The sequence below is a fragment of the Brassica rapa genome, chromosome A06 (genome assembly GCF_000309985.2).
Source record: "Brassica rapa cultivar Chiifu-401-42 chromosome A06, CAAS_Brap_v3.01, whole genome shotgun sequence".
Lineage (NCBI taxonomy): Eukaryota > Viridiplantae > Streptophyta > Magnoliopsida > Brassicales > Brassicaceae > Brassica > Brassica rapa.
In genome coordinates, this window is record NC_024800.2 from 16,015,193 (window position 1) to 16,087,281 (window position 72,089).

Sequence of the window (72,089 nt, forward strand, 5' to 3'; positions counted from 1 at the left end):
GATCGAAAATTGTGGTCTCCTGGAATTTCCTTCAAAAGGAAATACTTTATCATGGAGTGGCAAGAGACAAGGACAAACGGTTCGGTGTAGATTAGATCGGGCTTTAGGAAATGTCGAATGGCATAATTTGTTCCTGTCATCTTTTGTGGAATACTTAGGAATGATTGGTTCTGATCACAGGCCCATTGTTGCAAGTTTAGATGAGAAATTAATCAAAACAAGGAAGCAATTCCGCTTTGATAAGCAATGGATTGGGATGGACGGGCTTATGGATTCCATTGCACAGGGGTGGTCCATGGAAAATCCACGGTATAATTCGGGTAGTTAATTGTCTACACGAAATATCAGTTTGGAGGAAAAATAATCCTCCATAAGGTAAGGAAAAAGTAAATTCGTTGCAGAAGGCTTTGGAGGAAATTCAGGGTGACAATACTAAAACGTATGAGGAGGTACTAGAGGTATACAGGAAATTAAAAGAAGCTTATAGGGATGAAGAACTTTATTGGGAACAGAAAAGAAGAACGACTTGGCATGCCAAAGGGGATCGTAATACTAAATTTTACCATGCGCTTACTAAACAGAGGCAAATACAGAATAAAATTGTGGGATTACATAATAGTGGGGGTGACTGGGTTACATCGGAAGAGGAAATAGAAGGAGTTGCGGTTGATTATTTTAACGATTTGTTCTCAACGACATCACCAGTGGGTTATGAAGAATTTTTAAATGCGGTACCTACTCTGATCACAGAGAATCAGAATATAATTTTAACTTCCTGGGCATCAGAGGAGGAAGTGAGATCAGCTTTATTCATGATGCACCCAGAGAATGCCCCTGGACCGGATGGTATGACAGCATTGTTCTTTCAACAGGCATGGTCGATTATCAAAAAAGATATTATTGATATGGTTAATGAGTTTTTCAGGACTGGATTTCTGGATGAAAGAATAAATATGACCAATATTTATCTTATTCCAAAGACTTTGCGGCCAAGTAGAATGACGGAACTACGACCCATCAGTTTATGTAATGTAGGGTATAAAATTATTTCGAAGGTGTTGTGTCAAAGGTTGAAGGGTTTATTACCTCACCTGATCTCGGAAACACAATCTGCTTTTGTTTCTGGGAGATTGATCTCTGATAATATTTTAATTGCACAAGAGATGTTTCATGGGTTGAAAACAAATAATTCATGTAAAGAGAAATTTCTGGCTATAAAAACGGATATGAGTAAGGCATATGATAGAGTTGAATGGCCTTTCATTGAGGCTGTTTTACTAAAGCTGGGTTTTGCACAACGATGGGTTTCTCGGATAATGTCTTGCATTTCTTCGGTACAGTACAAAGTTTTGATCAATGGTCAACCAAAAGGACATATTATACCAAATAGAGGTTTGAGACAAGGGGATCCTTTGTCGCCTTATTTATTTATTTTGTGTACTGAAGCATTGATTGCAAATATTAGAAAGAAAGAAGAGGAAAAATTACTCACTGGGTTAAAAATTGCACGTGGAAGTCCGACAATCTCTCATTTATTATTTGCGGATGACAGTCTATTTTTCTGTAAAGCAGATAGGCAAAAGTGTGAGGTCATTCTACAGATTTTGAAAGACTATGAATGTGCATCATGACAACAGATTAATTTTTCGAAATCATCCATACAGTTTGGACATAAGGTCCCTGAAGTAGCACGGCTGGAGGTACAACATATATTGGGTATAACTACACAAGGTGGTATGGGAACATATTTGGGATTCCAGAGAGTCTTGGTGGCTCTAAAATACAGATTTTTGGTTTTCTTAATGAAAGGGTTAATAATAAGGTTAACCATTGGACTCTTCGATTCATCACTAAGGGTTGCAAGGAGGTTTTAATTAAATCAGTGGCATCTCCTATGCCAACCCATGTGATGTCTTGTTTTCGTTTACCGAAAACGGTGACGAAGAAAATTACGAGTACAGTTGCTCATTTTTGGTGGGGTGGCAGCGGCAATTCCAAAGGTATGCATTTGTTTTCGTGGGAAAAGTTGTGTAAGGATAAAGCTGAAGGGGACATCGGTTTTAGAGATATTCAAAATTTTAATACGGCTTTTTGCAAGAGTTTTCAAAGGACGATATTATCGGAAGTCCGATCCTTTGCATCCAATCAGATCATACTCTCCCTCGTATGGGTGGAGAAGTATTACATCCGCTAGATCTCTGGTTAATAAAGGGCTAATGAAAAGAGTGGGAACAGGTTCAAGCATTTCAGTATGGAATGATCATTGGATCTCCGCTCCTCTCCCGAGGTCAGCAACCTCAAAATTTTCAAATCAATTCCTGAATCCATTACTTAAGGTGGAGGATCTCATTAATCGAGTTGATCTATCTTGGAACCTGGATTTACTCAATGCATATGTCCGCCAGGACGATGTGAGTACTATACTGAGTTTAGCTATCAGTAGGAATCCTAAGCCAGATTCTTATGGTTGGCATTTTACGGACCATGGTAGATATACAGTGTAATCTGGATATCGTACTGCGAAATCATATCCTGACATGGGTGAACCAATTAATGATATGGGACCAAATACCAAACCTTTATTGGCACAGTCTTGAAAACTGCAGTGTTCACCAAAATTGCAACACTTTGTCTGGCAAATAATTTCCGGTTGCTTACCAGTGTATAAGAATCTACACTCACGTAGTATTAATTGTGATACCCAATGTCAGTTGTGTGGAGCTGAAGTAGAATCTATTAATCATGTCTTTTTTGAATGCCCTTTCGCACTTCAAATTTGGGCGTTGTCTAATGTTTTGTCTTGCCCAGGGATTTTCCCGACCTCATCTATTTTTACAAATATGGATTATCTATTTTGGCGGCTACCAAAAGAACCAGATTCGAGCTGCTTTCCCTGGATTTTATGGTTTATTTGGAAAAACCGGAATGGAAAAATTTATAAGAATCAGACAAGGGATCCTTTTGAGCTCCTCCGAACTGCGGAAATAGAAAGTGTTATGTGGGCGGATTCACAGACCAAGGAATCTCCAAATGAGGGGTCGTCATATATGATATAAGTAGGTGTCATATAGATGGAGCATGGAGGGCACAAGACGTGTGCACAGGACAACGATGGGTTTATAAAACAGGTGGATCAACTGATACTATGATGGGTGCCATGTCTATTCGCAAAATTTTATCACATTTACATGCTGAATGTGAAGCGTTGATATGGGCGATGGAGTGCATGAAGACCCTACGAATATCAGAAGTGGTGTTTGCAACCGACTGCTCTCAACTGGTGAAGATGGTGTCTACACCAACAGAATGGCCGGCGTTCACTACACATATGGAGGAGTTTCTGCGATGTAAGGAATTTTTTCATCCCTTTACTATTCAGCATATTCCGAGGGCACAAAACACAATGGCAGACAAGCTAGCACGAGGTGCTAGAAATCAGCCTGCAGCTATGGTTTATGTTGATTCGATTCCCCCGAGGTGGCTCTTGGATCAGGAATCTACTTAGTTTCTCTTTAGCCTTTTGTTGTAAAAAAAAAAACTAAAAAAAATTTGATAGTGATATTCAACATATAAATATATGCAAAAATACCCTTGTAAACATCCGATTAACCTTTTTTTTTTCTTTTCTTCTTTCTCCTTCCTCACAAGTCCATGCTCTGTTATGACGAACAAATAAATCCGTGTTTTTCCTTTTGCTTATATTTTTGCCACTAATATTTCTGTGTTATCATCTTCTCCAATGGTGTTTATCTGATCGTAACAGTTCTATGAAAGCCAAAGAGCAATTACCTTCATATTTTGTGAAGTAGTGTTTCAGCTGTTGGAAAGCTTTTTTGCATTCTTCGGTCCACTCGAATTTCTTATTCCCCTTCAATTTGTCGTAGAAAGGTAAACACTTATCCGTTGACCGCGAGATAAAGCGATTGATCGTCGCGACTCTCCCGGTCAATCTTTGTACCTCTCGCTTCGTTCTCGGGGATGCCATCTTGATCAGCGCGGTGATTTGTTTAGGATTGGTCTCGATTCCTCGTAAAGTATCGAGATACCCTAGGAATTCTCCCGATGTTACTGCAAACCGACATTTTACGGGATTAAGTTTCATATTATGCAGGTTTAGCCTTTCGAAGCATTCTTGGAGGTGAGTGATATGATCCTGCACTTTGACGGATTTCACGAGCATGTCATCAATATACACAGCCATTGTTTTTCCGAGTTATTCGGAGAACATACGGTTGACGAGTCATTGATAAGTCGTGCCAGCACTCTTAAGACCGAACGACATTACCCTGTAGCAGTAAGTGTTGCGGTCAGTAATAAATGCAGTTTTCTCTTGATCATCAGGGTTCATCATGATTTGATTATACCCGAAGAATGCGTCCATGAAGGACATGAGTTTGTTCCCGGCCGTTGCTTCGACCAAGCGATCGAGGTGTGGCAGTGGGAAGCTATCCTTTGGACATGCCTTATTGAGATCGGTGAAGTCGACGCACACTTGCCACTTTCCATTTTTCTTTTTGACAACGACTGGGTTAGCGAGCCAGTCAGGATATCTCACCTTTGTTATGGATCCGACTTTGAGGAATTTTTTTACCTCGTCCCTAACCGCACCTGCGCGTTCGGGTCCCAACTTTCGTTTTTTTGTTTGACAGGTTTGAAAGTCGGGTCGACGTTCAGCTCGTGGCATGTTAGCTTGATGTCAATCCCCAGCATGTCTTATGCGCCCCATGCGAACGTGTGCAAGTTCTTTTCCAGACAAGCTATGAGCTCCGTTTTTACAGATTCGCTCAGGTTTGCGCCGATTTCCATGCAGCGATCTGGGAATGCTTCGTCTAAGCATACTCAGATTACGGGCTCGCATGTCAGCTCGTTTTTTGCTTCCAAAGCTTTTGCTGACCGTGATTGCCAAAAGATTTTGGTTTTATCTTATTCTAGAGCGTTGTCAACGACAGACAATTTCTTTTTCTTTTGAGGCGGAAACTCGGCCGATGAGTTTTTTCGCTTTAATTCTGCAGCGAAGCAGACTTTTGAGATTCTTTGATCTCCCCAGATGGTCTAAATCCCGCGAGGGGTTGGGAATTTGAGGTACATATGGTATGTTGACAGGACTTCTTGCATGGAATTCAGCCATGGAGTTCCTACGATCGCGTTATACGATGTGGGTCGATCAATGACCAAGAACTCCACGATTTTCGTCATGCTGCCGGCTTTAACCGAGAGGTTGATTGTGCCGAGAGTCATGGTAGCTTCCCTCGAGAGTCCTACTATCGGGTTTGGATCTTCCGCGATTTCGGAGGGATTTATTTCCACTCTTTCGAGGGTGTTTTTGAAGATGATATCAACCGAGCTTCCGGTGTCAACCAATATCTTTGCGACATCGATATTCTGTATTGTCAGCTCAGTTACGAGGAGATCGTTGAGAGGTTTAATCGGATCAATCGTTGCTCTTTCCTTGAAGGCGATGACATAGCTACCCGTTTGATTAGGCATATCGTGTCTCAGTTGTTCGGTGATTTTAGAGTTAGAGAATCCGACCCCCCACCCCTCCTTCTAGCGCCAAACTGTGGGAACCAAAATCTACACTGTCAATTTTCTGTAAAATAAGGAAAGTTAGGAAACCCCTAATTTTCCAGAGGTCCCGGATTATCTGCGAAAACACACGAAAAATGAAAGAGACAAGGACAATAGAATATTGAAAGTAAAATGCACAGAGGGGTAGAATTGATTGATAAGAACAAAGTTACAGGATTTTTGAGAGACAAGACGGACAGAGTTTTGCTAGCTAAGTCAGTCCCAGAACAAAGACGAAAAGAGTCTAAGTAAAAATCGAGCCGCCTAAATTCTAAGTTTTCTAAGCTAGCCGCGTTTTTTCTAGGTCTAAGAATCTCTCTCTCTCTCGCGCCCTTCGCCTTGGCTCCTCTTATATATGCCTTCTAAGTCGGTTTTCACTTCCTTTTCTGCCCCTAGGTCGAGTTTATCTCTTCACGAAAATATTCCTTTTCTTTCTGATCTTCATCATTATCCTGGAAACTTCACATTATCTTCCGATTTCGTGAGATTTATCTTCCTCTGCAAGTAAAGATAGGCCGTTATAGTATCGTTGGGCTTGGCTTTGTTTACGAAATCATAAGTGAGCCTTTAGCTGTGTTGTAGGCCTCTTTGGGCCGTTTTCCGACTTTAAGTATTTTTTACGATTTCTTCGAAAGAACGGTTCTTGACGCGACGTCGGTTTTCTGAAGAAGTTCACACTCCTCGTAAGTTAAACGAGTATATTGTTAAGCCAACCGTCGTCTTTTATATGAGAGCCGTAAACTTTATTCGGAAAACGAGTTCTCACGGTTCTTATTATAAAGCTCCAATGGTAACTCCGATCGATACGAAACGAATGATTGATCTAACGAGGCTCGGTAAAGGGCATGAGGTCCAGTCCACGGCAACAAGAATTGATCCAACTCGCCAAATGGGCGAACTGGATGGTGTGATGGATCCAAATCGCCCATTTGACGAGTTGAATGGTGTGATGGATCCAACTCGCCCATTTGGCGAGTTGGACGGTATGGCCGATCCAACTCTCCCATTTGGAGAGTTGGACTGCTCGTCTGATTCCGAGATCCACTTTTTCTTGATTCTTTTGCTTCGAGAACTTCTGTTGAGAGTTTGTCGAGAAAGCTTTCGTACAAGAATCCAGTTTTAGACGTTGATTTCGAGATAACCGTTTTTTACCCCAACAATAAGACTCATGAAATAAATCAATATCAGTAAACCTTCCTCCCCCCCCCCCCACACTTAAACTACATTGTCCCCAGTGTAAATTCAGTCGGAGGGATGGTAATACCTAAAGCAAATGGACTCAATTTAACAAGTAAGAACGATATACTAGACCGGAATATATGTCGATCGATATTCGTGGCAATTGTCTACTCGGATCTGTTTTTTGTTTTCTTTTACCAGAAAAAAAATTCAAAAACTAACATAAGTACTAAACTAATCAAAACCAATAAAAATTACCTAATAGTGAGTTGCCTCCCATTCATCGTTTTGTTATAGTCATTTAGCTTGACTTTGGAGGGGATTTTTCTAGTAATGTGGAAAGCATGTACTTTCTGGTAAGCAAGTCTCTATCTCTTCTATGCTCTTGTGGAACCATGTATCAGTGAAGTCACTCATTACCTTGTCTCCTATGTGCCATTTGTCTTTTATTGTTGTAGTTGTATTCTCTATCTTCTGCAATCTGTCTCCAAGACATTCAAGTTTGAACTGATGTCTTACAAGTGTGGAGTATGTTTCATCTAAGAGCTCGTCTTCATGGTTGATTGTATCAGATATATATGATGTAACTTTTGTTACTAACTTTCCTCGGTCTGTTGGTGTGGCTTCGTCAATTGATGTTCTACTGTGACTGTCGATCGATAGTTTGATGCGTATGTCAATCGATGTCGATGCCTCTGGATGACTCGCGATGCATCTCGGAATCTACACTATCTCCCTCTGCATTGGTTCTGTCTGAGAAGTCAAAGAACTGATGGTGATGTCCCAAGGGAAATAGATGTCATCACATCTCCTGTCAAGGGTGTCTTCTGATTCTCCCAGAGTCCCGTAGATTTTTTCCACCATCTGATCAATCTCTGCTATGGTGTAAAAATCAGGTTTAGACTTCGTCGGATTGATGGTGATTGGTCATCGTCGATCGACGATGAGATGTTTTTGTCGATTGATGCTGGTGTAGTTGCTTCGGCCACATAATGTGTCTGCATTCTAGCTATGTCTTGCCTCAGCTCATGCATGAATGTAGTCAACCAACTAATGTTATCATTCAATGGGTAGTAGACACCATCAAGCTTCATCTGTAAGTCATCTTCGTTCTTTCCCTAAGCTCCACAGATTCCATAAAGCATCCTTGGTGTAGATCTCTGGTAGTAGCTTGTCTGTGTGATTGACCTTGCATTCTCTGGAAGACATATGTATTTGTGCTCATCCATTGAGGCTCTTTCCATAAGATTTCTGATATCATCCTTGGATACATGGATGATGTGTCCATCTACACCTCGTGCACGTCCGTTTTTATCTCTGTAGACTCCATACTCATCCTTCTGTTCCCAGTAGAATCTCCTTATTCTATCACGGTCGTAGGCTATTTTTCCAAACTCCAGACGTTTGTCGATCGCTGGTAACTCTCATGTCGATCGATGATCGAGTATGTTGACGATACTTTGGCTTGAAACGATCATCTACTCCACCAGCTGTGTCATAGAACTCGTTTGTAACTCTCTGCTGGTGCTCTGAAGTGTTGCGTTGTTGCATGAAGAGATTTTATGCTCCGTTAGCCATCTAAAGGATGTCTGCAATGTCCTCTCTGGATATTTGTAGAAGTCGTCCATCCATTGCTCTTGCATGGCCTTCTTGGTCCCCAAACTCATCCGGTGTTCGATAGTCATTATTTTGTTTAGCTTTTTCACTTACTTTGGATGGTGGTTTTGGAAGTTGTCGATCGATGGGCGTTTAGCTCTGGTGAGGGGACGATAGAAACGAGTGCCTTTTCCACAAGCTTCTGCAGAGAGTGAATCTGTATCTGAACGTTCTCAGTGGTTGAACAGTTCCTCGGTAGTGAAGCCTTCATGCAACTCATCTGCTCGTGGCTCATGTATTATTATTTCTACTGCATAGCTCTCGTGATATTGATCATCTGCCCAACTTCCAGTTGAATAGTTTTCTTCTTGTGCATGGTCAACTCCATTGTCGATCGATGTGTAGTTGGCGATGTCGGTTGATGCTCGTGTACGGTTTCTCTGGTGATAATGAGTGTCGATCGATGTGGTTTAACCTCTGTCGATCAACGTTGCATTCCTTATCCTATAGGAATGGTGGAGAAGTCTATATTCTTCTGTAAGAAGAGCATGATACTCTATAGCTCATTCCTCCTCGTAATCCTCATCATACTCCTTTGTCTGCAGATTATCTATGTCTGACGGTGTTGCAGTGTCTACTGCAAAAAAGGGATTGTAATAGTCATTCTCCTAACTGTCAATAGAACCTTCTGGAAATCTTCTATGACATCGTCTGAACTACTATTGATCGATTCTTCGAGGTGATTGTCGATCGATTTATGATGGTTGAAACTGTCGATCGATGTTGTGGTGTGAGTCTCGATCGATTCTCAGTACGATGTTTCATACTCAGCTCCACAATGACATGCTGCTCTGAGTCATGGATCATCTTCGATTCTTCTGGAGGATTTATGTGGCTTTATAATTGGAATTGGATCATAGTAGAAGTGCGGGTCTATGAGCGTCAGGCACAACTGGTTGGTTTGGATGTTGCATACTGCTCCTACTGTTGACAAGAAATCTCTTCCAAGTAATAAAGAAGAGTTCTAGTTCAGCTTGATATCCAAGATATGGAAATCTACTGAAACTATGGCATTACCAATCTGGCACCTCAAAGTCTCTAATAATTCCTCATGAGTTCTTCTGAGAACAATCCACAAAAGTGAATGATTCCTTGGAAGGCTCTACCTTCAGACCTAGCTGGTCTGCCATAACCCTAGGTAGAATGCTGACTGATGCTCATGTGTCATATAATGCATGTGGAAACTCAATACCTTTCACCAGACATGGTATTGCAAACTTCACAGGATCACTCTTCTTCTTCAGTGTAGTCCTATTCTTCATCTTATCTTTGACCTGATGGAACATTCTGTACTCTTCAGCCTCCTTGGTCTCTCTGAAGAACATCCACAGTATGTTGGTAACGTAAGCTTCCTCGAAAGGTTTCTCCAGTAGAATCCTAAGGACTCTCTTAAGAAAACTTTCCATCTCTTTCTCATTAGCTCTCCTCTTTAGATGCTTAGCAACCTTTTCCTTTTGTTTCCTCAAGGTTCTCCCCATAGTAGCCTTATCAACTTGCATAGGTTCTGGTGCATCTTCTGAATGTGTACTGGTGGTCTCTGGTAGGTTAGCTAAAGGTTTTGGTTGTGGCCTGAGTGCATTGATTCGTGCGATGTTGATCTTTGGCAACTGCACTCGGAATGTGAGAGCCGCTCGTGATTGATGGGTGCTGAAGTTTGTCGATCTGTGGTGGTCTCTCGATTGATGGCTGCCTCATTATGCTGATTGATGTTGACATGAAAAGGGCTGGGTGGATGTGGGTGTCTTGCTGCGAACTCCTCGTGGGTCACGATGCAATCGACTTTGTAGGTTTCGTCGATCGATGCTCTGGAAAGCTTGTCGATCGGTTCTGGTTGTGAAGTCCGTCGATCGATGTTCGAAGTCTAATGTCGATCGAAGCGATCCGCCAAAACTCATCGAACTTTCTACTTCAAAATCTCCTTCTTCCAGCCTCTCATGCTTCACCACTTGCCAAAAATCATCATCTATGATGGCATTCACGTGGTGTTTCATTGCATCATCTCATGTCCCCCTTGCTAATGCTTCTTGCCACTTAACAACTTCTCATGTTTGAACAACCTGCATCTCCAGCTTCTTCACATGAGTGCTCAATGTCTCAAACTTTGTGTTCAGATTTTTGTAGAGAGAATCAATCTTCTCATTGAAATCCACCGTCAGGTTCTGCTGTCCTTCAAGGACCCGATCAATCATTGCTAATATATTGCTCTCCTGAGTTTGTGGTGGTGGTTTCTAGTAAGATGAGTTTCCATTACTTATGTTGTTGTTGCTACTGTAGTTTTGGTTGTAGGGTTTCTGGTACTGCGAACTCTGGTTGAATTTACTCATCTATCCATTTCCATAGAAGTTTTTCGTTTCCACTCTGGTTTCCAGACCTCTGGAATCCAGTTCCACTGATGAAGTTCACATCCTCCTCTACTTCTGCTTTATCCTCTGTATCTACAGCATATGCATCCTCTACTAAGCAAACCTTCTTCCTGAGAAGCTTGTGAACACTGTCCAATGTTGCTTTCACCTCGTCCATCTGCTCCTTCTCAAGGATAGCTGCAGATTTCCTTCTCTCAAAATCAGTGTTTTTGATGCTATTGATGGATGCCAAGTTCTCAATAAGTCTCACAACCTCATATGGATTCTTAGTGTTGAAGTTCCCTTCGTTAGACGCATCAAGATCCATCTGATATTGCACTGTGATGCCTCTGAAGAAAGTGCTGAGCAGCTGCACTTCATTGAATCCATGGTGTGGACAATCTCTTTGGTAAGACTTGAATCAGATCCAGGAGCTTCTGAATGACTATGTAGGCTCCTGCGTACAACATGTTCCTCATCAAAGAATTTATGCATGAATGTGTTCTTGATGTCGGCCCATGATGTAAAAGATCCAGGTGGCAACTGCTTAAGCCAATGTGAAGCCTCTCCAGCAAGTGAGTACTTGAAGAGCTTGCAGAACAGGTAGTCCTCAGGGACTCCATTGACCTTGATAGCAGATATAAGATTCTCGTACCTCTCCAGATGGGTCATAAGATGCTCGTAAGATAACCCATAGTAAGGTGTCTGTCCCACGAGTGTGTAGTACTGCGGCTTCAACTCGAAATCGCCTCTCTGGATAGCTGGAGGACGAATAGCTAATTTGTTGGCATAAAACTGATCTGGACGGTTATAATCAGCCAACGTTCTTGGTCGAGCAGCCTCATCTACAAGGATTACAGTCCCATGAGCATCTATCCTCTGGCCTGCTGCATTACGCAGATGGCCTTCATGGTCATGCAGGTCTCCATTCACATCTTGTACAAGAACAAAATTCGCAGCCATTACTCGAGGCTCGGTATCGATCGATGTTCGGGATGAAGTATCGATCAATGTCGGATGGAAGATATCGGTCGACGGAAGATTAGCTTCGGTCGATGGTGGTGAGCGAGTGTGGATCAACAAAATTTGTGTCTGGGTCGACGGTGGTTGGCAAGTGTCGATCGACAAACTATTGTTGTTGTCGATCGATGAGGAGCGTCTTCCTTTACGGATCGAACGTTGCACGCTTGCATGATCTGTTGAGAATAGTAGTGGTGTTTCTTTGTTACTTTTGGTATTGCTGGGCATACACTTGAAAGACAAGAAAAAAAATTTATGTCAGAAAGAGGTTTAAAGAAGTAACCTAGACTAAATCAGACTAGATCCATAGGCGATCAAAGCTCCCCGGCAACAGCGCCAAATTTGATCTCACTCAAATTACCCTAAGGAGTGAACTACTGTCTCAAATAATATGTTCAATTGTAGTACTTAGGGATCGAATCAAGAAGGAGCTAGGGAACCTAATAAATCTAATCAGAGTGATTAAGCTAGGTTGATTATGTTTAAATGTAAATAGCAAGCTGTGAGCAAAGTAGTTGCTCGGTTGGTTTGTTTGGGTTTTTGACACTTAAATGAAATAGCTAGACTTCGGGTTTCTATTCAGGTAATCATGATTATAATCCTACAGATGCTTAATAGTTGTATTCATGATATAATAGAGCTCAATCAGTTGAGAACAAACCGATCAGCGTTCGCTTTCTAGGTTTGTCTATTGACCAGATCTAATGGTCTCAACAGTAGGTCGGACCAATTAGAAAGTGTCGATCGATGATTCTAGAAGAATATCGATTGATATACCTTTTGCACCGTCGATCGATTATTCTATAAGAATATCGATCAACGCACTCTTAGTCAAGCTTTACGCGCGATTTGAATAGTGCTCACTAGGCTTACTAGATCAGCTTTCGCCTTACTCTAACAATCCTACCTCAACTAGGACGGATTCAGGGTGAAATTTGTACCTACAATGCCTACATCAAAGTTCTAGCTAGCTAAACCAAAAACATGCATTAATGACAATCCTATTGATGAATATCACAACTAGCAATCTATAGTTGGGGCTAATCCCTCATAACCTATTTGAACCCAAAAACCTAACAGTAGAACTACTCAGACATAGCTAAGCAATTCATAGAAACAATAAGGTATAAAAACTGCATAGATATAGAATAGATAATAATGGAATTCCAATCACAAATCTCTTTGGATCTTCTCTCCAACTATACTAAATCCTAGAAAACCTTTTGTTGTGAAAACAAGAGAACAAGAAAACACACTTTGCCTAAAAACATATTGGCAAGCTATAAATATTAGGTTAACAACTCGTCAGGAGCAATCTTGTAATTTGGTGAAGTCTTGGACTCTACGTCGGTTGTAACCAAATGGGTTTATGCGCGCTTCGCTATCAATCGATGTCACAAGACATGCATCGATCGATTATTTTCTCTGAATGTCGACCTCTGGTCTTGCTCGATGGTCAGCTTGGATGTTCAAACAATTGGTCACAGAACCAAATTATTAGGGTTTGCGCCATTAATCAAACAATTTTAGACGCTCTCTACCTATGAAAAAACAAAAGTAAAGCGCAGCTAGGTCCTAGATGAATTATATAATTTTTATGTCGTTACTATTCAAATTTGACAACAGCAAATTAAAATACTCTACCCTAATAACATCCATGTAAGTTTCTAAGAAATTGTGTTTAAGAAATTGTGTTGCCAATTTCTTGTGACTTACCTAGAAATCAAACGGCAAAGCTGGTTGGTTTGCGTCAAATCAAACCCATGATATTTTACACGTGATTTTGACTTGTATTTTTTTATTATAAATACATAGAAATTTACAGGAAACTTTCACTTGTTCTTTTAAAAATAATATTCACTAGTTCACAGAAAATACTCTTAATAATATCGACACACACTTGTCAATACTGAAAAAAATATTTCAAGTTCAACAATGGAGGCTTCTTGTCTGAATAGAACTTCAAACAAAAATTTGTCTTCTTTGAACAAAAAAAAAAATTCTCTTCTAAACAGTTAATTTTTACTTCTGTAATTCTACACAATTATTTTCTTGGTTGGTTACAATCGAGTGAACTTTTTTTTTTTTGTCAACTTATTTTCCATTAAAACCCATAAAGGGTACAATTTGGTTTGGTACAAATTGGTTTGGCTAAACCACAAACAACATAACGATATAACAAAATAGAGATGATAAGTTCGAGTTTTATCAGTTGCGTAAAGAGAATTTAGCAACTAATTTTTGTTTCTGGCTTTTTTGAATTAAAAAGAAAACTTATAAAATAAAATCAGTGAGAGATGTCGTAACATTAACGTCCATCACTTTAAGATATCTCGTCTGTAATAACATTGTTCGTTTAATTTATATTCTCCTAATGACCACGTGAAAACAAATTTTAATTGTTCGTTTAATTTCATTGTATATTACAAATTTCACACAAAAAGAAATTCTAATTTAATAAACTTATTGGTGCGTTTACTTTATGTTCGATGAATCATGCATCTTCGGTGGGTGACATGGACCATGGCGTCATATCCATGGGGTAACTTCCCAGCACCCTTAGGAAAGACGTGTACTCCTGAACCTCTGAAAGCGCGTTCTGTGCACGCGTTTCCGCCATGGACGCCTCGAAATCAACGTAGAACATATACTCAAAGTTCTTCGCCGTCCCGAAGCTCCCGTCTCCGACAACCCTGAGAGGGCGGTTGTGGTGCGGCCGCGACTCGATCTTGGTCAAGCTGATGTTTCGGAAAGCGAAGGCGGAGAGGACTTTGAAGAGGACACTGGTTCCTTTGTGTTCTTGAGCCGCAAAGACGATGCTAGTTTTGAAAGGCCTGTCTGTGCGTGGTATAATTGGTTCACGCGCCAACATCAGGAACCGCGTGACGTTTCCCGTGTCGTCTTGTATTCCGTCAGCTAAAATCTGGAGGTTGTAGAGCTCCGCGGCGCGTGTATTGAGTAATATATAAGGGACTTGGGCCAATCCACTAATCGCCAATTAGTTTTAAGTTGGAAGTCCAAGAAACTTATCATGGTATCAGAGCGGGCCCAATACCCTGACCCATTAATCCGGCCCGGACAGTGGCCCGATCATCCCATTAGCTGATGGCCCATAGAAGGCTCAGTTCCGCCGAGATCGCTAGAAAATAAAAGCATGATTTCGGAGGGGGTATGATGGATTCTGCGAGATTAATGGTTATACGCACCATTATCTCGAGGGAGGGTATTGGAGAGAAGATCCCACATCAAATATATGAAAGGGACTTGAGTAATATATAAGTGACTTGGATCAATCCACTAATTGCCAATTGGTTTTAAGTTGGAAGCCCAGGAAACTTATCATGGTATCAGAGCGGGCCCAATACCCTGACCCATTAATCCGGCCCGGACAGTGGCCCGATCATCCCATTAGCTGATGGCCCATAGAAGGCTCAGTTCCGCCGAGATCGCTAGAAAATAAAGCATGATTTCGGAGGGGGTATGATGGATTCAGCGAGATTAATGGTTATACGCACCATTATCTCGAGGGAGGGTATTGGAGAGAAGATCCCACATCGAATATATGAAAGGGACTTGAGTAATATATAAGTGACTTGGGTCAATCCACTAATTGCCAATTGGTTTTGAGTTGGAAGCCCATAATAAACCCAAATTTATCATGGTATCAGAGCAGGCCCAATACCCTGACCCATTAATCCGGCCCGGACAGTGGCCAGATCATCCCATTAGCTGATGGCCCATAGAAGGCTCAGTTCCGCCGAGATCGCTCGAAAATAAAGCATGATTTCGGAGGGGGTATGATGGATTCTGCGAGATTAATGGTTATACGCACCATTATCTCGAGGGAGGGTATTGAGTAATATATAAGGAAACTTTTTAAGACAGTTATACTCGGTCGAGCGAGTCAATTACGACCTATATACCCGGTCGGGTAGGGTTAATATTAATTAGGGGTTTAACTTATTAGGATCTGGGCTCTGATACCATGATAAATTTGGGTTTATTATGGGCTTCCAACTCAAAACCAATTGGCAATTAGTGGATTGACCCAAGTCACTTATATATTACTCAAGTCCCTTTCATATATTCGATGTGGGATCTTCTCTCCAATAGCGTGCGCTCGCCACAGCTGCAGTGTCATGGAGGTTGTTAGCGGCTATATACTCTGCTGCAGCCGCCGTATCGTGGAAGGCCTCACGTGCCGCGCGTGGGGTGAGGTTGTCGAGTGATCGTTCTGTCTGAGCCAGCGCCTGTGGGTGAGATATCACTCGCGAGACGCAGTCTGTTCGGACACCCGGAAGCGCGAGGAGACAATGGTGGACTGGAATCTGAACTTCGCCGACGATGTGGAGACGGTGACGGAGGAGGAGATCGTAATTCCTGTGGATTGAACCACCGAGTGAATTCTCCACGGGAAGAACGGCTCTATCGGCAATCCAAAGCTCCACCGCCTGAAAAGCGACGTCGAATTGGTCGCATGGAATGGCTTCGCAATTTGGATATGCTTTTCCGGCGGCTGCCTCCGAGTAAGCTCCGGGAACTCCTTGATAAGCTACTCGGAGGTTAGACCCATGCAACGGAGCCGGAGATAGATCGGTGATCGTTAACGGTTGAACCTGGGATAGTTTTCCGTTGGTTGTCTCGACGGGAACGAGGCTGAGATCGACGGAGCCGTTCTTGTGACCATTAACGACGGCGATTTTGTCAGCTAAACCACCGGGATCTTCTACAGAAGCAACTTTGCTTGATAAAATGGCGCTTGAGCTTTGCCAATCTGCTCGGCTCACGGAGACGCCGTTGCGGAAGCTGAACGGCATCGACCTGTAACCGCATAGGACATTCACGCGCTTTGACATCCCGTTGGTGGGACGTGCAGTACTAGCCGTCAGATTTGTTGATCGGAACTTGAGATCACACGACGTAGCGGCTTGCATTTTGTTAATGATGGTAAGATGATAATATGAATTTAAGAGTAAACTGACGGCGCATTAACGATATTAAGTTTTGAAGCTTTGAGTTCTTTCGTATGAAAGAGAAGCCCAAGCTGAGAGAGAGTTGAGAAGATGATTGGTGGTCTTATAACATTTAAAACTAATTGAAGAAACTTTTTTGTTTAGAAAAAAAAAGTCTTGAAGCATTGTTGAGGAAATTCCGTAAAATTCTTCACCTACCACAAGGGCTGTTTAATCGAATTGCACACCTTATCGAATTCCGTAAAATTCCTGAGAATTTTAGGCCCTGAAACCTAATTAAGGACAAGCGCGGAGGTGTGGATAAAGTTCTTGTTTCATCTCAATATTTGTTCGGGTTATTGTAGTTATGAATTTTACGTTTTGGGTTGATCATTGTTTTTCAAGTTTTTTTTATTGTTATAGGGTTAGAGTATGATGATGAACGGTGTATGCATTGTTCTTCACTTATGAAGGACTAAACTGTGTTAATAATCATGTGATTGATATAGTTCGTGATGTTGCTTGCTGTGTCACTGAGACTTATTATTTGTTTGTCTTTTTAATTTGTTTATTGTACTATTAAGAGTACATAAATTATATTAAGGTTTTTGAGAGTACCTTTTGTTAAAAAAATACATGTCAACGCATAAATAATCTTTAATTGGCCACTCATAAGCAGTCGAATATATTTCATTGCAGAAGGTCTAGGCTGCATACTTCCATAAACAATGATCACATCTCCGCTTTGTTTTTGATCCATCTGTGGAGACTACAAACACATGTTCTTCTATTTTGGAGCACCAGCAAGCAAATGAGAAGAGACGTTAGCATCTATTCTTTCAAATAGAGACCAAAACATCCCATATTTATCGTGATCCCAATAGCCTGATACTTCCTGAGTAGTGATCATGTGAGATATCTGATCAACATGTTCACGAGTAAAACCAGAATAGTTGTGAACCAATCATCTATGATCAATGCTAAATGCTAAGTTCATCATACCATCTACATATTTGGCCGACGTCGCAGATATTGTTTGCTACTACCTCGGAGAGAATCTGATGAATGATCGAAGGAGGGAGGGAAGCCAAATTCAAGTTCTCCATGTGTCTTCCTAAACTGTAATGAACAGAGAAAATAAAATGATTATTAGTGAGAGATATATAAGTTAATTTATTTGGAGGAGGTGATAAAACCTTTGATTTAGTGATCCTCTAACATACAAAACTTTTCTCCAGAACAGTCGCCTCTTTTGGAGATAATTATGATTACATTTGTCTATATCTTCTGCCTGTAATGTTTAGTCAAGTCACTAAATTTAAACTCCACTCCATTTAATCCTCTCCTTCTCTCCCATTACATATATACAGTTTGCTCTCTCCCACTAACATTTCTTTGCAAAACATAACACATAATTCACCGAAAAGCAAAGAAACGACACATAATCTCTCAGGTTTCTAACAATATGGCACACTACAATATGCTTGCTAATGTTGTGTATAACACTAGCATCACGTCATGGCATTTTAGAGTTAAAATACTCAGGATCCATTCTTTCAGATCCTATGTTTCTGGTTGTGGATCCAATTGGAGTTATATACTAGTGGATGAGGCTGTATCTGTAAAATCATTCTCTTAATTTTCTAATAAAATGCAACAATGCAAACTAAAACTTGATTATGCAGGGAACCAAGATGGAGATGACCGTTTATTCTGGTAGTGCATATAGATTTAGAGACCTAGAGAACCAAGAGGGATACTGGGTTGAAATATTCGGGTAGAAATTGATCATGTCTATCAAGGTTTCAATACAACAAACTCACGATTCAAACTATCGGCTACGCCTGATAATAAATTACACATCATCGATCCTCTGAAAAATCATCATTACATGGAATTCAAATGTATTCATGATATCCCTCATATCAAGAACATAAACTATCCCTTGGGTACTAACGCCAACTACAAAAATATATTTCAGATAATATATATGTAAGTAACATAAGCGAAAACACCTATCTTGTAGATATAATGGGAGTGGTCTTCAACACGGAAGTCCATTTCGATGACTCTGCAGGACCAAAGATGGTATTTTATATAAGGGACAACATGTAAATAGAAAGTAACATATGATCACGACCAAATTTTTACATTAGTATAATTGACATACAATGTTTTATTCATAATAGCGAGAGTGAGATAAAATGTGTGGCAACTGGCGGTCATGCTAATGCCTTCCAGGATGGGTTTGAAAACATGAGGGGTCGTGGAGAGGTGATTTTGGTCCTCAAGATGTGGAGAATCCGGAGGTTTATAAGTAAGTGTATTATATTATGTGTTTAGTTTTAATTGAATAAAAATTTTCCTAAACTTATATATACAAAATATTTTGATGATGATGATAAATGGCTTGAGACCAAAGGTAGATTATCTGACTTCAGGTTCAACCCGTGTTTGCCGGAGGTTGAGGAGTTCAGGCAATCACTACTTAACAGTGACCCTTATGTTCGGAGGCATGGGGGCTATGAGGCCTTTGTAAAACTTGTTGTTCTCTATTTTTTTTTTGTTGTGTTTTATGTGAATATATTTTTTTACACTTAAAATAAAACTATAATGAAATCTAAATCAATATCTTTGTTGGGCAGGATTTTAAATCTTATGAGATTGCATTGATTTATTTTTTGGTTCAAGGTGTATAATCATATGATATGTTATGAATAATAGTCAATGGCTCAAACATGTATTATAACATTGAACTTAGTGAGACAGAATGATACATAGAGATTGAGAGAGAATTACTACATACTTATACACTAAAAATAATACATATATATGCAATATATGAATCATGTTAATGCCCCGCACATGCGTGCATGCGGTCTACCTAGTTATCTATATATTTGGCCCAGTACTCAGAACAATTTCTAGAGTTCATGTAGTTTTTTTTAATTTTTAATTTTACAAAATTTATCCAAAATGATGTTGTTTGATAAATTAATGGATGATTAACACATTTGACGGTCAATATATATAAGAGCATGATTTTGAGAGTTCACCTAGTATTTAAAATTTGTTAATTTTAGATAATTTATCCAAAATAACGTTGTTTGATAAATTAACATATGACTAACACCCTTGACGGTCAATATATATAAGAGCACGAATTTGAGAGTATATGTAGTATTTAAATTTTTTTAACATTACATAATTTATCCAAAATAACACCGTTTGATAAATTAGCAGATGACTAACACCTTTGACGGTCAATATACATAAAAACATGACTTTAAGAGTTCACGTGGTATTTTTAATTTTTTTTAAAATTTTACTATGGAATATGCACTAATATAAAGTTTAGGAATGAAAAGACACAACGCTTAAAGTTCATGTCATATTTTTTTAAACTTTTGATTAGTTCAGTATGGCATACCCAGTACTACAAAGTTCTGGAAGCAAAAGACACGACGCGTATACTTCAAGTTAAAATACAGCTTTTTCCTGTACAAATACACACAAGTATTTGCAAAGCCTAAAAGCATTTCTACAAAAGACTCCAAACATATCTTTTCAATGCTTGTTATTTTTGTTAAATATAAAAGTAGACTTCACAAGTCACAATACCCAACTAGAGTTTATCACACAAACCTAACATGGTTTTCTTCATTCAAAAAACTAAAAAGAAAGCTTAAAGAAGAATTTTTTTTCAAAGTTCACCGTCCGTGCCCATGGAAAATCGAGTGAGTTACAAATGTAGAGTCGTTGCCTGAGGAAGAAGAGTAAGAGGACGTAGAGAAGGTGTTGGTAGTGTGAGAAGGAAGGAGGAGGTTAGATCCAATAATGAACGGAGCAAAGGACCCAATACCAGGAGAGTTTACGGAGATATCAGGCAGCTTTAGGCTTTCATTCAAGTATTGCACAACTTCTTCCATCGAAGGTCTCATTTCCGCCAAAGCATTCGTGCAAAGCAACCCAACTTTCAGTACCATTTCGACTTCCTCAGATGAGATTTCACCTCTCATTCTAAGATCTCTTGCTCCGAGCAAAGACGCCATTTTCCAGCATTGGCAGACCCACTTAACTAAATACCGTCTTTCCTCTGGCAACGCAGGGTCAACTGGTCTCCTCCCACATGTTAACTCAAGTAAAAAGGCACCAAAGCTATAAACGTCGGTTGCAGTGGAAGCTCTCACTGTAGAAAGCTCCGGGGCCATGTAGCCAATGGTTCCCACAGCGGCAGTTGTAGCTGTGTCTGCCCAATCATCATGGAACCTTGCCATACCAAAGTCTCCTAACCTTCCGTTGAATTCAGCGTCTAACATAACGTTAGAAGCCTTGATATCCCGGTGGAGAACAACTTGGGGAGCTCCTGTATGCATGTAACTGAGAGCTGAAGCTATGTCCTTGATTATTGCAAATCTTCGACGCCATGAGAAGGGCGGTTTATCGTCATGGAATAAGTATTGGTCAAGACTACCATTGGGCATGTATTCAGATACCAGAAATAACTCACCTTTTCTTCTACAGTAGCCAAGAAGTGGGACAATATTCTTGTGTTTTAGATTACCCATGCTCACGATTTCAGCCACAAACTGCTTCATTCCTTCATCCGCGCTGTGGGACACTCTCTTCACAGCTATTTGTCCATTGCAAGGCAGAGTTCCTTTGTACACTTCTCCAAAACCTCCTTTTCCAAGAAGTTCATCCTCGTGAAACCCTTTGGTCGCATTGTACAGAGTTTTATAGGAGAAGCGGTGTGGACCATATTCTTCTTCCCATTCCTCTCTTACTTCAGCGTATTTCCTTCTCCTGTAGACAAAAGCTGCTACAAGAACAACCAAAACTATGACCGCCAGTAATATGAAGAGGAATATTAGCAGCTTCGATGGTCTCTCTGTTCTACATTTATGAGGAGGAACTCGAGGGAGTTTAGTAGCATCCAGGCGCTGCAATGACACACTGTTTCCACTAAAGCTCCATCCTAGTATGTATTGGTAGCTTATCAGTGTCCCTGTGGCTCCAGAGAACCCAATAAATATTTTTCTATCCGGGAAAATTTCTGAAAGGTTGATAGAGCTTGATAGAAGAGGCTGACTTGGCTTCTGATTCTTAAGAGGTGCCATCGAAACATTAAGCACGTTTCCTCTGTAGTCTACCCAGACTTGAATAGGATCTCCACTCGAAAGCTCTATGCTCTCGTTTTTACCTTTAATATCGGAAAAGTAAGCAGCGGGGGCAGATTCGATAGAGAAAAGGCTATTGACATTGATACCAACATGATTAGCATTTTTGTCATCAAACTCAGCGCTGAGGGCAGTATCTAGCTCAACAGCAACTAGGTGAGAAGAGGAGTTTCCTTGAGTCGAGATGTTAAAAAGTCCCAAGTACTGCGTAGCATCTGCATGCGAGAGATCTATGGAGGCAGATAAAACAAAGGCGATGCCATGACCACCAGATCCTGGCTTAGGAACCAGAGCACAGACAAATTGTGTTGAGAAAGAGAGTGATTCAGCTGTGAACTCAAAAGGTTTCTTGAAGAAAGCATGACCCATGCTCTGTCCGGATCCGTTGGTTAACTGCAACTGTCCTTCGGGAAGAACTTTGGCAACCCCATCAGTATAAAGCTCTGCTTGGTGAAAGCCGTTATAGATAAACCTCGTCTCCGGTTGGCTTGAGATGCAAATAAGATGAACACAAAGGATCATCCATATCATAGGCAATACGTGAGGCATGTGACAACAACAGATAATCTGACAATCTTGAACGAATCTTGTGTTCTGCAACAATGTCGCCTGATAGACTATATCTCCTACTGCAAAACAAGTTCAACTCAGATCTTCATAATATTAATTCCAATCTTTTTCACTGTAATATTTCCGAGTTGAAACAACAATTACAACGCATTTTCATTTTCTAAGAGACATCACATGTTAAAATAAATATTTACCACTAGTCCCTATGATCAATGCCAAGCCTAGTAACATGGAGTCTCTAGTTAATAAAATTTACAGGTCTAAATAAATACTTTCAACAGAGAAACATTTTGTACGAAATATTATATATATATGAATATATATGAATGGATATTTCTTTCTCATGATGTGGTCTTATGGTAATCTATTTTTTTTATTGAAATGGTTAAACTTAATGACACTTGGTAACCAATAAAATTTGTAAATAAAGGAGTTTATTTCCTAATGTTTTAACTAAAGTATAAGTGGCAAATGTTCTAGAAGAGAAAAGTGACTTGAAAGACAAGTCTAATGGAAAATGCTTAAGAGAACAAGTTCAATATATGAATCTAATGTTCTAAAACACTTCACACTTGTCTTATCCTAATGAAATGAGTCACCTTAAGCAAAACATTTGTCACTTACTCAACTTTGATGGATGGTTGAGATTAAAGGATAGACTTCCAAGAAAGTAAGAAAAACTTGGTGAAAAAGTTATCAAAACTTGATGAAGAAGCTAGGTCCCTTTCCCTACCTATAAATACATGTCTTTGCTCCATCCTAAAGCATCACAACAAAAACTAAGAGAAACACATAAAGAAAGGTGTAGGCAAGGGGAGAGAAGGCTTAACTCCAACTTAAAGATCAAGAGATCATCTTATGGAGAGAAGATCTAACTCCAACTTAAAGATCAAGCAATCATATTCCATGATCAAAACCGTTCAAGAAGATTTCCACAACAATGAATGGAGGTACTCCATAATCTCTCTTATAGTTATATTATGTGCTTAGTCTAGATGTTAAAGATCTTAGGGTTCATGTAAAATCAAGTTTACATGTGGTATCAGAGCTAATGGTTATAAACATCTAGCTAATCCGGAAAGTGTAATAGATTTATGATTTATAGAATTAAAGTAGATCTATACTTAAGTAATGAATTTTAGATCTAAATAATGTTTAAGTTTCGGTATAAAACCGATGAGATTTTTAAGAAATCTTGAACCATACATTATATGTATGTATTTTATTTCGATCTCTGAAATAAGAATTAATCAATGCATAAATATTTCTATACATCAATCGTATAGAAATTAAATTAAGTAATTTGTGCATGATTTTTATAAAATAATATTTTTCATAGAAAGAGCAAAATTAGAGTTAAAGATATCACCACAATGACTTTACTCTAAAATGATTTGAGAAATAAATCTTCAAGTAAGTATTTAATATTTTTAGTAATAAGTAGTTACCCACATGTAGATTATGTACACAAAATATGATAAAATACTTATAGAGTGTTTGTATTGTGTAGATTAAGTATATCCACATATAGCTTAATCTGAGTAATTCAATAAATCACTCGTAAATGTTATTGAATACTATGATTATTGATGAAAATATGGTTGCTACCCACAGGAGCACCATAATTTCTTGCCATAAGTATTTAATAAATATATGTGTTGATTATGTTTAAAAGCCTAATACAAACTTGAATATCTCAAAACTATAAGTTTTTTGCCTGAAAGATTGTCATATAAAGTCTTGTCTATTCTAGTCCTTAATGGTAACGACTTCTCATAATGAAAAGAGAAAGTTGAGTTCATATTGAGAGTACTATACTTGAATTTGACACTCCTCAGTGATGAGTCAAATTCACTAATAGTAGATAGTACTTCAGACGAAAATAATTTCCATAAAGTATAGGTGAAATTGAAATGACTGAGAATTATGATCTTAAGATGACAATAATTAGGAACATTAAAAAATTTCATATGACGGTTGAAAAAACTAAAAATATCTTAAATATATAGAAGAACGGTTTAAGACTGCAACCAAATCCTTAGTTGGGACACTTATGGCAAATCTTACAAACATAAATGAATAATGACATAAGGTCTATGCATGCATATTGCATTGAAATGACCTATCTTTCGGCTAAATTAAAGAATTCAGGAATGAATGTGGAAGACTAATTTCTTGTCCAGTTTATCCTGAATTTGTTCCTTCTTAGTATGAAGCATTCCCAATTAATAATAACACCATGTATGTAAGATGGATGTTGAATGAATCAGCTAATAAAATGGTTCAATAGGAGGATAAGCTTGTCCGTAAAGGTATTAAAGTTGTCTATATGTTCAAGGAGCTAGACCTAAGTAAGTCATAAAAGCCACCACCCATAATGTATATCAAGTAAATGAGAAGAAAAAGGCAAAGAAAGATGACAAATGAAAAGGTCTGAACTCTTTCAGAAAGATTGCGATAAAAGAACAAATAGTTCGAAAAAGGTAACCTCTTAAATTCCATAAGGTTTTTCGAATCTATTCTTATAATATTTCTTCTAAAACTTGGTGGATGGATAATGGTGATAATGTACATGTAATTAATTTCGTGCATGATTTATTTATTATCAAAACCCGTAATTTCAAGTGTAAACTAATTACTTATGGGAATTAGAGGCAAAGTGCTAGCTGGAACTATTTGCACTCCTCATTATGAATAGTAGATTTTGTTTGGATTTATTCCAAACACTTTATGTTCTATCTATTTTCCATAAGTTTTAGTTTCATTAAGAAAACTTGATAACTGGGTTTTAGAATTGACTTAAAGAGATGATTTTTTAATTTATTCTTGAACCCTAATTGAATAAGTTCAATAATATTAGTTGATGGCCTATATTAGCTAACACTGGCTCATCAATCTCTTAAAACATATCTGATTCTGCACATTAAAGGAAAATTAAAGTATAAAACATGTATTAATGATAAATATCTCTTGTGGTATAAAAGAGGTGAATAAATTTCTAATAAAAGAATTTAAAGGTATGTTGATCCATGTATATACCTCAAGATCAGTGGGAGTAAGCTCATATTTTTGGTTATGTATGTTGATGATAACTTATTGGCCATAAGTGATCTTGGTCTATTAAATGAGACCAAGAATTATCTCTCCTAAACTTTGCAATGAAAGATATGGACGAAGCAACTTTTGTGATTGAGATTGAAATTTTCCGTGACAGATCACTTGAAAGTTTAGAGTTGTATCAGAAAGCATATATTGACAAAGTTCTTGAGAGATATGGCATAATAATGTGTTCTTCTAGTATTGTTTTTATGCAGAAAGGTAATAAGCCTGATCTTAAGCGATGTCCGCATAATGAAGTGGAGCTTAAAGAAACGAAAAGTTTAAAATAAATTTTGAGATATCTAAAGAAAACAAGAAATCACTTGCTCACATATAAGAAATCAACACACCCACAGGTGGTTTGATTTTCAAACTCAGATTTTAATGGATACAATAGTTCTAAGCATTACAATTTTAGCAATGTGTATCTCATCAAATGAGATACCTTATTAAGGAAAGGCTTATAATTGTAATTGCTTTAAACGTCCAATAAGGCTGAGTGTGTGGCAATTTTAGGATGCTTCTATAAAGTTAATTATGATCGCATAAAAATCTTCGAGCTTGAGACTGTAAGTGTTCAACTCTTTATGTGATAATGAAATAGGCAATCATATTTGTAAGTAAGACATGATATCTAAACGATCCAAGTATGTATATGGACATTAAGATTGATATATGTCATAAAAGTAAGATTCTAAAAGAGAAAGGTTTGTCATTATGCATATATGCACTAAACTTATGGTCACAAACATATTTACGAAAGCTTTACATCCAAAGACATTAAAGAACATCTATAAATTATGGGTCTAATGGATAGCTATTAAAGTTGTTTAATTATGTTTAGCATATATTTGACAATATATGAGTTCTTAATGACTTTTGAATCTTGTAGATTCTGTTTTCAAAGTGTGTAAACACTATCGTTGTTGGACTACTGATAAAAGAAAAAGTCTTTAAACAAGACATAAAAAGGACCATTATGATAACTCCTACTTATGGTCTAACTATGATAGTAAAAAATTTAGTAGTGTATGGAAGGAATCATGTTGCAAAATAATATATGCCCGCCATGACTCTTATTGTTTGCTAGATTAGCTAAGACAATTATGATGACCAAATAAAAGCAAAGATTTAACAAATAAAATCGACCTTATGATTTTCAATAAGAAATCTTAAGAGATTTTACTAACGACCAAGTGGGAGAATGTAAGAAATTATATATATGAATGTATATGAATGAATATTTCTTTCTCATGATGTGGTCTTATAGTAATCTATTTCTTATTGAAATTGTTAAACTTAGTGACACTTGGTAACCAATAAAATTGGTAAATAAAAGAGTTTATTTCCTAATGTTTTAACTAAAGTATAAGTGGCAAATGTTCTAGAAGAGAAGAGTGACTTGAACGACAAGTCTAATGGAAGATGCTTAAGAGAACAAGTTCAATGTGTGAACCTAATGTTCTAGAACACTTTACACTTGTCTTATCCTAATGAAACGAGTCACCTTAAGCAAAGCATTTGTCAATTACTCAACTTTGATGGATGGTTGAGATTAAAGGATAAACTTGCCAAGAAAGTAAGAAAAACTTGATGAGAAAGTTATCAAAACTTGATGAAGAAGCTAGGTCCCTCTCCTCACCTATAAATACCTGTATTTGCTCCATCTAAAGCATCACAACAAAAACTAAGAGAAACACATAAAGAAAGGTGTAGGCAAGGGGAGAGAAGGCTTAACTCCAACTTAAAGATCAAGCAATCATATTCCATGATCAAAACCGTTCAAGAAGATTTCCGCAATAATGAATGGAGTTACTCCATAATCTCTCTTATAGTTATATTATATGATTAGTCTAGATGTTAAAGATCTTAGGGTTCATGTAAAATCAAGTTTACACATTTCAAAAGTTAAGGATAAAATTTCACAATGATCTATAATGGCTTTCACCAACCAACTATATTGGAGAGAAGATCCCACATCGGAAATATAAAAGGGACTTGAGTAATATATAAGAGACTTGGGCCAATCCACTAATCGCCAATTGGTTTTAAGTTGGAAGCCCAAGAAACTTATCATGGTATCAGAGCGGGCCCAATACCCTGACCCTTTAATCCGGCCCGGACAGTGGCCCGATCATCCCATTAGCTGATGACCCATAGAAGGCTCAGTTCCGCCGAGATCGCTAGAAAATAAAGCATGATTTCGGAGGGGGTATGATGGATTCTGCGAGATTAATGGTTATACGCACCATTATCTCGAGGGAGAGTATTGGAGAGAAGATCCCACATCGGAAATATAAAAGGGACTTGAGTAATATATAAGGGACTTAGGCCAATCCACTAATCGCCAATTGGTTTTAAGTTGGAAGCCCAAGAAACTTATCAAACTACTCTAGTGTTCATGAAACCAAGTAGAATTTAAGTGCAAGTTCATCATATTAATACGAACAAGAACGAACAGTCTTGATTAGATATATTGTAAAATCCTATTACTGAAGTATACTTGACATTCAGTTTTCTTCTTCGTCAAACAAAACAGTTATTAGTTATACATGGTTATAATACCGGAACTAAACGAGAAAATACCTGAATATCACGTGGAAGCAGTTCAAAAGTACAGGGCTGGTGCATCTCATTTGCTGAATTTTTGGAGAAGAACAACCATATATATATGTCGATGCAGGTCCATGAAACTGGGGAAATTCTATCAGAGTGAGGACTATTCTAACTAAGGAATTGTTCAACATGGTATATAGTCAAAGGGAATAATAGCATTTAATATTTCGAAGCAAAAAGACCTAAGCGAAGATTCCTTCGCCCCACCAGGTACGCACAATGAAGTCTAGTTGAGTGGAAATAAGCGCAGTCGCTATGCGTGGAAACAAACTGTGACATCATCTCGGACTGATTTGAATGGCAGAGATCGATTGGTGTAGTTTTCTATAGCATGTGGCTACGTTTAGTTTCATTGATTTAGGAATTTTTTTCTAAATATTTATATAATCTTCGGATAGGAAAATCAATAATAAGTGAAAGTAGACGATAACCCGTGCGCATAGGCGAATGTATTTTTTATACTAATGTTTATTCATTAAATTGTTTTAACATTTTGCAACACTATTATCTTTATCGATTAAAAATGACAAATACAAATGTTGGTCTCTTAAATGTATTATTATTGTTGAAGAGTTAACATAATACAGCTCATTTTAGTTATTTTCATTATTTCATATGCACAAAAAAAAAATTATGTTTTACGGCTGACCTGAATTACTAAAACCAGATAGGCAACATCGATTGTAAAATAACGAAGAGGGATTAGGTTTTCTTCTCTTGATTTGTTTACTATCAGTGATTTCATTTTCTACCTCTATAAAATTGTGCTTTTGTTCTTGTATTTGTTTCACCGATATGAGTTATGTTTCTTTTTTAAAAAAAATTCTTCTGTGAATTTGATGAATTACATAAGTGTTAATTTAAAAAGATGGACATTTGTAATCATTATTTCCACTCCGGATACATATTTAAAAATCAAATTTTTGAAAAAAATCACCGGCAAACTCTATTCACAGGTTAGTGTTCAAATCTAATATACCAAACTATTTTAGAATATAAGTGCATACTCGGAATATAAATGTCTGTCTATTATATATTCACAAGTTCGGTCTGAAATCATATAATTATATATCAACAAAATAAATTAGTTATTTTATTAACATACGCTTTTGAAGTTTAGTTACTTGATAGTATACCGATAAAAACTATATATAATATTTTACCATTCTAGTATATGTAAACTATGTATAAACTAAAAACTGTTTGATTTATTAAATGATAAAAGAGAAAACTGATAATAAATAGGTCAAATTTCTCATTCTTATAAACAAATATTAGACGAATTATCAAATCTCTTATTCTTCAAACAAAATCAAAAGTAGGTTATTGAAATCTTGTCATAATATTTCATTAAAAGCTTTTTAGGAAAAAATCAAGACTAAATTATTTAATCTGAATGAAAGAATATATATATATATATAGTGCTTCTAATATTAAAAATCACTTCGATTTGAAAAAGTGTATTTCTGGAATTATCAGGATAAAATAACATATTAAAAATTATTTTTATCTATAAAAGTATATACATTAGAGTAAACACATAAATCAAAACTAATGCTTTTTTTGTTTATTTACAATCATGATTTTGGTAAATAAATCAAAACTCATTTTATTTATTTTATATGGTGTATAATTAAAATTTAGTGATATGTACATATATATATAGTACATTTTAATATAAATATTTATTATTGACACTTCCTACTCATATGATTTTATTAACATTTGTGTATTCTCTGTAACAAAAATTTAAACTGTTAATTACAAAAATTTTAATGTGAGAATTTTCAAAAGAAATTTTAAAATTAAAATATTAAGATCTCAATAATTTTTCAATGCAAATTTGATATTAACATATTTTTATATAGTACAGAATTTATTTTAAATGATATATATATATATATATATATATATATGAATATTTATTAATGAAACTTCATATTCATACGATTTATGATCATTTTTATTTTACTTGAACAAAAAAAAGTCAAACCATCGATCAAAAAATTTTCAATGTGGCCCTTTTACCATTTATAGTAATTTAGAGTCGTTTTAAAAAAAATTCAAAAATATAACAAATAAGAAAAAATCTAATTTATTTATTATATGATTAATGTGATTGTTTAAGTACATTTGATAATATACACTAAATAAAAAAGAGAGAGAATAAAAAAATTGTTATCAAATATGTATTATCTATAATCATTAATTATCATATATATGTTAATCATATTAGATAATTTCATAGCTTTTATTTAAGGAAATAATTGAAAATATTCTTTTGTACACTTCTAATCAATTTGATAGTTAGTTTTAATAAAAAATATTAAATATATTTATATTGACCAATTTATTTTTCTAAGTATTCTAAGAATTATCTTAGTGATGACACGTGGCTACGAAATCATGTTGTAATGCTCCATGGTTAATATATAGGGGATAAGAGAGTAAAATCTAATTCCAAACCGAGAAACTTTCTTTTATTAATACTATTGAAACAAAACCACAACTTTGGACTTAACTTTGATTTTCTGTGGAATATTTTAGAAAACTATATACTAACATATTTTTGCCTACCACATAAATATTTATAATTTTAGCAAGACTTAACATATTTTGCCACTAATCACTAAAATCAGGAATCGTCTTCTCTCTTGGACAAGTTAGGCAATTTCTTACGCGGGAAGATTACAGCTCATCAAATCAGTTATCCCAAGCATCACTAACTTATGGTGTGCTGCGTTCTGCCTCCCTCAACTCTGCATTGACGAGATTGAAAGTATGTGCTCGGCGTTCTTATGGAGTGGTTCCCCAAATAACACTTCTATGTCTAAGGTTGCTTGGACTGATGTCTGCTGTCCCTTTGATGAGGGAGGTGTAGGCTTGGGGGATGTTCATGAAGTAAGTACATTATTTACACTGAAACTCATATAGTGGCTGTCTGCTCAATCCTATTCGCTGTGGGGAACTTTGGTGAGACAATACCTGCTTCGGTGAGACTTTATGGGACGTGAAGGAGACGGGGTTATGATCTTGGGTCTGGTGGAAGATCTTGAGTTTTCGGTTTCTGGATAAGCAGTTCATGCGCATTGTCATCAGGAATGGTCAACCAGTGAGTTCCTGGTTGGATCTTTGGCATCCTGCAGGGAGATTAATTGATCTTATGAGAGAAATTGGAACTCAAAAGCTAGGCATTGCAATGAATGCAAGAATCTGTGATATTTGTTAATAATTGGAGGATTCGGGTCTGTCGTAGTCGACAGTTGCAGCGTCTGTTGCAGGAGATAAATCGCTTCCCATTATTGCTGACTGTTAATGTTCCTGATGGGATCTTGTAGAAGAATGGACCCGACGACTATGGAGGCAAGTTCATATCATCTGGAACATGGCAACAAATCATGCAGCTTAAGGATAAAGTGCTCGACAGGCCTGGAACGTCGCGGGAACGTCCTCCTCTATTTGCATGCTGCGATGATTGCCAGCATTTTTTTATGGAACGTCCTCTGCTGCTACAGTAACTCCCAATTTTCTGCTACAGAGTCGATCGATTTGTTTGCTACAGTGTCGATCGATGCTACAGTGCGGTTGCTACAGTACCATCGTTACTGTTCATCCGTTTTTTTTAAACCTGAAATCATTAGAAAACAAAAAATCAATAATAAATGAAAATAAAACTAAATTTAAAACAAACCTAACAATGGGTTGCCTCCCACTCATCACTTATTTTAAGTCATTAGCTTGACTTTGGAGATCTGATTTAGTCCGGAAGAGAATGAGAACATGCTCCAAAACAAGTCTCAATGTCTGGTCTTTGAAGCTTTATCATTCTTGTGTGAAAGCCTCCTCCATAGACTTCTCTCCTTTGTCTATCATCTCAGCAAGAAGGAGTGCTCGAAGCTTTGCAAATGGATGTGAGAAGCATCTGCTGCGCACTCTGGATTTCCTGACACAATCTGAGAAGTGAGGAGTCAATGATACCTGAAGACCATCCTTGATCATTTTTCTCTTCTTCCAATTCCACATATTCTTTCCCCCAGACTTGTCTGATCGCGTGGTGGTATCTACATCCCTAAGATTTCCACACACATAGAACTCCTTATGCTCTGATACGCGTCCAGTGTCGATCGACGATAAAGCGGTCGTGTCGATCGATGTTGAAGTGGTAGTGTCAATTGATGTTTGTTCGTTGGTGTCGATCGATGGTATCCGGTTGGTGTCGATCGATACTGGTTCTGCTGGACCCTTATAGACTTCATCTCAAAATCGCAACCCTCTCTGAGAAGCTTCTATGTGCTGATGATCATCCAATATCCCACTGTAGGAATCTAGATGCACACTTCTATCTGGTGGAATAGGAGATTCAGCTTCAAATAAAGCACATGGAACCACAATCTTCACAGGATCATGTATCCTCTTCACTCTTTTGTGAAACCCAACAACTTCTTCTGTCCAAATAGGTGGTCTTTGATGTTTGGGGACAGCAAGGTGTGAGGCCTTAGACATGTACATCCTCTCCTTAATCGGTTCCATCTCAATTATGCAACCTGGCGGAACGTCTAGCAGTGGGCATCGATCGATATTATGTGGGTGGTGACGATCGATAAGTGGTTGGCGGTGTCGATCGATGTCGGGTGGGTGTAGATCGATGATGTGGGGTGGTTGTCGATTGATCTCATCAGGTTGGTGTCGATTGATGCTAGCCTTTGAAGTTTCCAGATCCTTTTCTGAAGTGTGCTGATAGTCATCAAGCTTCTTCTCCAAGTTGTGATCCAGACTCTCAGGTTGTGCCTCATCCTCTAGCTTCAAGAAATCTTCCATAGTGCTCTCTCTGTCTAAATTTGGGACAATATCACAACTTGATGTGCTCTTCTGTGGTGACCCATCGATCGATGTTGAGGTCTTGTCATCGGTCAACGTTGTGGTCGTACTGTCGATCGACATTGAGGTCGTGATATCGATCGACGTTGAGGTCGTATCTTCAGTACACGCTTCCTCTACTCTGCTCAGCCCTCCAGACACATGTTGTTCATCCCTTTTTGCAATAAAATCGTTGAGCAGCTGTACTGGAATCATATACTCAGCATCTAACGATGCCAAGAATCTGTCCCATCTATCATTTTTCTCCTTTTCTCGAGTTGCTTCAGCATCATCAAGAAATTTGTAAGGGGAGACTCTTTCAATGTCATCCCAGTTGGTTAGAGATCCTGGTTGCAGTTGACTGAACCATCTGGATGCATCCCCAAAGATAGAATAAGGGAAGATCTTGCAGAGCATGTGGTATTCAGATACTTCATTATGCTCACTCCTTAACACGAGATCCTCCAGTTCTTCGATGTGTTTTCTGGGATCTTGGTGAGGAAGACTCTGGAAGGGGTCTTGACCTACCCAATCATACCACTCTCGGCTCAGGTGAAAGTCATTCATCTCAGCAACAACAATCACATCAGTGATCACAACACCCTGAGCATTAATCAACTGTCATGCGCTGTTGCGAGTGCGACCTTCTTCATCTCTTAACATCTCGTTCTCATCAACTTTAAGTATGAGCACTTCTATCATCTCTGTCTCCCCGCAAATGGTGTTGTTTTTCACCGGATGAACAGTGTTGGGGTAAACAGTGTTGGGGTAAAAAGTGTTCGGATGAACAATGTCACGATGAACAGTGTTCAGACGAACAGTGTCGATCGACACGGGATGACCAGTCGATCGACGGGGACTGAACAGTGTCGATCGACGTCGGATGAACAGTGTCGAGGTGAACAGTACCTCGATGAACAATACCAGGATGAACAGTACCTAGATGAACAGTACCGGGATGAACAGTGTTTTTCGATACATGTTGAATAGTATCAATCGACGTAGGTTGAACAGTGTCGATCGACATCGGGTGTATAGTATCGATCGACGAGGGATGAATAGTGTCGATCGACGCTTGGATTTCTACGCTGCCAATCGCTGCTTGGAGGGTGTCGACTGCCCTCTTAGACTTATGGATCACGCGTTCCAAATCCAGTGGCTCTACTAGTAAGAGCCCTATTCCCTTGCTGCTTCTGGTACTCATATGTATGTACCTGAAACAGAAAAAAAAATTTTATCAGTTTTTTCGAACAATAGTAAAACCTAGACTAAATCTAACTAAATAAGATCTAATGGCGATCAAAGCTCTCCGGCAACGGTACCAAATTTGATATCACTCATATTACCCTAAGGAGTGATTTATACTCTCTCAAATAAGAGGTCGAGTTGTAGTACTTAGGGATCGAATTCACAGGGAGCTAGGGAACCAATTAGATTTAATAGTTTATGATTAAGCTAGGCTAATAGGTTATAAAGCAGTAAATATAGATAGCAAAGCAGTAAACAGTAAACAAGTTGAACAAGACTATTGTTCAGCTTGGCAGGGAGTTGTTTGATGGAAGGATGGTTACTAGATTTAGGGTTTCATTCATGCTATTAGAACACTAAACTATATATGCTAAGGATTGATTCTAGAACTCGATATCTAATGCAAAACACAACCAGCTCTCACTGTGAGTCTAATCTATTGACTAAGTTTAGTGTTTTAGCTCTCGCATGTTAACACAGATCAAGCGTCGGTCGATGCTATGGATTGAGTGTCGATCGATGCTACGGATTGAGTGTCGATCGATGCTATGGTATAAGCGTCGATCGACACTGCCTTAGGCAAGCGTTATCAATCTTATTGATTATGTTCAACTAGATTCCTACACCAACTCTCGTATGCGTCTAGGTATCTAATCCAGCAGGATTCGGATTCCGCTAATTAATTGCACTCTCGTGCCTCTCAATTATCCTATGATTCTAGGTTCAAGCAATTAGTCACACTCTCGTGGTTTTCCAACTACTCTAGATCCTAGTATTACAAGCTATCCTGATGTAGAGATCTTTAGATATCCTAGCAATCATATAGTTCAGAAATTCATTCAAAACCCTAGAAATTTATAAACCTCGCAGGTGGATCTACTCATGCATGATGTTTGTCATAGAAATCATAGATGAATAACATAAAATATAAATAAACCCAAAACAATGGAGTTCCAAGAGGATTCTGAAGGAGTTCTTCTCTTCTCTCCTAACCTAGAACTATGAATAAAATAAAGTTTAGCCGTCAACAATGAGTTAGAAAAAACATAAATAGGGTTTCTGGTCGTCCAAGGGTGTCTTGGTAATTTGTGGTTACTTCTGGGCTTCAGTTGTTCATAATATATGCTCGGCCCGCATTATGGGATCAGTATCGATTGATTTGCCTTTATCATCTCGACAGCTTCCTCTCGCGAGGCAGACTGACCTCTCTTCAGTAAAACGGGCATAACTTCTACTACATGATTCTGATTGACCTCAACCCGGTGGAATTGGAAAGCTAACTGAAATCTATATCTTGTTTCAAAAGATGAGCTCAATATAACAGTCGGAAGGTCTCCATCCACAGCTAGACATCTGACACGTCTGTGTAGTTCTGCACCTCAAAAGACTCCAAAATCACCATATTTCTCCAGAATGTACCTGAACCTGTAAATACTCTAGATATACTCCATATAGTAGTAAATATATATTAAAACACTTATAGACCATGGATAAAAGTGGTTAAAATCCATGGTCTATCACCCAAGCCAAAAGAGGATTAGTTAGAGGCAGAACGCAATGCATCAAAGTTTAATGCAAAGGCGTTGTCAGTAATCTTTGGAACCGTTGAAGCAGAATAGTTCAAGTTGATACAAGGGAGTACTTAGGCTAAAGAGGTGTGGGAGATCCTGCTGAATTCATTTGAAGGAAATGAGTGTCAAGAGGACACGTCTGGGTCATCTTGGGTCGCAGTTTGAGAATCTTAGGTGGTCTGATAGTGATTATGTTGCAAGCTTCAGTGCCAAACTCAGTGCTATGGTGTATGAAGCATGTGTACTTGGGAAGAAGTAAAAGGAGACGAAGCTGGTAAAGAAGTTACTACGTTTTCTTCCAGCAAAGTTTGTAGTTCACAAGTTGGTCTGAATATGACCACAAACTCGGATGAGCGCAAGTTTGACAAACTTGTGGGTATGCTGAAAGCAGAAGAGATGGAGACAGACAATAACTTGCTAAATATTTCAAATTTATACAATAAACTTGCGGCTGGCTCCATCTACGAGTATGGTGACCTGTAGAAAGTCCGTTACGGAAAGCTAACCAGATGATAAAAGCATAGCGAGGTACACCTTGGGAGAACCATATGATCTTACTCCATTGCGGAGTTGTGAAGTCAAGTTTTCCTCCGCGGATTTTCGTAGATCCGCAAAGGAGGACTGCATGGGTTCTTTCCGTTGAGGTTTTGACCTTTTTCGTCAAGGTATCCACGAGTTTGTCTTGTTCTTCCGACCTATTTTCGTAGGCAGAAAACATCTTTTTGAACTCCTCGAACGTCACAGCGTTAGCTGTTGTGTTGGCTGCAGAAACGGCAGCTTCTGGAGTGTTTTCATTGTCGTTGCTTCCTCCGTTGAGAGGAGTGCAAGTTATTCGTGTCGTTAGTTGTCTTGTCTAGTTGAGCGTATTGTGGCTGAGAGAGTTAGACTGATCTATACCCCCCGTCCTTCTAGCGCCAAACTGTAGGAATCAAAATTCACACTATCGATTTCCGTTTAAATAAAGAAAGTTAGGAAAACCCTAATTTTCCAGAGGTTCTGGATATATGCTAAACCACACGCCAAGCAATCAGAACACGAAATAAAGACGAGAAAGAGAAGAAATCGAAAAGAGAGCAAAATAGATCTTATTCCGAATTCGCGTTTGAGCGTTACAACAAGGTAAGAGCCTGGGCTACAAGAGCTGTCAGCGAGTTTCCTAGTTCTAAAACCCTAAGACTGCAAGACCTAATTGAGTCGTAGCTTGAATAACAAAAACGAAATGTTGCCTAAAATTGCTCTAAGTGCTAAGTTTGCTCTGAAAAAGTTCTCCCCATGTGCCTCTCACCTAGGACTCCTTATATACTCCTCCAAGGTCGGTTTTCGCTTTTCCCTTCCTGCCCTTAAGCCGTCTTAAGTGAAAAATGGAGATATTTCATTTTTTCCGATCTTCATGTTTATCCGCAGAAACTTAACATTTTTTCTGCGGAAACTTATCTTTATATTTGTTTTTATAAAATAAAAACATAAACCGCCACAGTATCTACGAGCTCATTCTTAAAGAATCGTAAGTGGGCTTGTAATCGCGTTTTAGACCTCGTTGGGCCGTCTTTCGACATGAAACGTTTGTTACAATTTTCTTTTCGACAAAAACAAGTTCTCGCGTTTTTTATCGTAAAGTTTCAACAGTAACTTTGATCGGAATGATGTGAGAAATGATATGGCCGTGGTACATGGGAGATAGCATTGAGAACATACGAGAATGCACGGATTTGGGTCATACCCGTTAATCGATGTCCGAGACAGTTCGATCACTATGTAGCGACCTGGTCCCACCTGGATCGGTTGCTACGTAGCGACCGAACGAACGGTTTGGTCGGTCGCTACGTAGCGACCGGCTCGTTTGTGGACCGGTTACTACGTTGCAACCTTGTTTGGATCCTTTTATGACGTTTTATGAACGTGTTCTTGGACTATGGGTGTTTAGTTTCGATGAATCAACCGAGATTAGTGCAAGATTTCACCGCAAATTTCTTCGTAAAGATTTCTTTACGAGGATTACTTTTCATAAAAGCATTCATGCTGATTTTTACGGATATTTGGATGTTAACTTCGTCGTGTTCGTTTTTGACCCCAACAGTCAGCAAGTACGTCGGGACGTACGACAAGAGTACGGCAGAAAGTTCTACAGCGCGTAGTTGTGAGTAACAAGCCGAAGGGAGTACATTAGTGCAGAAACATGAAGGTCAGACAAGAGGTTATGAATAAGGGTTGTGCAGCTGGTACAAGGAAGGAGACTGATCGGTGCATCAGCAACTGTGTCAGGCAAAACAAGAAGTAACATCGGATGTGCTGTTGGTTCTATGGGAAGTCTGGACACAAGAAGGTGGAGTGTTTTGATCGTGAGAAGAGCAGATACATGGCCAAGAAGGTGAACAAGACGTTCATTAAACCCAAGAGGGTTGAAGAGGTGCTCTTAGCCAAGAGTGGCTTACTTGATGAGGTCAAGGAAGAGACGTTAGAAGAAGGGTGCAGTTCTGTTAAGTGTGATCTTGAGGATGATCAAGAAGCATCAAATCTGGATCAAGGACACGAGGTTATTTGTGGCACAAAGGAGAAAGAGATCAAAGTGCGTCAGGAAGTGATGCGAGATGATCTTGAGGAGGGTGATAGTGAAATCACTCCAAGACAATAGCAACGAGTACAGAGTGCACTTGGTGTTGATGGGGAAGGGCTCGAGGTCAAGAAGAAGACACATGACGAAAGCCAGGTCCTCAACAGAAGCTGGTCGAATGGTAGTTCGGAAGGTGCGTCAGATCGTGACGCAGTACTTGTTATTCTGCTGCAGCAGGGGCTGTGTCATGATTATACATGAATAAACATACGGGGGGGGGGGGGGGGGAGGTCTGTAAGGCTTGACAATTTAGGCATATGTGTTTTAGCTTAGTATGCAATCAAGCAAGGGGAGAATGGTGATGTTCTGGTACAGAGAATGCATATCTCATGGGGGAGAAAAGCATGTGTGGTGCACATCTCGTGGGGGAGAAAAGCATGTGTGGTGCACATCTCGTGGGGGAGAAAAGCACATTTGGTCTGGAAGTTTCCAGGTGGGGAACGTGGTTTCCACGAGGATGCTAAACCATAAGAATGTTGTGCTTGATCGATACACAAAGCTAGAAGGGGGAGATTGAAGATGTAAGATGTCTGCCCTGAAGTAGTCGCTAACGTAGTAGCTGAAGCAGACGTTGTGTTGGTGGTTAAGACCATGTGGAGTCAAGGTGTTGAGCTGGAGTCTTGAAGACTTGGAGAGCAAGAGAGTATCTTGGAGATAAAGAAAGAGGAATAAACTTGAAGAACAAGTTTATGACTTAAAGGAAGAAGAATAAGTGCATTCCAAGAAAAAGAAAGTTGCACTTAATGTTATGGAAGATGTCCATATCCATGTTGCCTTGGAGACTAGGGTTTCAGGAACATGGAGAATATATAAGATAGCTATGGGTCATCTGTAGAGAGACATAGACACAGATGTTGATCTTATAGAGAGAGAGAAGCTCTTGGAAGTGTTATGGGTCGTTCTGAAGCAGTGGCTGAAGTACTTGCTGGGAGAGAGACATAAGCGGGTAGCCTAGAAATCCTTCAGTGTCGTGTGTTAAGGTGTTAACACTAGACGAGTAAAGCTGAATAAACAAGGTCTTGCAATAGATTGTTTAAAGGAGATTCTAATAAAGCATAGTTGTTTGCTTGTATTGTTTTGTCTCTAGTGTTATCTTCAGCAGTACTATTGTGGTGTTATTCCTGCACTAACAGATATGTCCTTTGAGCGATACTCCCAAGATATTACATGTAGTGATATTAAATTATGTGAGTCCTTGTTGTTTTAAAAAACATATTTCATTAGGAATATTCATGTTTTGCTTGAGGACAACCAAAAGGGTAAGTCTGGGGGAGTGGATATACCATGGATTTTACCAGTTTTTAGCTATGGTATATAAGTGTTGTAGAACCTATTTATTATGTTTGGAGTCTTTTTAGAGTATTTACAGGTTCATGAATGTTTTGGAGCAATGTGGTGATTTTGGAGAATTTTGGAGATAAAGTTAGAAGAAATTCGTAGTTGTCTGTCAAACCAGTCCAGAGTCAACATTCAGAGTCAAACTACGATCGACAAAAACCTCGTGTCGTCAATCGATAGCAAAGCGCGCAAGGCCCGACTTGGTTCCCAGCCGCCGAAGTTCCACAACAATTACATAAATACCCCCGGCCAACTTTAACCTAATATTTATGTGCTATGCAAATTATTTTGGGCAACAAACGCTTTCGTACTTTCATATTTTCACAGAAAACATATTTAGGTTTTTAGTAGTTTGGAGAGAAGATCCAAGACTTCTTTAGAGCTTTGTATTGGAACTCAAGTATTACTACTCTATTCTACTATATGCTTTCTATTCAAATTTATATCATGTCTTGGTTTGATTACATCTGAGTCATTCACTTGTTAGATTTAGGGTTCATTATAGTATTGAAGGATTAGCCCAAACTATATAACTGCTAAGGTGATAGACATCCTTCAAGAAATTTATTATAATGCTTGTGTTTAAAGTAGCTAACTAGAATCCTGATTTTAGGTTTGTGGACAACTACGACGATAGGTTTTGCATCAGAATAGATTCACTTGAGCAATGATTACTAGAAACAAGTGACAGCTGATTTAGTTAAGACTAGTGAACCTATAGATCAACTCGCTAAAGCTTGCCTAAGGAAACATCGATCGACGCTAATCTCATAGCATCGATCGATGTTCGATACGTATCAACAAGCGGAACCTGAGATATTGTCCTTAGTCAATAGGATTGATTCACATGCGAAAGCTGGGAATACTTTCTCATTAGAATTCTAGTTCTAAGATTGACAACCTAAGCATTCTATATCATTATAATCCTGATTACCTAAAACTCTAGATCTAGCTGCTTTCTCATAACTGTTACAACCTCAACCAATCAATCAACTGAGCAACTATCTTGTTCGCCTCTGCTGTTTATTGACTTACTCTGTTTGCCTAGCCTAATCCAAAACTGATTAGGATATATTGTGTGCCCTAGATCCTTGTGGATTTGATTCCTAAATACTACGACTTAACCTCTTATTTGAGAGAGTAAAAGTCACTCTTTGGGGTAATTTGAGTTATATCAATGCTCATGTGGAAGAACATGATATGGTGTCTGTCCCACCTGTGTAAAGTATGCAGGCTTCAGCTCGAATCGTACCTATGGAAAGTAGGATGACAAATTGCAGATCTGTTGGCGTAGTATTAATCTGGGCAGTTGTAGTCAGCCAAAGATCTGGGTAGAGAGACCTGGACATTCTCCTCAGCTACAACCTGAGCATTGGCTGCAGAATTCTCAACATCAGCAGCTTGTTGATTATCTGCTTCAGGATCAGGGATTATAGCCCTGTGATCATCTAACCTCTGACATGCTGCATTATACAGATGACCATCCTGGTCATGCAGGTCCCCATTCTCATCCCATATCAGCACTAGAGTCGCAACCATGTCTGCTCGTGAGTTGATGTCGATCGATGTTCGGGTTGAAGTGTCGATCGTCGGTCGCTCACAGGTATCCGTCGAGGTAATTGAGTTGATGTCGATCGATACCGCCCGTCTCTCTTTTCAGATTGAACGATCCAAACGTGCAGGATCTGAGAATAAAAGTGATTTTTTCCTTGTAGCTTCAAGTACTATTGGGCATGTACCTGAAACTTTAAGAAAAAAAATTCGTAAGCAAAAATAAATGAGAAAAATAACCTAGACTAAATCAAATAAATTGAGTCTAATGGCGATCTAATGCTCCTCGGAAACAGCGCCAAATTATCCAATGAGAAAATTTACTCTCTCAAATAAGAGGTTCAGTTGTAGTACTTAGGGCTAAAATCCACAGGAAACGGGGGAACACAATAAAATCAATGCAATAACGATTAAGCTAGGCAAGTAACTATAAAAGCATAAATAAAGCAGAACAAAGTAGTTGGTTGTTTGGTTTGAAAATATGAGATCAAAAAGCTAGATCTAGGGTTCCAAGCAATCTGTATTATAGTATTATAAAAGATAAGGGTGTGTGAATGAAAGTCCTAGAACTCGATGTGTCGATTGATACTATCGAATGAGTGTTGATCGACACTGCCTTAGGAAAGAGTTGCAAATCTGATCGATTTGTTCACTAGTTTCAACAGATTAGCTGTCGCTTATTTCTAGCAATCCTAACTCAGAAAAATTAGTGCAGGAAGAGAACCTATTGTCATAGTTGTCTACAATCCCTAGTTCAAGGTTCTAGTTAGCTAATCTAGAACACTGGCAATAAGAACAATTCTTATGAAAGATGTTTTATGAATGCACCCTAGCAGTTCTATATGTTTGGATAATCCATCAAAACCCTATTACAAAGGTCATGATAATAAACTGAATAGAATGCATAAAAAGAATAAGGTAAGAAAAAATAGAGTTCCATTACAAAGGTCTGAAAGAGACTTGGATCTTCTCTCCAACCCTACTAAAAATCCTTAAAGTGTTTGACATGAATGATAGAAAGTAAAAGGGTAGTGTTCTGTCCAAACAATGGCAAACACTATAAATATTAGGTCACTCGGCCAGGGGTACTCATGTAATTATGTGGACCATCTAGGCTCAAGTCGGTCTCGAACAAGACGGTCAGCCCGTCTACGCGCGTCATTGTCAAGCGACGACAGGAATTGTGTTGATCGACAGTCTATCTGAATGTCGACTCTGGCTTGTTTCTGAACGTCTACGAGTTTATTCTATCTTTAACTACAAAATGCTCCATAATCTCCACATTGCTTCAAAACATACATGGACCTGAAAAGACTCAAAAAGACTCCAAAACACATAAAATAGATTCTAAACAATTACATACAATGCTTGAAAACTGGTAAAATTCATGGCATATCAAGCACCAAGATATATGCTCCATTATATTTTCATCAGTCGGGATATCTGATAAGTTCCATACCTCAAGAATAACTTGTCTAACACATATTTATCAAAAAAAATTCTAATATAAAAATAGTGTGATTGCAACTATATATATAACTATTAATATCATCTAAATTAATTTTTCCATAAATTATTCTTTAAATTCATGGAAGAAACAAATTTTTGATCATTTCCTTAACTTATGCCTTTTCTAATGATTAATTTCAATTCTCAAACTAAATTTAGAATATTTCAAAACTAATTGAATGTAATTTGATCCATTAATAATTCTTATATGTGGGTTAAGTCATATAATTTATATATTTTTCTTTGATGTTTCTAACTATAGCTTAACTAAAATATGTAACAATATTAGAATCATTTTTGTAACTGCAGTATTACAATCATTCCCTCGATATATTGTTAAATCTTATAAAATAAATTTAGAAACATCAGAAACTTGCGATCAGTTTCATTTTGTTTTAAAATTCTCCTAATTATTCGTGAAATTTGATAATTATAGAACAATTTTCTCAGTCAAATCATCTTATATTGGATTTAGAAACGTGAATTTTGGTTAACATCTATAAATAGAATATTGGATTTTTATTTTCATTCATAACATTGAATCATTCTATAATTTTCTCTACACCTCTCCATATTTCTATGTTCTTTACAAGAATGCCTAAAAATGGTTCTCGTTCTGTTGGGTATTCTAAAGAAGAAGATAAACTTTTATGTCAAGTTTATATGAAAGTTTATCAAAATCCGATTAAAGGTTTTTATCAAACAGCCGATCATTTCTGGGATCATGTGGAAGAAGCTTTCAAGAATGGGAAACCCAAAGCTTCGAGTGAACGTTCAAAAAAGTCTCTCCAATGTCGATTTCAAACAATCGAGAGAGCAACAAAGAAACTACATGCATGCATCAAACAATGTGAAAACAAACATTCAAATGGTGTTTCAAATATTAATATTGTAAGTATTAAATTATAAACTTTAACTTCTTTGTTGTTATTTGATTATTTACTGGTTTTGTTTTAAAATTGTATATAGTTCAATCAAGCTAAAGAAATGCTAATGGAAGATCCAAAATACAAATCTGGTTGGAAATTTGATCATGTGTGGAACATTATTAAGACTTTTGAAAAGTTTGAACATGGTGTTACTTATTCTAGAAAGCTATCAGATTCTTGCGTTTTCGAGTCTACATATTCAGATTCAGAAAATCCAACAACAAATTCTGAGATACAAGCATCTCCAAGTGTATCTTCATTTTCTTTTAACTTAGGTGACAAAGATGATCTTATTGGTGGATCCTTATCTCAACAACCAATTGGTGGATCTCAACAACCTATTGGAGTAAAAAAATCTTCACTGAAAAGAAGAAGCGATGATCGAACATCGGCTATAATCAAGATTTTAAAAGAAGGAAACAGACAACTTCTTGAACATTTGAAGAAGACAAGTGCAGACATACAACATTGCATGGAGATTCAAAGTAAGAATTATGCATTAAAAAAATTCAAGGAAGAAAATATTTTTTTACTTCAAGACTTGAATTCCATACAAGATGCAAACATCCGTGCTTACGTTCAAAGTGAACAAAAAAGAATATTAAGAAAAAGGATTGATCAAAAAGAACCTTCTACATCAACTTCTATAGAGCAATAAATGCATTTGGAAGCTATCCACAAAGGAATTAGGTTACGAGTTTATGTTGTCTTAAGTTTTATTTTTGAAACAACAAATCTTTTATTTTATATTCATTGTTGGTTATTGATTATGTGGTTTTAATATATTGTTTCTTATTTTAATATATTATTTCTGATCTTTATATTGTCTAATTTAATGTATGCTATTTTCCATCTTAAAATAAACTCATCAAACAGTGATTTCGAATTTTTTTTACATTTTATTTTAGAGTATAATCTTTTTTTGATTAGATTCAAATTTATTCATCCTTTATGGGAACTAACATTTACAAAATAATATGAATCTACTTTTAACTACTATGCTATGCTGAACTATGTGTAATCTAAGAGTAGCAGAGAAAAACAAGTAGAATCATGACTACATAGTGTGGATAAACCACCGGCGCATAAGTCTAGCTTGTGTCCTGCTTTGTACTTAAGAGATGAGATGCGATTCCGAATCCCCTTGTCAATTGCCTTGCCCATAGCTTTTGCAGTCATCCAACTAGTATGGTGTCTCCTTGCATTTCGTTCTCTCCAAATATGATATATAGTCGTTTGAAAGAGCATTTTGATAAGAATAGTATCCAGTGTCCCATGTCAAAGCTCCTCCATGTAGTCAAGCTTGGGCTGCCAATCAGAATCAGTATGAGAGCCAATAATGCGATTTGCCAACCCATGTCAAACCGTAAAGGAGTATGGACACGCGAAGAACAAATGATCCCTTGTCTCATCGACTTCTCCACACAACATAGAGCCTTGGATCATCCCCCATGAGCGCATCCTATCATCAGATGATATTCTATTCTTGACTGCAAGCCAACTGCTGAGCGAGAACTGAGGTACCCCTTGTGTGAACCAAACAACTTTACTCCATCTCACTGGTTCCTTTCTCAAACAAATTTGTTCCCATGTCTTCGCAGATGAGAAGTTATCTTGATAGTTGATATCACTCAAATTACCCTAAAGAGTGTTACTCTCATCAAAAGAGGTCGAGTTATAGTACTTAGGGATCGAATCCACAAGGAGCTAGGGAACCGATTAGATCTAATAGTTATATGATTAAGCTAGGCTAATAGGTTTTAAAGCAGTAAATAAAGCAAGTAATAAATAAAGCAATAAACAAGATGAACAAGGTACTTGTTCAGCTTGGCAAGGAGTAGTTTAATGGAAGGATGGTTGCTAGATCTAGGGTTTTTATTCATGTGTTGGAGATTATAATTCCTATAGGTACCTATTTGTTGCATGCATGATATGTTAGAGCTCAACCGCTTAACTCAGTGATCAGCTATCGCATGTTTCACTGGTTAACTCGCTAGATCTCGTGTCTCAACGGTTAGTATGTTGACAACGAAAGAGTGTCGATCGATGGTCCTATTGGGACATCGACCAATATACCTTTACCTACGTCGACCGATAGTCAGTTGAGGACATCGATCGACGGGTTCTAGCCAGGCCTATGCGCGAGTATGATATGCCCTATTAAGATACTAAATTGGCGGTTAGCCCTCTCTAGCAGTCCTAATATGATAGATAGATGTCAGGATGGGATAACAAGGGTGCTTGAGTATGCAATCCTATGATCAAGTTCTAGTTAATTACTTTAAAACAAGCAATGAATACAAATCTATCATGAATATCACAACAAGGCAGATCTATAGTTTGGGGCTAATCCCACAAACCTATCTGAACCCTAAACCTAACAGGTGGATCTATTCAGACATGAAGTTTGTCACAGAAATCATAGATGAATAGATGTAAAACTGAAATAGAAATTATTAAGAAAACCAATGGAGTTCCAGGAGGACTCTGATAGGAGTGAGTTCCAGGAGGACTCTGATAGGAGTTCCTCCCTTCTCTCCTCTAAGAGAAACAATGAAAAAAAGAAAGTGTGTAGAAAGCGTTCAGAAAGCGTAGCCGTCAACAATGGCTTAGAAATGACATAAATAGGGTTTCTGGTCGTCCAAGGGGATTCTGCTAATTTGTAGCTTCTGGGCTTCATGCAGTCATAAAATATACAAGGCCCACGATCTGGGATCTCCATCGATCGACGTGCAGGGTGCTGCATCGATCGACGTGGCTTTCTCTTCTCAGCAGCTTCCTCTCGCGAGGCAGACTGACCACTCTTCAGTAAAACGGGCATAACTTCTGCTACAAGATGCTGAATGACCTGAGACCGGTGGCATTGGAAAGCTAACTCACGGCTATATCTTGTGTCAACATATGGGCTCAATCTAACGGTCGGAAGGTCTCCATTCATAGCTAAACATCTGACGCGTCTGTGCAACTCTGCACCTCCAAAGGCTCCAAAAGACTCCAAAATCACCATATTTCTCCTAAACGTCCCTGAACCTGTAAATACTCTAAATAGACTCCAAAACATAATAATTTTATCTTAAAACACTTTAAAACACTTATAGACCATGATTAAAAATGGGTAAAATATATGGTCTATCAATAGTCGTCATCTCCAACCTTCCATAGGATTACATCTCTCCCATGCTGAGCTCCAGGCTCTGGTTCAGCAGTAATGCCAGCATGAAGCTCGTGATAGTGGCGACTCCGATGTCATCAAATTGCCCATTCGTTATGTTTAACCACATCACTAACAGTGGTACGTCGTGGCAATCCAATGTAGGTAGTACCAGCTGCACATGTAACATCGATCAAACGCCCCTTATCCAGCCAATTATCAAACCAGAAGAAGGTTGATTTCCCATCCTTGACCTCGAACCTGAGAAAATCATAGGCAATATCTCAAAGTTTGATGAGTTTCCTCCACATCCAAGTTCCTTTTTGTGTGTATCTCACATCCCAGAAGGAGCTACCCTTGACCAAATAGACTTTTATCCAACAGACCCACAATGACGTATGTTGTGTAAAGAGGCGCCAAATAAGCTTTAAGGCAAATACCTTAGATGAATCCCTCAGTCTTCTTACACCCAAACCTCCCTCAGCCTTAGGGTAACAGAGATCTACTCAGCTTACCTTAGCCTTATGCGTTTGGTTGGGAGATCCAGACCAAAGAAAGGCACAACGCATACTTTCAACAGCATCGAGACATTTTGCAGGTAGAATGAATTTTGAGCTGCAAAAGTTGACAATATGATATCACTCAAATTACCCTAAAGAGTGAATTTACTCTCTCAAATAAGAGGTTCAATTGCAGTACTTAGGGATCGAATCCACAAGGAGCTAGGGAACCTAATAAATCTAATGGGATTTGTTAAGTAGGATGGTTTAATGATTAAAATGTAAAATTACAGTTTTGTTGAACAAGTATTTGCTCGATTGATTTGGTTGAGGTTTTGGTGCTTAAAAGAAAATAGCTAGACTTAGGGTTTTTATTCAGGAAACTTGGAATTATAATCCCATAGATGTCTAATGAGTTGCACGCATGATAATGTAGAGCTCAACTACTAAATAACAAGTCAATCAGCTCTCGCGTTTCTGGACTTGTCTATTAACTAGATCTAATGACCCAAACAAGCGTGTTCGAACGATAGCAAGTGTCGATCGAGGGATATCGATCGATACACCTTTCACTCTGTACATCGATTATCCAATATGGATATTGATCGACGCGCTTCTAGTTAAGCTTTATGCGCAGGTTGAATGATGCTCACTAAGCTCACTAGATCAGCTCTCGTCTTACTCTTATCAAGAATCTTAGCTCAATTAGAATGGTTTCAGGATGAGAATGAAGCTATCGCTTTTATCTAACAATCCTAGGGCAAGTTCTAGGTAGCTAATCTAGAATAAGACATTAATGACAATCCTAATGATTATTATCACAACTCAGCAATCTATAGTTGGGACTAATCCCTCATAACCTATTTAAATCCTAAAATCTAACAATGGAACTACTCAAACATGGCCAAACAATTCATAACAGCAATTAGGTAAGAAAACTTTATTAGAATAGTAAATAGATATTAATGGAGTTCCAATCACAAATATAACTTTGGATCTTCTCTCCAATCTATCAAAATCCTGAAAACCTTTTGCTGATAATAGTAAAACTAGAAACACAAGAAAAGCACAGTTTTCCTCTAACATGGTAGCAAAGCTTATATAATTAGGTTAAAACTCGTCAGGGGTAATCTTGTAAATTGGTGAAGACTTGGGCTTCAAGTCGGCTGTGGCCAAACAGGCTTTCTGCGCGCTTCGCTGTCGATCGATGTTCTAATGTGAACATCGATCGATATTTGTTCCTCAATATCGACTGATGGTCGAGCTCAATGGTCATCTCGGGTGCTTACTCCAAATATCTCTAAAATGCTCCAAAATCATCACTTATCTCCAAATTACTCCTGATCTTATAAATATAATAAATAGACTCTATAATCTAATAATTAGTTGTAAAAACACCTATAAACCATGGGTGAATGTGGGTCAAATCTATGGTCTATCAACTCTCCCAGACTTACCTTTTTTCTTGTCCTCAAGCAAAACAAACAGGCAGTCTCTCTGAAAGAAGTTTGAAAACAGGAGGGACTCGCAAATTTAAACTTAGAATCATCACCTCTACAATATTAGAATCCACATCTAAGAAGTCCTAATCACAAAAGCACATTATACCATATCCTAGCTTAGCAACCAAATTCACCTAGCTAACAACTTTGATAATTTTTTCTGACATTCCCCTCTGCCAACCTCATTTCTAAGCATAAATAAAAGTGCAGGCTTTACCTTGGGAGTATCGATCACATGATGCAAGGATTTTCAAACAAGTATCTGGACCTGCAGGTAAACGTTAGTTCCTATCCTCTCTCTCTCTACTAATTTTCTCTCTTAGTCAAAGTCTGCTTATATTTGCAAGATCATTGACCAAGATTGGACTGGCTTCCATGAATCAAACTTTAATGATGGTTGCCACCAAGTCATGTTCACTTCTTTTTGACCTATATCCTAGGATATTTGTGAAGCAAGCCTTAATGGTTGTAGCCGCCAAACTGTGGGAACCGAAATTCACACTGTCGATTTCCGTTTAAATAAGGAAACTAGGAAAACCCTAATTTCCCAGAGGACCCGGATATCTGCTAATTACCACACGTCAAGCAATCAGAACACGAGAATAACAACGATAAAGTATAAGAAATCGAAAAACAGAGCAAAGAAGATCTTATTCCGAATTTGCGTATGAGCGTTTACAACAAGGTATAAGCCTGGGCTCGAGAGCTGTCGGCGAGATTCCTAGTTCTAGTAACCCTAAGACGGCTAAACCTAATTGAGTCGCAGCTCGAAATAACAAAAACGGAAAATTGCCTAATTTGCTTTAAGTGCTAAGTTTGCTCTGAAAAAGTTCTCCCTCTTGCTCCTCGCCTAGGACTCCTTATATACTAGCTCCAAGGTCGGTTTACGCTTTTACTCTTCTGCCCTTAAGCCGTCATAGCATAAAAATGGAGATATTCCATTTTTCCCGATCTTCACAATTATCTTCAAAACTTCCGTATTTATCCGCGGAAACTTGACATTTATCCTTCCTTGTGGGCCAAGTGTAAACTATGCTGTGGTTTACGGGCTTTTGGTTAGGAAAAATCGTAGGATGGGCCTCGAGTCGTGTTTTAGGTCCCTTTGGGCCGTCCTCCGACTCGACACGTTTACTACGAGTTTTCCGCGGTTTCTAATCCGCGAAGTTTGATCGATGAATTAGAATAGCAGGAAACATGGACTGAGCTTGCTACGGTCTTCGGGAGATAGCATTCGAAGGTTTGACAAGAATGCAAGAACTGGTGTCATATCGATGTTCGGAAAGATTCAATCGCTACACAGCGACCGAACTTTGGCTCGAGCCCGGCCGCTTCGTAGCGACCGAGCGGGACGAGCGCTCGATCGCTACGTAGCGACCGAGCTTTGGCTCGAGCTCGGTCGCTACATAGCGACCGAGCTTTGGCTCGAGCTCGGTCGCTACATAGCGACCGAGCTTTGGCTCGAGCTCGGTCGCTACGTAGCGACCGAGCGGGACGATCGCTCGGTCGCTACGTAGCGATCGAGCTTGGCCGAGCTCGGTCGCTACGTAGCGACCGAGCGGGACGATCGCTCGGTCGCTACGTAGCGACCGAGTTTGGCTCGAGCTCGGTCGCTACGTAGCGACCGAGCTTTGGCTCGAGCTCGGTCGCTACGTAGCGACCGAGCGGGACGATCGCTCGGTCGCTACGTAGCGACCGAGCTCGGACAAGCTCAGTCGCTACGTAGCGACCGAGCGGGACGATCGCTCGGTCGCTACGTAGCGACCGAGCTTTGGCTCGAGCTCGGTCGCTACGTAGCGACCGAGCGGGATGAGCGCTCGGTCGCTACGAAGCGACCGAGCTTGGGGTCGAGCTCGGTCGCTACGTAGCGACCGAGCGAGACGGACGCTCGGTCGCCACGTAGCGACCGAGTTTGGCTCGGGTTTGGTTGCTGCATAGCGACCGGACAGTGTGTATGCATGGTGACCGAGCTTGATTTGTTTGGTTTGAATCTCAAAGGATACTTCTTCGTAAAAACTTCGTATTGGTTATTTTTACGGAAATTACATCTCTCCTTTTACTATCTCTTTCGGAAATACGATCTCCGAGGATTTTCGGATGGTAATTCCGTCGTAACCGTTTTTGACCCCAACACAAGTCATGTTCTAATCCTTTACCTATAGAATTCTTATGAAGCACTCCTTAATGGTTGTAGCCAACAACATAAAAAATTAATAAAAACCAAATAAATATTACCTAATAGTGGGTTGCCTCCCACTCAACGCTTTATTATAGTCATTTAGCTTCATTTTGGAGGTGATTTGGGCTAGTGATGTTGAAAGCTGGAACTTGTTGGGAAACAAGTCTCCATCTCTTCTTTGCGCTTGTTGAGCGATATACCAGTGAAGTCTCGCATTGCTTCATCTCCTCTGCGCCATTTGTCCTTCATTATTGTAGTTGCATCTTCTATCTTCTGCAATCTATCTCCGAGACTCTCAAGAGTGAACTGATGTCTCATAAGTCTGGTGTATGTGTCAGCTGAGATCTCCTCTCCACGGCTGTGTGTATCAGACATATCTGATGTCACCTTTTGTACTAGCCTCCCTCGGTTTGAAGTTTCGTCGACCGATGTTTGTCTGTGAATGTCGGTGAATTTATTGTTGCGTCTGTCGATCGATGATAATGCTTCTGGTAGACGGGCAATGTAACTCTGAATCTCCACGAATTCTACTTGAATAGCTTATATCTTGGAAGTCAAGGCACTAATGGTGAGGTCCATTGGGAAATAGATGTCATCACATCTCCTATCAAGCCCCTCTTCTGTAGTTTTCAGAGGTCTGTAGATCCCTTATACCAACTGATCTATATCTTCCCTGGTGTGAAAATCGGGTTGAGACTTCATCGTATGTGAGTGTGGTGGATAGTCGTTGCCGATGCTGGTAAGCGGTCGTTGATCGATGCTTGTCCACGCCTGTCAATCGATGTAGGGTGAGAAATATCGGTCGCACGCTGAATTTTGGCTATGTTTTGCCTTATCTCTTCCATGCAAGTAGTTAGCCAACTGATACTATCATTCAATGGATAGTATACTCCATCAAGCTTCATCTGGAAGTCTTCTTTGTTCTTCTCTTGTTCTCCGCAGACTCCATAGAACATCTCATTGATCTTGTCCTTGGTGTAGATCTTTGGTACTAGTTTGGTTTGAGTGAATGAGCTAGCATGTTTTGGAAGACAGATGTAGTTTGGATCATCTCTCGAAGCTCTTTCTAGAAATCTTCTGATATCTGTGGGAACCAAAATTTGCACTGTCAATTTCCGTTTAAATAAGGAAACTAGGAAAACCCTAATTTCCCAGAGGACCCGGATATCTGCTAATTACCACACGTCAAGCAATCAGAACACGAGAATAACAACGATAAAGTATAAGAAATTGAAAAAGAGAGCAAAGAAGATCTTATTCCGAATTTGCGTATGAGCGTTTACAACAAGGTATAAGCCTGGGCTCGAGAGCTGTCGGCGAGATTCCTAGTTCTAGCAACCCTAAGACGGCTAAACCTAATTGAGTCGCAGCTCGAAATAACAAAAACGGAAAAATGCCTAAATCGCCCTACGTGCTAAGTTTGCTCTGAAAAAGTTCTCTCCCATGCTCCTCGCCTAGGACTCCTTATAAACTAACTCCAAGGTCGGTTTACGCTTTTACTCTTCTGCCCTTATGCCGTCATAGCATAAAAATTGAGATATTCTATTTTTCCCGATCTTCACAATTATCTTCAAATCTTCCGTATTTATCCGCGGAAACTTGACATTTATCCCTCCTTGTGGACCAAGCGTAAACCGTGTTGTGGTTTACGGACTTTTGGTTAAGAAATCGTAGGATGGGCCTCGAGTCGTGTTTTAGGCCCCTTTGGGCAGTCTTCCGACTTGACACATTTACTACGATTTCTTTTGATAAAGAACGAACTTTCCGCGGTTTCTAATCCGCGAAGTTTGATCGATGAGTTAGAATAGCGGAAAACATGGACTGAGCTTGCTACGGTCTTCGGGAGATAGCATTTGAAGGCTTGACGAGAATGCATGGATTTGTGTCGTATCGATGTTCTCGGAAGAGCTCGGTCGCTACGTAGCGACCGAACTTTGGCTCGAGCCCGGTCGCTGCGTAGCGACCGAACGGGATGAGCGCTCGGTCACTACGTAGCGACCGAGCTTTGGCTTGAGCTTGGTCACTACGTAGCGACCGAGCTTTGGCTTGACCTCGGTCGCTACGTAACGACCGAGCGGGACGATTGCTCGGTCTCTACGTAGCGACCGAGCTTCGGCTCGAGCTCGGTCGCTACGTAGCGACCGAGCGGGACGAGCGCTCGGTCGCTACGTAGTGACCGACGGGACGAGCGCTCGGTCGCTACGTAGCGACCGAGCTTGGCTGAGCTCGGTCGCTACATAGCGACCGAGCGGGAAGAGCGCTCGGTCGCTACGTAGCGACCCCAAGCTCGGTCGCTACGTAGCGACCGAGCGAGACAGATACTCGGTCGCTACGTAGCGACCGAGCGGGACGGATGTTCGGTCGCTGTGTAACGACCTATTTCGAGGTTTCGTCGGACGTCTCGATTCTTTCTTCCGTAAAGCTTTTTCGTAAAAAAGAATCTATTTCGAAAAGTACTCATCGGAGAAATTCTTATTTTCTTCCTCGGACATTTTGAATGTTAAATTTGTCGCAACCGTTTTTGACCCCAACAGTTAGCCCCCCAGCCCGTTAGAGTCGTGACTCTAGCGGGTGGATAGATGATTTTGACAAGGTTAAGCGTATTGGACGAAATTCACATTTTAAACTCCGCGGACAAAAGTTATCGAGACAGTATTCCGAACTCATACTTCTATAAATAGTGAGCTCTTGTCATTCATTTTCTTCACACCTTCCCTTCTTCATTCCTTCAAAAACCTCTCTAGTTCCAAAACCTTTCCTTTCAACATGTCTTCCTCCCAAGGTGATAAGAGAGATTCCGACGTCGAGATGGGTGAGGCTACTTCTCCGGCTCCGGTTCTAACTTCTCCGGCTGAAGCGCCGTCTTGTGTTGCCGGTCATCTTTCCTTCCGAGAGAAACTAGTTCGTCGCCAAGCCGAGAAGGAACTGGCTCAAGCTGGCTCCGAGTTCCTGTCTTCTTCAGCGCAGGTCGTTGCCCCGGGTCATGGGACCGAGGTCATGGCTCCTCTTCCGCAAGCCCTACCTGCGGGATCTTCTACGACTCCGATCCTTATCGAGGACAAGGAGAAGGCCGCTGACTCTATGCCTCCTCCTCCAGCCAGGAAAGAAATCGTTCTGGCGTTGCGCGCTCCTAGCGCTGTCCCGGTTGCTCAGCCTAAGAGTCGGAAGAGGAAACTTGCCAAGAGTGGTGACGGGGAGACTTCGCAGCGAGGTGAATCGAGCTTAGCATCGGGACTTCGCGGAAAGGTTTGTCTCTTGCTTGAATTCTCGATCGTCTTTATGTGCACTCTTTCTCGAACTTAGTCTTAAGAATTTTCACTGTTTGCAGTTCATATCGTTGATCGATGGGATGATCAGCGAGTGTGGTTCTGAGACCAGTCGCCTTTCCAGGGAGTTGGTGGAGCTTCAGGGCAGATGGTCTGAAACCGAGACCATGCTGACGGCTGTCAAGGACTCTCACTCTGCGAAAGTATCGAAGCTCGAGGTCGCGATAGGAGAGCTCGAGAGGGACCTTGGGAAGACGGCGAGTTCCTTGCTTAAGGAAAAGAAGGCCAGGAAGGCCAAATCCTCGGAGGTGCGTTGGCTTCAGCGTCAAATCTAAGGTGATGCGGGACTAGGGAGCCGCGGGATCCAAGAGGCTGCGGATGCCCTTCGCTCAGAGTTTCAGGCTCGCTTGGCGAAGATTTCTGCTTCCTCGAGTGCATCCGGAGCAGGGACCTAGCTTTGGCGACGATTGAGGGCGGGATGGCCGTGGTTCGGTTGTTCCAAAGTGAGACTCCCCCGACCTTGGAGGCCGAAGAGGCCCGACTGTCCGGCTGCAAGGGAGATGTGGCGGCCGGGGATGGAGATTTCGGTCTCATCCTGGCTGACCTGAAATCCGCGTGCTTCCTTCCGACGTGTTCAGAAGACCCAGAGGGGAAAGACCCGATGGTCGGAGAAAACGGAGGTGACGCGGCTCCAGGCTCGGACGAGGCAGCGGTTGAAGAGGGGGCGTGAGTTCTGAGGATGACTTGGGTTAGATCTCTTGCGAGAGATTTTTTTTTATATGTTTTTATGTTTCGGCCTTGAATGGCCTTGTTTTGTATTTCGGGACTGGCCGTGTGTGGCTTTGAATCCCTGCCGCTCCGCGGGTTTCTTTTTAAGATAATCGAATGGCGCTTTTTATGAGTTTGTGAATAGTGGGGAGGAAGGTGATGAGTTGTCGTCTCATGTCCCTCTTCGATTGCGAAATGTTTCATTCGAGATCTGTTTCGAGAGTTCTTCCGCGAGATGTGAACTCTGCGGGGGTGCTGAAGATGTCGAACATAAACATAGAGGCATGGTTTAAGAATCTCTTATCTTTCGATATCATGCCTTGAGATGTTAGAGACCAGTGCGCTGGGTTTAGGGCAAGACCTAGGTTTACTTTCGGTTTAAGGATTGTGCGGTGACTAGCCGGCTATCGTTTTTCCTGTTGTGATTTCTTCCTGATTCGTGTCTATTTAAAGTCCGCGATAGGTTCTCGGCTTATACGACTTGTTTGATACGAATCGAGCATCTCTCCGGAGACCGGAAGTGCTAAACCAAAATTTTGGATTTCTTTTATAGCGCTATTATCCTTGTGTCGGATGTAAGAGAGTCATCTCCGTGAGATGGCTATGTCTGTTTAGGACGTTTGTGAGTTCGATGTGATCAGCATCGGACTTGGTGGCCTGTGCCGTTGTTTCGAATTTTTGCACAAAATAAGTGTTTAATGTGTGCATATATATGTCTTTTTTGTGACGGAGGTTTCGTTTGTTCGGAAGAAATAACCTTTGAGGCATCTTTTGCGACGTCTCGCGATGCTAAAGGTTGCTCCTCCTAAGCGGCCGACTAATTTCCGAAGACCTCGTTCTGATTTTACGGGTGAGGATGTTTTGATAAGTCGAAAACACCAAGAGCGTGGTAAGAAGTTTTTTCGATTTTTGGGAGTATATGAGTATTAGTACCCACTCCCCTCCTTTTGAATGAGGGGGGACAGCTGAATTTGCCTTTTGACAAACTGCCTACGTACTCCTTGCGGAGATCAAGCCGTCTCGTAGTTCAGTGATCGCGAGTTGATTTGTTTAGTGATAGTATTTTTTGAGATGCATCGCGTTCCAGGTTCTAGGAATTTTTATGCCTTGCATGTTGGCTATTACGTAAGAACCTGGTCGGATGACTTTTTCGATTTTATAGGGACCTTCCCAGTTTGCTCCGAGTTTTCCCGCGTTTCGTTCAGCGGTGTTTTGGAAGACTTTGCGAAGGACCAGATCTCCCTGATTGAACCTACGATTTCGTACGTTGGAATTATAGTATTTTGCAGCGGCGTGCTGGTAATTTTGAATTCGGATGAGCGCTCGATCTTGGCGCTCGTTAATGAGGTCGAGATCATCCAAGAGCATAGCATTGTTGAGTTCCTCTCGTTCGGGTAATAACCTTCTTCGAACACCGGGGAACTCTACTTCTGCGGGAATCATGCATTCTGTGCCGTATACCAGAGCGAAGGGAGTTTCTCCCGTTGCTCGCCTTGGGGTGGTACGGTGAGACCAGAGGACTCCCTCGAGTTCGTCGGCCCACCTGCCTTTTTTGGCCTCTAAGCGTTTCTTCAGTCCGTCCATTGCACTGTGGATATCTGGGAGTTGACTTGTTGAGTCGTATCTTCCACTTTTTGCAGAATGCCTCGAACCGGGTGGAGATGAACTGAGACCCGTTATCGGTTACAATCTCGTAAGGAACTCCATGCCTACAGATGATGTTTTTCCATACGAAATTTTCGACTTGGACATCTTTTATACTTGCGTATGAGTCCGCCTCTACCCATTTTGAGAAAAAATCGGTAAGGACTAGAAGGAAATGCTTTTGCTTGGAATTATGCAGAGGTCCGACAATATCCATGGCCCAGCGCATAAAGGGGTAGGGTGACGTGATGGAGGAAAGAACTTCGGCCGGTTGTCGGATGGTTGGTGCATGCCTTTGGCATTTTTCGCATTTTCGTGCGAATTTCTCGCAATCTCCGATCATCGTTGGCCAATAATACCCATGGCGTTTGATTTTCACGGCTAGCGATCTTCCACCGGAATGATTGCCGCAGGAGCCGGAATGTATTTCCTCCATTACTTTTCTCGCTTTTTCTCCTTCCAGGCACGTCATGAGTGGTCCGGAGAATCTCCATTTGTAGATTTCGCCGTCCACTGTCACGTAGCGTGCGGCCTGTGTTCGGACCTTGCGAGCTGCCCATTTTTCGGCGGGCAGTTGTCCGTCGACAATATAGTCTCGAATCGTCTGAAGCCATGGGGTATCACAGCCGTAATCAGATTGCGCCGATGGTGGTTGTATCGTAATTTCTTCTTCCTCATCATCTTGACCCTCTATGAGATTGATGATGATTGGTGGTCCGATGCTTGGATGTTCGATGAACTCGACTGGAATTACCCTTTTAAGTCCTGGGTCGGAACTTGATGCTAGGGCCGCTAGGGCGTCTGCCTGGACGTTCTCGGAACGGGGAATTCGCGTAAGAGCAAAACAGTCGAAGTCTTGAGCTAGTCCTTGGACCAGTTTGAGGTATGCGTCCATCCGTTCGTCTCTGGCTTCGTACTCTCCGCTGAATTGACTGGCCACTAACTGGGAGTCGCAGTAAGCGTGGAGATTACGTATTTTTAAGCCGTGAGCCAATCGCAGTCCTGCGATTAATGCTTCGTATTCGGCCTCGTTGTTCGAGGCATGGAATTCCAGCCTGAACGATTGTTCTAAGATCTCGCTCGTTGGAGATGTGAGACGGATTTCGATACCCGATCCATGCTTGGATGAGGATCCGTCGACGTGGAGGAGCCAGGTGGAATTTGGTTCTTCATTGGTTATTGTTCCCGTTGGAAGTTCGACCAAGAAGTCTGCGAGCACTTGTGATTTTGCGCTCGTTCTCGGTCGGTATTCGATGTCATACTCGCTCAACTCGACCGCCCACTTAGCCAGTCGGCCTGATTGACTTGGGCTATGCAAAATTGTCCGTAAGGGAAAAGTCGTGAGGATGACGATTGTGTGGGATTGGAAATATGGTCTTAGTTTTCGGGCCGATGTTACGACCGCGCATGCCAATTTTTCCATCAATGGATACCTAGATTCGGCATCCAGCAAGGTTTTGCTTATGTAGAAAATAGGTTTCTGCTCCCTGCGTTCTTCCCTGATCAGGACTCCGCTTACGGCCATTGCCGACACAGCGATGTACAAGAATAAAGGCTCCCCTTCCACGGGTTTTGCAAGGATTGGAGGAGTAGCTAAATAACGTTTCAGCTGTTGGAAGGCGTTTTCGCACTCTTCCGACCATTCGAATTTTTTATTTCCTCGCGGGACGTCGTAGAAGGACAGGCACTTATCTGTTGATCGTGAAATAAATCGGTTAAGCGCTGCGATTCTGCCGGTTAGTCTTTGGACTTCCCGCTTATTCTTTGGTGAAGCCATCTCGATTAGTGCGTTGATCTGTTTTGGATTTGCTTCGATGCCGCGGTATGTGACCAAGTAGCCGAGGAATTCCCCTGATGCCACGGCGAATCTACATTTTGTCGAGTTGAGCTTCATGTTATGGGAATTTAATTGTGCAAAGCATTCTTCGAGATGTGACACGTGATCTTTTGCTTTGAGGGATTTGACGAGCATGTCGTCGATATAAACCTCCATCGTTTTTCCGAGTTGTTTGGTGAACATTCGGTTCACGAGTCGTTGGTAAGTTGCACCAGCGTTTTTGAGGCCGAAGGGCATTACCTTATAGCAATAAGTTCTGCGATCGGTAATGAACGCAGTCTTCTCGCGATCGTCGGGATTCATCCTAATTTGATTGTAACCTGAGAAGGCATCCATGAAGGATAAGAGTTCGTTGCCCGCTGTTGCTTCTACCAATCGATCGATATGTGGTAGAGGGAAGCTATCCTTTGGACATGCCTTGTTTAGGTCGGTAAAATCCACGCAAACTCGCCACATCCCATTCTTCTTTTTGACTACTACGGGGTTGGCGAGCCAGTCCGGGTATCTTACTTCTGTTATCGACCCAACTTTAAGCAATTTTTGGACCTCATCGTTTACTGCGGCAGCACGTTCGGGTCCTAGCTTCCGTCTTTTTTGTTTGACGGGTTTGAATGTTGGGTCAATATTCAGCTCATGACATGTTATGTTAATGTCGATTCCTGGCATATCTTCTGCAGCCCATGCGAAAGTATTGAGGTTCTTTTTAAGACAGGTTACGAGTTCTGTCCTTAAAGGCTCGCGGAGATTGGCTCCAATCTTGACGCAGCGTTCTGGGAAGGCTTCGTCGAGACAGATCGTTACCACGGGTTCGCATGTTGGCTCGCGTTTTTCATCTAGAGCTGCGATGCTGCGAGATTGCCAGAAGAATTCCGCTGAATCCTGATTTCGCGTATCTTTGCTGGAGGTCTTTTTCTCCACTTTTTTAGGAGTGATTTCGAGGATCGGTCTCTTTCGTTTTAATTCCGCGGCGAAACAAACCTGTGAAACTCTCGGATTTCCCCATATTACCTCGACTCTGTTAGGGGTCGGGAACTTGAGGCAAAGATGGTAGGTTGATGGGATTGCGCGCATGGCATTCAGCCATGGTGTTTCCATGATAACGTTGTAAGATGCGGGACGGTCAACGACTAGAAACTCTGTGATGTTCGTCACGGTTCCGGCATTGACAGCGAGACTAATTGATCCATAGGCCATGGTTGTTTCCCCCGAAAGTCCTAGCAGTGGGCTTGGGCATTTCGTGACTTCGGATTGATTGATCCCCATCTTTTCGAGAGTGTCTTTGAAGATGATATCGGCCGAGCTTCCGGTAACGATTACCACTCTAGCGACGTCGATATCTCGAATCGTCAACTCGATAACAAGGAGATCGTTTCGAGGTTTGGCTTGATCGATCGTTGCTCCCCCCTTGAATGAGATGACGTTCGCACACGTCGAATCTTGCATACCGTTCCTGATCGTTGAGTGGCTTTTGCGGGTTAGATTGATCCGTATGTCCCCTCCTTCTAGCGCCAAACTGTGGGAACCGAAATTCGCACTGTCGATTTCCGTTTAAATAAGGAAACTAGGAAAACCCTAATTGCCCAGAGGACCCGGATATCTGCTAATTACCACACGTCAAGCAATCAGAACACGAGAATAACAACGATAAAGTATAAGAAATCGAAAAAGAGAGCAACGAAGATCTTATTCCGAATTTGCGTATGAGCGTTTACAACAAGGTATAAGCCTGGGCTCGAGAGCTGTCGACGAGATTCCTAGTTCTAGCAACCCTAAGACGGCTAAACCTAATTGAGTCGCAGCTCGAAATAACAAAAATGGAAAAATGCCTAAATCGCTCTAAGTGCTAAGTATGCTCTGAAAAAGTTCTCTCCCATGCTCCTCGCCTAGGACTCCTTATATACTAGCTCCAAGGTCGGTTTATGCTTTTACTCTTCAGCCCTTAAGCCGTCATAGCATAAAAATGGAGATATTCCATTTTTCCCGATCTTCACAATTATCTTCAAAACTTCCGTATTTATCCGCGGAAACTTGACATTTATCCCTCCTTGTGGACCAAGCGTAAACCGTGCTGTGGTTTACGGGCTTTTGGTTAAGAAATCATAGGATGGGCCTCAAGTCGTGTTTTCGGCCCCTTTGGGCCGTCTTCCGACTCGACACGTTTACTACGATTTCTTTTGATAAAGAACGAACTTTCCGCAGTTTCTAATCTGCAAAGTTTGATCGATGAGTTAGAATAGCGGAAAACATGGACTGAGCTTGCTACGGTCTTCGGGTGATAGCATTTGAAGGCTTGACGAGAATGCATGGATTGGTGTCGTATCGATGTTCTCGGAAGAGCTCGGTCGCTACGTAGCGACCGAACTTTGGCTCGAGTCCGGTCGCTACGTAGCGACCGAGCGGGATGAACGCTCGGTCGCTACGTAGCGACTGAGCTTTGGCTTGAGCTCGGTCATTATGTAGCGACCGAGCGGGACGATCGCTCGGTCGCTACGTAGCAACCGAGCTTCGGCTCGAGCTTGGTCGCTACGTAGCGACCGAGCGGGACGAGTGCTCAGTCGCTACGTAGCGACCGAGCTTTGGCTCGAGCTCGGTCGCTACATAGCAACCGAGCGGGACAATCGCTCGGTCGCTACGTAGCGACCGAGCTTTGGCTCGAGCTTGGTCGCTACGTAGCGACCGAGCGGGACGAGCGCTCGTCGCTACGTAGCGACCGAGCTTGGCCGAGCTCGGTCGCTACATAGCGACCGAGCGGGACGAGCGCTCGGTCACTACGTAGCGACCGAGATTTGGCTCGAGCTCGGTCAATAGGTAGCGACCGAGCGGGATGAGTGCTCGGTCACTACGTAGCGACCGAGCGGGACGGATGTTCAGTCGCTGTGTAACGACCTATTTCGAGCTTTCGTCGGACGTCTCGATTCTTTCTTCCGTAAAGCTTTTTCGTAAAAAAGAATCTATTTCGAAAAGTACTCATCGGAGAAATTCTTATTTTCTTCCTCAGACGTTTTGAATGTTAAATTTCTCGCAACCGTTTTTGACCCCAACAATATCTTTGTTGTGAACGCGAATGGTGTGTCCATCTACGTCTTTAGCGTATCTCTGATCATGTCTGTAGATTTCATACTCATCATTCTCTTCCCATTAGAATTTCCTAGTACCAAAAATACCAAAGGCTCTTCTGCCAATATCAGGACGTCTGTCGACCGATGTTGACACGTCAACATTGATCGATGGTCGAGTAGGATGTCGAAACCTCTAGTTGAAGCTTTTATCTATGCCATCAGCTGTGTCATGGAACTCCTTTGTAACCTTCTGCTGGTGTTCTGGAAAGTTGTGTTGTTGCACGAAGAGGTTGTCTGCTCCATTAGCCGTCTGAAGGATGTCTGCAATATCCTCTCGAGATACATGCAGAGTACGTCCATCTATTGCTCTTGCGTAGCCATTTGGGTCCCTGAAAATACCAAATTCGTCTGGAGTTAGATACTGGTTATCAAATTTATCTTTTTCGCTTACAGTGGTTTTTGGTTTTGGACGGATGTCGATCGATGTTGTATGGTTGATGTCGATTGATGTTGAAGGATTGATGTCGATCGATGGAGGAATAGCTATGTCGATCGGATGGCTGAAATGTGTTATATTTCCCAAGCATCTTCTGGTCGTTTCTGATTTGTTTCATCGCGTCTTTGCATGGTGAGAAGTTCCTCATATGTGAAACCCTCATAAAGTTCATCAGCTCCTTGATCACGGTATGATGTCTCTACTGCGTAGCTCTCGTGATGGCGATCATCTGCCCAACTCCCAATTGAGTAATATCTGTCTCGGGTAGTGTCGACGTTAGTGTCGATCGATGGGTAGTAGGCGATATCGGTCGATGCTTGAAGGCGGCTTGGTTGATAAAGTTGAGTGTCGATCAATGTTGAACCGTTCCTGTCGATTGATGGCGACTTATTTTTACAAGAGGAATGATGGAGAGGTCTATCTTCCTCGTCAAGACTCGCTCTTTGCTCTATAGCTCGTTCTTCCTCATAATCTTCATCATACTCCTCCGTATGCATGATGTGTGCTGCCATAGTGGGATTATAGTAATCTTTTTTCCATTCTCCTTGATTACTCTCGACTGATTCTTCTCCTTCTGCGTCGGTCGATTTTTGCTGGGCACTGTCGATCGATGTGGCAGTGTGAGTTTGGATCGACGCCGAGTATTCTGTCTCGTACTCAGCTCCACAGTGGCATGCTGCAATGATTCCTGGATAATTGATTCTTCTGGGGTCGTCTGTGGTTTATTGACTGGAATAGGGTTGTAGTGGACATGATGATCTATGAGCGTTAGGCACAATCAGTTGGTTTTCAAGTTGCACACTGCTCCCACTGTTGACAAGAAGGCTCTCCCAAGTAATAGAAAAGAATTCCAGTTTAGCTTGATGTCCAAGACATGGAAATCAACTGGAACTAGGGCATTACCAATCTCCACCTCTAGGTCTCTCACAATCCCTCCTGAGTTCCTCTAAGAACAATTTACAAAAGTAAATAATTCCTTGGAGGGCCAGATTGTCTGCCATAATCCTAGGTAGGATGCTGACTGATGCTCCTGTGTCGCACAAGGCATGTGGGAATTAAATACCCTTCACCGTGTAAGGTATTGCAAATTGCCCAGGATCACTCTTCTTCTTCAATGTAATTCTTTCCTCATCTGTTCTCTAGCTTCACAGAATATTCTTCTAATGTCTTCTTCTGTCTCTTTAGTTTCTCTGAAGAACATCCACAATCTGTGGGTAAAATAAGCTTCATCGAATGGCTTATCTAGCGGAATCCTAAAGACTCTTTTTCGGAAACTTTTCTTTTCCTTTTCATTAGCCCCCCTTTTCAGATGTTTCACTACTTTTTCCTTTCTTCTCCTTAGGGTTCTTCCCGTAGGAACCCTATCGACTTCCATAAGATCTACTCCACCATCTGAAGGTGTCCTGACGGTCTTTGGTGAGTTTTCTGAAGGTAACTTCACAAGATCCCAAATATCATTTTTATCGAGACTTACTAACTCTTCTGTCATAGATCCAATCCATTCCTCCTTCTCAACGATAGGTGGTAGGATCATCCATCTCAACCACAAGAGAAAAATTAACCATGTCTTCAAACCGGAACCTCACTGGAGCCTTTATTGCACATTTAGTTTTCTAGATACCAAACTCTCCTCTGTTCCAAGATGAGCCTCTTTCTTCCCTACTTCCACAGACCGTTCATCACTAACTTCATCTGGTTTATCTCCACCAGACACCTCCTGAGTAACTTCAGAATTTGTACTAGTCTCAATGATCATAAGCACTCGGTCTGATATTGCCTGCTTTACCATATATTCCTCATCAAAGACCACATCTCGACTAAACACCCTCTTCCTTGCCTCAGGATCCCATAATTTGAAACATTTTACCCATTTCTCAAAGCCTAGAAAGATTCACTTCTTGGATTTTGAATCCAGCTTCGATCTTTCGTCTCCTGAAACTAGCATGTAAGCTTGACATCCAAATATCCTCAAGTTTGATAGATCAATATCTATCCCAATCCATACCTCTTCTGCGACCTTTCCCTCTAAGGAACTCCTAGACGATCTATTGATGAGATAAACTGCCATGTTTACTGCTTCCGCCCAGAACTGCTTTGGTAACCATGCATTGAACCTTAAACACCTTCCTTTCTCTGCAATCAAACGGTTCATCCTGTCACTGACACTATTTTGCTGAGGTTTTTTACGCACCGAGTAGCGCCTCTGAATACCATGCGCCTCACAGAATCTCTGAAATGCTCCATCAGTATACTCAGTGCCATTATCCAATCTCAGATACGTCACCTTTCTCTTCGTTTGATTCTCTACTTCAGCCTTCCAAATCTTGAAGTTTTCGAACACTTCAGATTTATGCTTCCTGGAGAAATCATCGATGAATAAAACGAAGTATCTTGATCCTCCCATTGACTGTTCCCGAGTTGGCCCCCACACATCAGAATGAAACCTTGGACTGTTTTCCCGTCACTCAGAACTTGCTAAAGTCCATCTTGCGATCCTTCAACCCGTCCAGAAGACCCCTTTTTAGGAGTGCTTTCATCTCGTGCTCGCCAATGTGACCCATATGCATAAACCACAAGGCTGTACACTCCGACTCAGAAAATGCAGCTGAGGCTCCACATACAACCATGTTCCCTATCAGCCGATAAACGCTTCCAGCTGTCATCTTTCCCTTAATCACCATCATAGCTCCATAAAAAACCTTCAATACTTCACCATCATCATATTTGAACTTGAAACCGTTTCTATGAAGCATCCAAAGATATATTAGATTCTTATTCATGACTGGAATATGCCTGACATCAGTTAACGTCCAGAAAGTCCTATCATACATCCGAAACTTGACCTGTCCAATGCCCACAGCACCGCACACCTTGTCATCCGCAAGTCGAACAGAGCCCACATCACTCATTGTTAGGGGTCATGTGGAATGAAGCACAAGTATCCAATATCCAAGAATCCGTGTGAACCCCTGACATAACAGCAAGCATATCTGAATCAGCTGATCCCTCTGAGTCTTCATTCTTCTGAACCACGTTTGCAGAATTCGTTCTTTCCTTCAAATTCTGACATTTTCAGGACAGTATCTTCTATAGTGGCCAGGCTTGCCACACCTATAGCAGACTACCTTCTTCCCGAACTTTGACTTTGATCTCTTCATGCTAGAACCATTCTGCTGCTTCCCCTGCTGCCTTCCTCTTTCCTGATTGACATACAATCTGTCACCTTGAGAGTTGTCAGTCATCCCAGTATTCTGCCTTCTCTCATGATGTGAGAGTAACGCGGCAATAACTTTCTCCAGCTTTATAGTCACTTTATCGACTGTTAGAGCTGTCAACACCGTCTCATCATGAGGAGGCAGAGAACAAATGAAGATCATTGCTTGATCTTCGTCCTCAATCTTCACATCCACACGCACCAAGTCCCCGATGATTTGATTGAAGTTATTGACGTGTGCAACAAGATCTCCGCTCTCAAACATATTCAAACCAAAAAATCTCTCTGTTTGAGGTATAGCTTGCTAGATAACGATCTCGACATATACATCTTTTCCAACTTATCCCACATCTCCTTACAAGTTGTGAGGTCCATCACCTGATGTGTTATGTCATCCGACAAACAGAGTCGGATCGTTGAGACAGCCTGATCATGCATCTCTTCCCAATCACCCTGACTCATGGCTTCCGGTTTCGGCTCCAACAGAGCCTTCTTCATCCCTTGTTGTGTAAGCAAATCCTTAACTCGCCGCTGCCAGAGTCTGAAGTTCCCGTTTCCATCGAACCTAGGCACATCGAACTTTAGAGAACTTCCTCTGATCATCCTTCTAGGTATTCGCAACTTGGCTCTGATACCACTTGTTGTGAACAAACGCAAATTAACTCGAAGAAAGCAAAAGAGAGCAAAAAAGTATTGAGGCAAATACCCGTTTAGGTTTTCTTATTATTATGTGAATCAATAATCTTACAAACCCTTAGATCCGTATTTATAACAGCCTCAAAACTCGATTTCTTTTTTCCCTATAGGAATACATACTTATCTAGAAAAAATAAATTTCCAACGAATGATGGGCTTTTACTGGTGCACAGAGATTTAAGACACATCCAGACGCAACAACTTGTTTTTTGAGTGTTCATTTTCTGAGGAAGTTTGGAGAGCACGATCAGGGGGCTGGATGGTACAGGTACTTCTGTTCAATGGCCTATTTTGTTGCACCGATTGGTGATAGGCTTACAAGACAGATTATCAACTTTTCTATTTTGCTATTGCTTCCAAGCGATAGTTTATACGATTTGGTATGAGAGAAACACTCGCAGAGTGGGAGAGGCTCCTCAACCTGCTGCTCGACTCCTCATCTTTTTGGACAAGTTGGCCCGCAACAGATTACTTCTTTGAGAAAGAAAGCTGGAAACAAATTTGAGAAGGCCATGGAGATATGGCTTGGGAGTAGATAATATTTTCATTTCCTTCTCTAAAAACATACTATAGGTTTTTACTTTCTACAGAAAGTAGCATTAGGTTGTAAAAAGGTTTTTCGAAGTGAATATAATTTAAAATTCTTTCAAAAAAAAAAACTTTATCTGAGATATCTTAGGATCTGATTTCATTGTCGTCATTAATCTTTTTTTTTAAAGGGTTTCTACTGAAAGGCATCAATTTAACTATACTTTCTCTTATCCCTAAGAATATTGGAGACCAAGATGGTTAAGGATTACACACCTATAGCATATTGCAATGTAATTTATAAGGTAATCTCAAAGATAATAGCGAATAGACTCAAGAAGCTCCTACCGGCCATAATTTTGGAAAATCAGTTAGCGGTTGTCCAATGTCATCTCGTTATAGAGAATGTGTTACTAGCCACTGAGCCTGTTAAGGATTATAATAGTACAACTATTTCATCTCGATTTTCTGTAAAAATTGATATCTCAAAAGCTTTTTGCTCGGTTCAATGGAACCTCTTCTTGGATACTCTCCCAGCGCTTGGTTTACCTGAATCATTCGTCCATTGGATCAGATTGTGCATTACAGCTCCTTTATTTCAGACAAGTTAATGGAGAGCTTTCTGACTATTTTCAAAGTAAAATACGTCTGAGGCAGGGCTGTTCCCTATCCCCTTACTTATTTGTTTTATGTATGAATGTTCTATCAGCAAGACTGGATAAGGCAGCACGAGATAAGCCATTTGGGTATCATCCTTTGTGTAAGAAGATCTCTCTAACCCACCTCTCCTTTGTGGAAGGTACAAAAAATTTGGACAAAGGTGTGATCACTGTATTTGATAAGTCTGCAGTGGGTTTGGGATTGAAGATCAGTCTAGAAAAATCTACAATATACATGGCCGGTGAACCTCAGGCTACCATGGATGCAATACTTGCAAACTTTCCATTTGAACGAGGAGCTCTTCATGTGCGTTATCTTAGATTGACACTCATGACTAAGAGTATATATGCGGAAAAAAGATTATCTTCTCTTGGCAGAGTGATCAGTACTCGGTTTCAACATGGACAAGCCGGCAACTGTCTTATGCAGGGCGACTGCTAACTTATCAAATCAGTGATTATGAGTATTGTAAAACAAGAGTATGTGCCCGTATGCTCTTCAGTCTGCGATGCATACGATCTTCGGTGAGAGGAACAAACGGTTGCACAGTAAGTCACCCACTCCTATTCACATTCTACACAAGATCATGAACAAGAAGATCACGGACCATCTCAGTATGTGTTAGGTAAAAATCGGTCATGACGAAATCACCGGCTAAATCCTCTGAAAAATTATGCCTTAAGAAAATATGAACCAAATATATCAAAGAAACTACTACAGACAAGCATGTTTAAATAATGATACGAGAGGCTCCTCAACCTGATGCTCGACTCCTCATCTTTTTGGACAAGTTGGTCCGCAACAGATTCTCTTCTTTGAGAAAGAAAGCTGGTAACAAATTTGAGAAGGCCATGGAGATATGGTTTGGGAGTAGATAATATTTTCATTTCCTTCTCTAAAAACATACTATAGGTTTTTACTTTCTACAGAAAGTAGCATTAGGTTGTACAAAGGTTTTTCGAAGTGAATATAATTTAAAATTCTCTCAAAAAAAAACTTTACCTGAGATATCTTAGGATCTGATTTCATTGTCGCCATTAATCTTTTTTTTTAAAGGGTTTCTACTGAAAGGCATCAATTCAACTATACTTTCTCTTATCCCTATGAATATTGGAGACCAAGATGGTTAAGGATTACAAACCTATAGCATATTTCAATGTAATTTATAAGGTAATCTCAAAGATAATAGCGAATAGACTCAAGAAGCTCCTACCGGCCATAATTTTGGAAAATCAGTTAGCGTTTGTCCAATGTCATTTCGTTATAGAGAATGTTTTACTAGCCACTGAGCCTGTTAAGGATTATAATAGTACAACTATTTCATCTCGATTTTCTGTAAAAATTGATATCCCAAAAGCTTTTTGCTCGGTTCAATGGAACCTCTTCTTGGATACTCTCCCAGCGCTTGGTTTACCTGAATCATTCGTCCATTGGATCAGATTGTGCATTACAGCTCCTTTATTTCAGTACAAGTTAATGGAGAGCTTGCTGACTATTTTCAAAGTAAAATACGTCTGAGGCAGGGCTGTTCCCTATCCCCTTACTTATTTGTTTTATGTATGAATGTTCTATCAGCAAGGCTGGATAAGGCAGCGCGAGATAAGCCATTTGGGTATCATCCTTTGTGTAAGAAGATCTCTCTAACCCACCTCTCCTTTGTGGAAGGTGCAAAAAATTTGGACAAAGGTGGATCACTGTATTTGATAAGTCTGCAGTGGGTTTGGGATTGAAGATCAGTCTAGAAAAATCTACAATATACATGGCCGGTGAACCTCAGGCTACCATGGATGCAATACTTGCAAACTTTCCATTTGAACGAGGAGCTCTTCATGTGCGTTATCTTAGATTGACACTCATGACTAAGAGTATATATGCGGAAAAATGATTATCTTCTCTTGGCAGAGCGTATCAGTACTCGGTTTCAACATGGACAAGCCGGCAACTGTCTTATGCAGGGCGACTGCTAACTTATCAAATCAGTGATTATGAGTATTGTAAAACAAGAGTATGTGCCCGTATGCTCTTCAGTCTGCAATGCATACGATCTTCTGTGAGAGGAACAAACGGTTGCACAGTAAGTCACCCACTCCTATTCAAATTCTACACAAGATCATGAACAAGAAGATCACGGACCATCTCAGTATGTGTTAGGTAAAAATCGGTCATGACGAAATCACCGGCTAAAATCCTTCGAAAAATTATGCCTTAAGAAAATATGAACCAAATATATCAAAGAAACTACTACAGACAAGCATGTTTAAATAATGATACAAGAACAAACTTCGTATACTTTATTCTGGACAAAAGAATAGATAACTATGTCCAAACATGAGAGTATTCGGAAAACATTTTTGCAGAAGGTTTATACAAGAAAGGACTAGTTTTATAAAATTATCTTTCGTAAAATGAAATTCGGAAATTTTCCACATGAAAACTCTCGTAGGAATATCTATGAGATAATCTTCCGTGAAACAAACTTTTGGAAAACCGTTGCAGAAAAACTTACATAAAAACGAATAGTTCTGAAAGTATATGAAACGATCAATGGAGAAAATGAGAACAATATAAAGGCTTCACCACTCATGGGACCCACTTCCCTCTCTCCTTTCTTTGCCTCATCGCCTTCCAAGCATTTATTCCTTGTTTCACATCACCCTTCAAGCTTGGAATCAAGCTTCTCATCAAGCTTCTCATCGCTCTCTTAGCATGGAATCAATGTTAATATTGCCTTCTGATATACTATGGAACTTACCAGTTTTCAGCCATAGTATAAGTCATTTTTAGAGACTATTATTTGTGTTTGAAGTCTATTTTAGAGCCTTTTCAGGTCCAAGTATGTTTTAGAGAAATGTGGAAATTATGGAGCATTTTAGAGCTTATGGATGAGGAAACTCGTAGCTTTTCAAGAAACTAGAGCCAGGGCCAAGATTTAGAAGGAGCATCGATCGACATTGCACCTTTAGTATCGCTCGACACCACTGCGAGTAGATGAGTCCGACTTGTTTCAAGACCGACTCAAGTCTAGAAGATCCACATTTTACAAGATTTCTCCTGGCCGACTTTATACCTAGTATTTATACATTTTTCCATTGTTTAAGCAACATACCACATTTATACAATTTACCAACATAATATTTTTTAACTTAGTAGCTTTTGGAGAAAATATCAAGAACTCATTTAGAGATTTTGTATTGGAACTTCAGTTTTTATACCTTATTCTATTCATGCATTATATTCAGATTATTGATATCCTTTGTTTGATCATATCTGAGTAATTTCCTTTGTCAGATTTAGGGTTTAAGATGAATTACTGAAATATAGAACTGCTATGGAGAATCTATTGAAATCTTTCATCAGAATTGGACTTACTGCTTGAGTTCTAGAGTAGCTAACTAGAAAAAGAACAGCTAACAAACACAGGGCAGAATGGAGAAAGCCAACGAATTTGTGGTGGTAGATCAGAAATGAAAAAAAAAAGTAAAGCGATTAAAAAGGGAGAGAGTTCAAGAGAAAATTACTTTTGATCACAAGAAGAAATGAATAACTGAAATGAAATTTATCTATTTATAGAGAGATGGTGCGAGAAACGAATAGGCGCCATGATTAAATCTACAAATAAAACAGCGATACGATTCCCGCATTTCTACTTCTTAGGGTAAATGATATCACTCAAATTACCCTAAGGAGTGATTTATACTCTCTCAAATAAGAGATCAAGTTGTAGTACTTAGAGATCGAATCCACAGGAAGCTAAGAAACACAATAGATCTAATAGTTATATGATTAATCTAGCCTAATAGTTTATTAATGAAGTATATATAGTAAATTGCAGGGGCGAACAAGGTAGTTGTTCTTATGGGACTGAGAGTTGTTTGATTGAGGGATGGTTGCTAAATCTAGGGTTTAGGCACATGAATTATAATAGATAAGATGCTAGGTGAGCTGATACGCTAGGACTCAACCGCTCACTTTATAACACTATCGATTGACGGTTGAGTGTCAATGACGGTCGATGGTTGTGGCGAGTTGATTACCACTAAGAATGGTCGATTAGCTCTCACGTATTTCTAACAAACCTAACTCAATCAGAATATTATCAGGCAAAGAATCTACTCTCGCAGTATATTATGTCCTAAGTTCAGGATCTAGTTAATTACTCTAGAACCATGCACTAAGAATACTTCTAATCAATGGATATCAATTCTCTAACAATCCTATTTTGGAGCTAATTCATGAGAACCATATAGAACCCTAAACCTAACATGTTGATCTACTCAGACATGATAGTTGTCATAGAAATCATAGATGAATAGAAAAAATTGCAATAGATGTTAAAACAAAAACCAATGGACTTCTAAGAGGACTCTCAAGGAGTTCCTCTCTTCTCTCCTAGCCTAGAACTATGAATAATAGAAAGTATAGCCATCAACAATGGCTTAGAAAATACATGAATAGGGTTTTAGGTTGCCCAAGGGTATTCTGGTAATTTGTGGTTTCTTCTCGGCTTCAGTCGGTCATAAAATATGCTCGGCCTGTATTCTGGAATCACCGTCGATCGACACCAAGGGTGCACCATCGATCGACAGTCCTTCATCTCCTCGACAGCTTCCTCTCGCGAGGCAGAATGACAACTCTTAAGTAAAACGGGCATAACTTCTGCTACAGGATGCTGATTGACCTCAAACCGGCGGCATTGAAAAGCTAACTCAAAGTTCTATCTTCTGTTAAGAGATGGACTCAATATATCGGTAGGAAGGTCTCCATACATAGCTAAACATCTAACGTGTCTATGCAGC

The 72,089-nt window shown here is 40.2% G+C and overlaps 3 protein-coding genes and 1 long non-coding RNA gene across 7 annotated transcripts; 2 read left to right on the plus strand and 2 right to left on the minus strand.

Moving 5' to 3' along the window:
• Nucleotides 1-14,103: 14,103 nt before the first annotated feature.
• LOC103873609 (arogenate dehydratase 4, chloroplastic) lies at nucleotides 14,104-19,919 on the minus strand. Of its 2 annotated transcripts, none has more exons than XM_009152015.3 (2): nucleotides 15,883-19,919; nucleotides 14,104-14,717 (listed from the first exon to the last, which is right to left on the minus strand). In XM_009152015.3, the coding sequence occupies exons 1-2, from the start codon at nucleotides 16,697-16,699 to the stop codon at nucleotides 14,260-14,262; spliced, it is 1,275 nt and encodes a 424-aa protein (XP_009150263.1). In that variant the 5' UTR covers nucleotides 16,700-19,919; the 3' UTR covers nucleotides 14,104-14,259. The 2 variants fall into 2 exon arrangements, with proteins under 2 accessions (XP_009150263.1, XP_033129961.1); XM_033274070.1 differs by having other exon boundaries at nucleotides 14,104-14,712; nucleotides 15,878-19,919.
• A 360-nt stretch (nucleotides 19,920-20,279) lies between these two features.
• On the minus strand, nucleotides 20,280-29,844 carry LOC103873608 (probable L-type lectin-domain containing receptor kinase I.6). Of its 3 annotated transcripts, XM_009152011.2 has the most exons (3): nucleotides 28,153-29,844; nucleotides 23,092-23,226; nucleotides 20,280-22,526 (listed from the first exon to the last, which is right to left on the minus strand). In XM_009152011.2, exon 3 carries the CDS (start codon nucleotides 22,444-22,446, stop codon nucleotides 20,428-20,430), a length of 2,019 nt encoding a protein of 672 aa, XP_009150259.1. In that variant the 5' UTR covers nucleotides 22,447-22,526; nucleotides 23,092-23,226; nucleotides 28,153-29,844; the 3' UTR covers nucleotides 20,280-20,427. The 3 variants fall into 3 exon arrangements, with proteins under 3 accessions (XP_009150259.1, XP_009150260.1, XP_009150258.1); XM_009152012.2 differs by lacking the exon at nucleotides 23,092-23,226 and having other exon boundaries at nucleotides 20,280-22,523; XM_009152010.2 differs by lacking the exon at nucleotides 23,092-23,226.
• LOC117126274 lies at nucleotides 23,219-28,671 on the plus strand. The gene is made up of 2 exons (XR_004448817.1): nucleotides 23,219-23,417; nucleotides 28,106-28,671. It is a non-coding gene; the product is annotated as an uncharacterized LOC117126274 (long non-coding RNA).
• Nucleotides 29,845-35,612: 5,768 nt separating the features above from the next.
• Nucleotides 35,613-45,304, plus strand: LOC103873606. The gene is made up of 2 exons (XM_009152009.3): nucleotides 35,613-43,758; nucleotides 43,837-45,304. Exons 1-2 carry the CDS (start codon nucleotides 43,447-43,449, stop codon nucleotides 44,452-44,454), a joined length of 930 nt encoding a protein of 309 aa, XP_009150257.1. The 5' UTR covers nucleotides 35,613-43,446; the 3' UTR covers nucleotides 44,455-45,304.
• Nucleotides 45,305-72,089: the final 26,785 nt, after the last annotated feature.

What these genes read in the sequence shown, in the direction of transcription:
- LOC103873606 (XM_009152009.3), top strand. Translation starts at nt 43,447, where the DNA reads ATGTTCTTTACAAGAATGCCTAAAAATGGTTCTCGTTCTGTTGGGTAT. An exon ending in GTGTTTCAAATATTAATATT is followed by an intron (nt 43,759 to 43,836) that starts GTAAGTATTAAA and finishes AATTGTATATAG; the next exon opens with TTCAATCAAGCTAAAGAAAT.
- LOC103873608 (XM_009152012.2), bottom strand. Translation starts at nt 22,446, where the DNA reads ATGCCTCACGTATTGCCTATGATATGGATGATCCTTTGTGTTCATCTT.
- LOC103873609 (XM_009152015.3), bottom strand. Translation starts at nt 16,699, where the DNA reads ATGCAAGCCGCTACGTCGTGTGATCTCAAGTTCCGATCAACAAATCTG. An exon ending in CACTGCAGCTGTGGCGAGCG is followed by an intron (nt 14,718 to 15,882) that starts CACGCTATTGGA and finishes TATTACTCAATA; the next exon opens with CACGCGCCGCGGAGCTCTAC.